Genomic DNA, 71,270 nt, shown 5'->3' with positions numbered 1-71,270 from the left:
GCCTGGTGAACGCCTTGGAGCGTGTCGCGCTTCGCGTGGTCCAGGAAATCATGAAGCATCAGTACTCTCCATCAGGACCTGCTCTAGGGACTCACCAAGGAGAGATACCACCTGCATCAGACCACACCTGCTGCTCATACCGGCAGCACCAGAGGTGCCGAACTCACCGGCATACGTCGTCTACAAGATCGGTGGCGATCCTAGCAATTACCAGTTCTTGTATGAGGCACCTAAGGAGATCCCTCACGGATACACGTGCACATATGTGCCAAACTGCAGTAACTGGGCACTCACGAACCAGACTGCAACAGCAGGGATTTCTGGAACAGCAGGAGGGGCTTCTGGCTCAGATCTTGAGAAGCAAGCGTGGCTAGCTAAGTATGCCACTCCAGCAAATCTTCAAAGCTCGACTCCTGCAGCTAGCACCGTGGATCAGATCAGTGCAATCTTGAGAGACCAGTTCGGCATGGTGCCGAAAAGGAGGGCAATCAGCTATTTCAAGCCGTACCCCAACGAGTACGATTTGATCCCACTACCACCCAAATATCGGCTCCCTGAATTCTCCCAGTTTAGCGGGTCAGAGGGCTCCAGCTCGATCGAGCATGTGAGCCGATATTTGGCACAGTTGGGCACGATCTCAGCATCAGACCCATTACGCGTGAGGTTCTTCGCACAGTCCCTCACAGGATCGGCTTTTGGGTGGTACACCTCGCTGCCACCAGATTCAATCCGGACTTGGAAGCAGATGGAAGAACAGTTCCACATGCAGTACCACTCAGAGGCTTCCGAGGCTGGCATTGCCGATCTAGCACAAGTACGACAGAAGCGCGGAGAAACAGTGTCAGAATACATCCAGCGCTTCAGGACCATCAGGAACCGATGCTATTCGGCTCATTTGACTGAAAAAGAAGCAGTCGAGCTGGCGGTGGTGGGTCTCGCATCGCCGATCAAGGATATGGCTTCCCAAGCAGAGTACGCTTCACTGGCGCATATGGTTCAGAAACTGTCATTATATGAACAGCGCCACCCGGAGTTGTACCAGGACAAGTTCAAGCGCGCAGTAGTCCTGGTTGAGACAGAGGAAGGTGAAGACTCTGCTGGAGATTAGGAGGTAGCGGTGGCTGAATGGGCTCGGGGGGCAAGCCCCGTGTCCTGCAAGTGGGTTAAGCCACAAGGTCCTCCAAGAGGGTTTGACTTCGACGTAAGCAAAGCTGAACAGATTTTCGACCTCTTATTCAAGGAGAAGCAGCTAAAGTTACCCGAAGGTCACAAAATCCCTACGGCGCAAGAGTTGAACGGAAAGCCATATTGCAAGTGGCATAACACGTTCACCCATACCACCAACGACTGCAGGGTGTGGCGTCAGCAGATCCAAATGGCGATAGAACAAGGGCGTCTAATTTTCAGCCAGTACGCCATGAAAGTCGACACACACCCCTTCCCCGCCGTTCACATGGTGGAGTTCACTTACCCCGGAAGGTGCCAGCCAGGTTTCTCGTTCAGCATTAACATGGTCGGGCCTGCGCACCACCCTGGTAAGGAAAGAGACGAGGGCAGCCGCTCTCGTGGCAAGGACAAGGAGGAGGCCGTTCCACGCGACCGGCCCCGACACGATGGCAAGCGCTACATCACAGAGGGAGAAGTGAAGAATGTGCGATATCAGCGACCTCTCTCTGATCATCTCCTCAACAAATATGAGCGTCAGTACGACCAACGCCGGCGATACAACGACGACGACGAAAGAGATCGTCGGTCCAGCAGGGACAACAGGAAATATCGTCGGCATGATCGGGACGATGAAAAATATGAGCGCCATGCCAAGGAAAAGTCAAGAGAGCAGGACGACGTGGACAGGCACTGGGATTGTCCTTTCTTCAAGCATTGCTGGGATTCAGGGATGAGCCGATTGCCCACAATCGGAAACTTCCCAGAGTGTAGACAGAAGAAGAGGGACGCAGGAGACGTGTCAGTGTTCACGCGTCTAGGGCCTCTCCCATCTCGGAACAAGCAAGCTGAGTCCTCTCGGGTCGAAGATCTCGAGGAGTTGGAAGACGAAGAAGAAGAAGAAGAAGATAAATACCACCGTCCGAGGTGGTGCCCTGGCGGACTCAGCCACTCCCAAAAACGTAGGGTTCAGCAGCTACGTTGCTTGGAGGAGGCCGAAAGGTTATACCTGCACACGTTGAGGAAAGCGCGGCCTGATCTAGCCGCGAAAATTCAGCGAACTCTGGACGAAGAGGGTCGACCACCGAAGAAAGAGTGGCGCCCCAAACAAAAGAAAGCCGATGATGAGACATCGGCTGGCACAAACATGGTGTTCATTCTTCCGGCGGAGTTTTGTGCTCCTGGAACCGAAGAGGCACCTGTGGCACAACTTGACTGCGGCCCACGGCCAGTTATCTTTGAGAAGCCACGTGAAAGGAGCTACAGACACCTGAAGGCCCTGTACTTACGAGGTTATATCAATGGGCAGCCTGTCAACAAGATGCTGGTTGATACCGGAGCGGCAGTCAACATCATGCCATACTCCATGCTACGTCGTCTGGGGCGCTCTAGCTCGGATCTGATCAAGACCAACGTCACATTGAGCGATTTCAACGGCCAAGCATCAGAAGCACAAGGTGTTCTGAACGTGGATCTGACCGTAGGAAGGAAGACCGACCCTACGACATTCTTCATTGTCGATAGCAAGAGCACCTACGCTGTCCTGCTAGGGAGAGATTGGATCCATGCCAACTGCTGCATTCCATCCACGATGCATCAGTGCTTGATACAGTGGGATGGAGATGAAGTAGAGATCGTCCACGCAGATGACTCAGCCGAGATCTCAACGGCTGGCATGAACGTTTGGGAGGCGGCAGGCCAAGAGCCACTCTCCGGAGTCACTTTGGACGACTGTGAGCGCATCGACGTGACAAAAAACGGGGTGAGGCTGGTATTATCCACCGGCCTGACTGTATGACAAGAGCAAAGGCTATGGACGTACGTGGCAAGGTCGATCCCTGCGATCGGCCCCAAAAAATAAAAAGTGATGATCTTGTCTCAAGCATGTCACGTAGTCGTAGTAAAGCACGAACAAGATGTAAACCTTCATTGAGCAATGCAATCAAAATGGGGGCCGATTCCAGCAATCGGCCCATATTATCCTCGCCATACGTTTTGCCTGTGTTGAGCGTCGATCTAACAGGAGACGGAAAGCTAGGGTATGGGTTTACATCGGCTGATGAGCTAGAAGAGGTTGACATTGGTCCTGGGGATAAGCCACGACCAACTTTTATCAGCAAAAAGTTAGATCCACATCTCAGGAGCCAGATGATAGCTCTGTTAAAAGAATACCCAGATTGCTTTGCATGGGATTACACAGAGATGCCTGGGTTAGACAGGAGCATCATTGAGCATCAGCTCCCTCTCAAGAAAGGATTTCGGCCATTCCAACAACGAGCACGTCAGATGAAGGCCGAAATTCTCGAAGAAGTCAAGAAAGAGATCGAGAAAATGTTGGCCGCCGGGTTCATCAGGCCATGCAGGTATGCTGAATGGATTTCCAGTATCGTACCTGTAGAGAAAAAGGACGGCTGATGGCGTGTCGCCATAGGTTTCCGAGATCTCAACAGAGCCACTCCAAAGGATGAATATCCAATGCCTGTGGCGGAAACATTGATCAATGCAGCTGCCGGCCACAAGGTGTTAAGTTTCATGGATGGCAATGCCGGCTACAACCAAATTTTCATGGCTCCAGAAGATATACACAAGACTGCATTCAGAGTACCAGGATCAGTAGGCTTGTTTGAATATGTGGTCGTGACTTTTGGGCTGAAGAATGCCGGTGCAACATACCAAAGAGCCATGAATTACATATTTCATGATCTGATCGGCAAGTTGGTGGAAATTTACATCGATGACGTAGTGGTCAAGTCTGTCTCCATAGAAGGACACTTGGATGATTTACGACGCATCCTAGACCGAACTAGAAAGTTCGGGCTGAGAATGAATCCAAAGAAGTGTGCCTTTGGTGTGACGGCCGGTCAGTTCCTAGGTTTTTTGGTTCATGAACGAGGAATTGAGATCGGCCTGAAAAGTCAAGAGGCAGTACGTACCATGCAGCCACCTACCACGAAGAAGGAACTCCAACATCTTATCGGCAAGATCAACTTCGTCCGACGGTTCATCTCTAATTTGTCAGGACGAATTGAGCCGTTCATGGCGTTGGTGAAGATTAAATCTGATGACGAGTTCCACTGGGGGGCAGAACAGCAGCGAGCGTTTGACGAGATTAAGCGGTATCTAACAACGCCGCCTGTACTAGTTCCACCTCAGCAAGACAGGCCGTTCTATATCTACTTATCAGTAGCTGACACGTCCATCGCTTCAGTGGTGGTGCAAATCTATGAGGGTGTTGAAAAGGTCGTTTTCTACCTCAGCAGAAGGATGTTGGATGCAGAGACAAGGTATCCTGAGGTTGAGAAGTTATGCCTCTGCCTATTCTTCACCTGCACCAAGCTTCATCACATCTTGTTGACGGCAGAAATTATCATCATTTGCAAGTCAGATGTTGTCAAGCACATGCTGTCGGCTCCTGTTTTGAAAGGCCGACTCGGTAAGTGGATGTTTGCGTTATCAGAATTTGATCTCCGGTATCAGCCTGTGAAAGCAGTCAAGGGACAAGCGTTGGCCGATCTTATAGCTGAACGGATCAATACTAATATAGCAGCACTATCTGTACGTGCATGGGCTATGTTCTTCGATGGATCGGCTTGTGACGATGGTTGTGGCATCGGCATCCTGCTCGTGTCGCCTCGGGGGGCAACATTTTCCTTCTCCATCAGGCTATCTACTCCTTGCACCAACAATGTCACTGAATATGAGGCAATACGCAAGGTAATGGAGTTGCTTTTGGAAGCCGGGGCAGAAGCAGTGGAACTTTTTGGAGACTCGAAGTTAGTGATCTCCCAGCTCACGGACGAATACAAATGCGAGAGTGAGTCGCTCTTCCCATATTGGATGGAATGCCACGAGCTGATGGCACAATTTCGGTACATCAACTTCAATTGGGTCCCAAGATCTCAAAATACCGAGGCCAACGAGCTCGCACAAATGGCGTCAGGCTACAAGGACATACTAGACGGGTCAGAAGTTCAGGTGCAGTTCCTGGAACAGGATGATTGGAGAGCCGATATCTTCAATTACTTGAAGGATCCGGCTCGGGGGGCACCTAAACGGATAAGGTACAAGGCCATGAAATATGTCCTTATAGGAGATGACATGTTCTACAGGACGTTGGAAGGGTTACTGCTCAAGTGCCTGGGACCAACCGAGTCTAATCGGCTCTTACACGAGGTGCATGAAGGCGCCTGTGGAACTCACCAATCGGCTCATAAGATGAAGTGGCTGATCAGGCGATCAGGGTTTTACTGGCCCACCATGCTTGAGGACTGTTTCAACTACTACAAAGGGTGCCAAGCGTGTCAGATGTTCGGGAAGATTCAGATGGTACCCGCATCAGCAATGAATCCCATCATCAAGCCTTGGCCATTTCGAGGTTGGGGCATGGATATGATCGGTAAAATCCATCCTGCATCGAGCAAAGGCCACGAGTGGATTTTGGCCATTACCGATTACTTCAATAAATGGGTGGAGGCCGTCCCTATGAAGAAGGTGAAATCGGAAGATGTTATCAAATTTGTGAAAGAACACGTGATTCATAGATTCGGGATTCCCCAAACCATCACGACCGATGGAGGTTCGGTCTTCACTCCTAAAGAATTCAGAAAGTTCTGCGACGACATGGGAATTAAGCTGATCCGATCATCTCCATATTATGCTCAAGCCAACGGGCAAGCTGAAGCGTCCAACCAGAGCCTTATCAAGCTGATTAAGAGGAAAATTGACGAGAACCCTAGGGGTTGGCATGAGGTTTTGTCGGAAGCTTTGTGGGCCTATCGCATGTCATGCCATGGAGCTATAAAGACTTCGCCATATCAGCTGGTCTATGGGCAGGAAGCCGTATTGCCTTGGGAAATTACGGCTGGATCGAGACGTGTCACGTTTCAGAATGATCTAACAGCTGAAGAATATGCAGCCCTGATGAGTGATACTATTGAAGATGCAACGGAACTCAGACTTTGGTCGTTGGAAAAGATTAAAGAGAACAAAGCCAAGGTAGCTCGCGCCTACAATAAGAAGGTGAGACCAAAGGAGTTTCAGGTTGGTGATCTGGTATGGGAAGCTGTGTTGCCATTAGGAACTAAGGATAAAGCATATGGCAAATGGTCTCCTAATTAGCACGGTCCGTACAAAGTCGATCAGGTATTGAAGGGCAATGCATACATGCTCGAGCAGCTGGACGGTGTTAAATTCCCAGTAGCCGTCAATGGTCAACACCTCAAGAAATATTTCCCAAGCATGTGGGACGATGGACAGTGAAACATGGGGGCCGATGTATAAAATCGGCCAGTAAAAAAAAATTATATACAAATCACAGCCGATGCACGGACATCGACTTTAGAAATATGGATGCCAGTACAGCCGATGCACGGACATCGACTTCAGAATAATGAAAAAGCCGATGCATAGCCATCGACTCTAGAGGAATAAGCTCAATTGAGCAGGTTAGCAGATCAGTTTCAAGCCAGAGACTGTGGCGTTTGGGATGCTGAGGAGTTGAATCTGTGCGTTTGGGATTGGAGGATGGCGTGGACACGGATTGGACCTATCTAACCGTGTGAATAGGCAACTGATTTGGGCCTTAAATTGCGTTTTATGGTAAAAGCCGATGCCCTGCCATCGGCTCTTTGTGCGTTGACTTCGTTGGCAATCGGCAAATTTGACTAGAAAGCAAAATCAATAGAGGAATATTTTCTTCATTAATAAATGGGATTTCTTACAAAGAAGAGCCGATTGCTCAAGGGAGGAAGAACAAAAGAAAGGTCTATTGACCAATCTACTACTACTAGTCCTACTCTACGGGCCGTCGCTGCCCTCGTCGTCGCCATCAGAGCTCTCGTCGGCGCTACTGCCGGCGGGCTCCTCGTCGCTGCTCCCGTAGCCCTCATTGGGAGCCTCCTCCTCCTCGTCATCGTCGTCGTCGTCGTCATCTGAGCTGGCGCGGAAGCTCTTCGCCGGCGGGTAGTCTTCGAGGGAGTCGTCGTCCTCCTCTTCTTCCTCCTCCTCGGAGGAAGTGTAGTCGTCCCAGGAGAACGAGTCGTCCTTGCTCCCCGCATCCAGTTCCCCATCGGCAAGGAACTTGAGGTCTTCGTCCCCGCTCGTCAAGGACTTATCGTCCTCAGACCAGACGGAGGAGTTGTGCTCCTCCTGGTCCCATTCTTCTGGGGCGCGCTGGTTGTGCGCCTCCGTCAGATCCCACTCCGGCGTGGGCTCGCGGGAGGAGGAGGATGAGGAGGAGAAGGATTGGGAGGAAAGATCTCACGAGGCGGAGGAGGAGAAAGAGGACGACATTGCTACAGGAGAAGGGGGATTTCTGGTGCCGATGGCTAGAACAGAGCAAGGGGATGAAGAGGCGAACTGTTCGGCGCGGTTAAATAAAAGGGAATATAGTGGATTTAATGCCACAGCAGTTTCCGAGGAAGTGGTGCCAAAAGAAAGAAAAAACAACTGTCAAATCACGCGGAGAAGTTGAGAAGGCAAGGCATCATGATGAAGGATACTGCGACGGTTTTGCCCTGCCACGACGTGACCCGACGAAGAAGAGGCAGAGTGGTTTTGGAATTATCATTACCAAAACCAGGGGGCATGTGTTATCACCAGAATTTAACCGGATCAGAGGTGGGCCGTGATTAAGATGGGCTTGAAGAATATACACGGAAAATATGCATAAATCGGCCTTGTATAAGAGTTTGGGCTAAATTGCCCGTGTATCTGTAAATATAGTAGGATACGTGTCGGTTAGGATTAAAGGAGTTTAGCTCGTGCACGGTTGGGATTATTCCCACGTCAGAGAGTCTACGGACTATAAATATGTATCTAGGGTTATTGAGAAGGAGGACGATCACGTTCACAACAAACCAATCTAGGCGCATCGCCACCCCTTGTTTCGAGGGTTTCTTCCGGGTAAGCATCATGCTGCCTAGATCGCATCTCGCGATCTAGGCAGTATCAAGTTTATTCGTTGTTCATGCGTTGCTCGTGCTGAAGCCTTGTTGATGGCGAGCAACGTAGTTATCGTAGATGTGTTAGGGTTAGCATTGTTTTACCTTTATACATGCTTTTACCTATGCTACCCCTAGACATCTAGCCACCCTTGTACCGATCTGAGGTGCAAGGGTGGCACCTTGCTTAGTCGTTATTTAGTAGATCCGATCCGTTACGATTGCTCCTTGTTCTTCAAGGATTAGTTTAATATCTACATAGTTAGGCCTTGCAAACGGGTTGAAGGATCCAGTAGCACGTAGGGTGTAGTTTGCTAGCCCTAGAGAAGATGTTCCGGGAATCAACTCCATGTTGGTTTTTAGGCCTTGTCTAGGGATGGTTTATTATCATCTTGCGTGGCTGCCAGGCTCAATCACGTGTAGGACGTTCCGATTATGTGGTGAAAACCCTACATCGTCGTAGATCGTGTTAACTTAGTATTGATCAAGCAGGACCACCATGTTATCGTAGATCTCATATGAATCATGGGTGGATCGGCTCCTTGAGCCGATTCACAGGACAACCTGAGAGCCGATCGAGGCTCGTATTTAATTTTTACGTGTATGCCATGCAGGAAACTAAGCGAAGCAATCCATCACCTTCCTGACCAGGTATAGGTCAGGTGGCATGCCCTTGCACCAGCATCGGATGTGCGTGCCGGAGCTTTGCGGGCCGTCGCACGAGGGACCAGGGCCAACCGCAGTTCTGGGAGCCTCCCGGCTCTACGTGTTGCCCGTCGTTACTCGCCGGTGGGTTTTGGACGCCAACAACTTCTCAGAACACGCGGAAGCTGCATGAAGATCTGCGCGTTCACGTGCTTGAGCAAATAACGGAGATAGAGGGGCTGCGCCAGAACGCGGAAAATAGCCAGAAGGCTATCCAGCAGTTGGAGACCCGCCTCCAGGGTAAGAACTCCGAATTGGATTTGTATCCTGCCATAATCTTTTCATGATGCATAACTTGTGTGACCGCCCGCAGAGGAGACTGCCAAGCACCCCGCCTTTGATGACCTGTCCGCCAAAGTCAAGGTGCTCGAGGCGGAGAACGAATCCCTCAAAGCTATCAAAGAATCCTCCAACAAGGAGAACTTGGCGAGGAGGGAGCTCTCCGAGAAGCACGCACGCGACTTGGCGGAATTGACTGACAAGCTGAAGAAGAGCCAACAGAATGTGAAGACCTTAGTGACCAAAAGCAAGGTCCAAGAAGCGGATGCGGAAGCCATTGACAAGCTGATCTTCCGTAAGCATTTTTTCTTTTGTTGTGATTCCGACGGCACCACACGTTGCTTTGTTCGCGGAGGAACTGATCCACAATTTTTCGCAGCAAGCCTTGGCTTTGAGTGGAACAAAGAATCAGCCCTCAAGAGGACAAAAGCATACGATGAAGTGCGGAGTTCCATCGACGCGCTATTCGCAGCATGTCGCGGAATCGCCAAGACCCTGTCCTTGAAGAGGGCCAAAACTTCAGTGATTGATACGATGACCAACCTGATGCAGCAAGTGCCGGAGTTCATCAAGGACTAGCAGGAGTCTTCCGCTCGCGGAGTCGCCTCCCTGGTCTTAGCCACCTGCAAGGCACACTTCCCTTCACTGAACTTCGCGGATATTCCGCGCGACACTCCCAAGGGTGCCAATATGCGCGCCATCCTTGCGGAAACCAAAGGTTTTGATCAACTGTTTGTCAGGCGAGTTAACCACTCGTTCTGGTATCACAAGTATGATCTGCCCAAGGGCTTCTCCGATGCGGAAGAGGAGGAAGGTGAGCCGGAGTACTATGCAGAAGGTTCTGGGTCAAGCGTGGAGCTTTCCGAAGAAGGCACCGACGAAGACTCCGACATCGGCTCCGGCGACGGCGATGGTGACGGCTCCGCCTACGTGGAATCTGAAGAGGAGGACTCCGAGTAGAGTTCCTGTGAAACAATGAAACAGTGTTGCATCATTTTGGCCCCGGAGTGGGTTTGTAATATAACTTAAATTCTTAAGTAGTTAGGAACGAAAGAATTATGCATGGGCGGAAATACTTATCCTGCTATCCTTTAATATTATTTGCATGTTTCATTTTTTGTCGGAAAGCAAGTGCTGACTTCATTGCTTTCCGGCTTGCTTGCTTGATCTTCCGCGAGCCGGAAGACCTTAGCCGGAAACACTCGCCAGCGGCGACGAAGCCCAATGGCAGTCCGTCAATAACCGCGGAAACAAGCCCCCAGCTTAGGTGCCGGAAATCGCTACTGGGAATCCACAAGTTCGCAACAGAAAAACACTTCCATCAGAAAACTTAAGCTTACATCCTAACGGACGATTTTTGAAAATCACAACTTTTATACACGCCTAGGCGGAAATATCCAGCTCTGCGGTTTTAGTCGGAAAACATACACGATCTAAAAATGAACAAGTAAAGGAGGTAAAAGACTCAGAGAGTGAACCAAAAGCTTTATTTCATTGATCATGTATAACTATTACAGAGTATGTAACTTGGAAAATTATGCTAAGTGTAGAAAGGACGTAGCTGCGCAATGTTCCAAGGGCGGTCTGTCTCGTCGTAGATGTCATCCGGATCCTCACGCTTGCGTTTCCTGTACCAGTTAGCAGGTCTGTCCTTCAGCTCCCGGAAATCAACAAGGTAGTATGACCCGTTATGAAGAACTTTGCTAACGACAAAGGGTCCTTCCCACGGAGATTGCAGCTTATGGTCTTTCACCTGCCGAAGGCGGAGGACCAGGTCTCCGGCCATAAAAGAGCGGTTCCGAACTCGACGACTGTGATAGCATCGGAGCTTCTGCTGATAGATGGCGGAACGCTGGTCAGCTAAGTTCCGAGCTTCTTCGATCAGGTCCACAGATAGCTGTCTGGCCTCGTCAGCTGTTTCTTCGTCATAGGAGGAAACTCGCGGTGAATAGTGGATGATGTCGGAGGGGAGCACGGCTTCGGATCCGTATACCAGGAAGAAAGGGGTAAATCCCGTTGACCTGTTAGGGGTAGTTCGCAAACTCCACAAGACAGCTTCCAACTTGTCAGCCCAAGCTCCAGCTGCTCATCGCAGCGGTTCTTCAAGGCGTGGCTTAGTTCCTGATAATATGAGGCCGTTAGCCCTTTCGACCTGACCATTGGATTGTGGATGAGCCACAGATGCAAGGTCCAGTCGAATCCCTACTGTCTCGCAATAATCCTTCAATTCTCCCTGTGCGAAGTTTGTGCCATTATCTGTGATTATGCTGTGTGGGATGCCGAATCTCATCACGAGGCTGCAGACAAATTTTAGTGCCGTAGCACCGTCGGCTTTTCTCACTGGCTTTGCCTCGATCCACTTACTGAACTTGTCAACAGCGACCAGGAGGTATTCAAAACCGCCAGGAGATGATCTTTTTAACTTACCAACCATATCGAGCCCCCAGACCGTAAACGGCCAGGTGATAGGTATGGTCTTCAGCTCTTGGGCTGGAGCGTTTGGTTGAGTAGCGTAGTACTGATAACCTCGGCAGGTCTTGACTATTTTATCAGCATCTTCTTTAGCTGTAAGCCAGTAAAAACCTAACCGAAAAGCTTTTGCAACGAGTGACCTGGAGGCGGCATGATGCCCACAATCACCTGCATGGATCTCTCTGAGGATTTCGATGCCATCTTGATTAGAGACGCATTTGAGAAACACCCCTGTTGCACTTCGTTTGTAGAGCTGTCCATCAACAATTGTGTAGGATCTTGCTCCTCAGATGATCTGTCGTGCGAGGACCTCGTCCTCGGGCAACTTTTGATCGATGAGATAGTCCAGGTAAGGTTGTGTCCAAGCCGGAATGATAGCCATCACTTCTCTAGCTGGAGATACTGCCACCTCTGGGTTTTCCGGGTTAGCGCCCTTTACCGAGGGTATCCGGAGATGCTCTAGGAAAATGCCAGGCGGAATTGGTTTCCTGCCGGATCCGAGCTTGGATAGCATGTTTGCCGCTGTGTTATCGTCTCTTCTGACGTACTTGACTTCGTATCCGAGGAAGCATTTGGCGATCTCGTCAACTTTGTCTCTGTATGCCACCATGACGGAGTTTCTGGCGTTCTAGGTTCCGGCTACTTGCTGTGCCACCAGGTCGGAATCTCCGCAACATATGATGTGCTTGATCCCTATCTCCTTAGCGATGCGCAGTCCGTGTAGTAGAGCCTCGTATTCCGCCATATTGTTTGTAGCTTCGAAGTGTATCTGCAGAACGTACTGCAGTTCTTCTCCGGTAGGGGACTTCAGGGTGACTCCGGCTCCTGAGCCTTGATGCTGCTTGGATCCATCGAAGTGCATAACCCATGTCTCTGGTTCCGGCTCTAAATTCATATCTGGAGCTTCTGTCCAATCTGCGACAAAATCTGCCAAGACCCGGGACTTGACCGCAGTCCTGGCTTTGTAGTTGATGTCGAAGGCTGATAATTCAATGCCCCATTTTGCTGTGTGTCCTGTTGCGTCAACGTTATTGAGAATCGTTGACAGCGAAGCCTTGCTCACGACCGTTACTGGATGCTCCTGGAAGTAGTGTCTCAGCTTCCTGCTACCTAGGAATACTCCATAGGCTAGCTTCTGAAAGTGAGGATAGCGCTGTTTGGACTCCGTAAGCACTTCACTAATGTAGTAGACTGGCCTTTGGACTCCATACTCGTGACCTTCTTCCTGTCGCTCCACCACGATGACGAGGCTGATGACTCTGTTGGTGGCTGCCAGGTAAAGGAGCATAGGCTCTGACTCTCCTGGAGCTGCTAAGATAGGTGGGGACGTGAGTATTTCCTTCAACCCTTGAAGTGCTGCATATGCTGCCTCATCCCAGACAAATTTGTCTGTTTTCTTCAATAGCTTGTACAGGGGTAGCGCCTTCTCGCCAAGACGGGTAACAAACCTGCTGATTGCTGCGACACAACCAGTTAGTTGTTGCACATCTTTGAGACAAGTTGGCCTTTTTATGCACAGGATTGCCTTGATTTTTTTCGGGTTAACTTCAATGCCCCTGTTAGAGACAATGAAGCCAAGGAGTTTTCCAGCTGGTACGCCAAAGACGCACTTCAGCGGATTCAACATCATCTTGTACCGTCGGAGATTCTCAAAGGTTTCTGTGAGGTCGCTGATCAAGTCGGATCCCTTCCGGGTCATGACCATGATGTCGTCGACGTAGGCGTGCAGGTTCCGGCCAATTTGGTCCTTCAAGCACCGCTGCATCGTACGTTGGTAGGTGGCACCTGCGTTTTTCAAGCCAAAAGGCATAGTAACATAGCAGTAAGTGCCAAATGGGGTGATGAATGAGGTCGCCTTTTGGTCGGACTCCTTCATCCGGATCTGGTGATACCCGGAATACGCATCAAGAAAACACAGAAGTTCCGCCCCTGCCGTCGAATCAATGACTTGGTCAATGCGCGACAGGGGAAACGGATCTTTCGGGCAATGTTTGTTCAAGCCAGAGTAATCGATGCACATTCTTAGTATTTCAGAATTCTTTTTGGGTACAAGGACGGGATTTGCGACCCAATCAGTGTTGATAACTTCTATTACAAAACCTGCCTCTAGTAATTTTGCTAATTTCATTCCTATGGCGCGGCGCTTCTTATCTCCAAAGCGTCGCATAGCTTGCTTCACCGGTTTAGCCCCCGGGTTTATGTTGAGGTAGTGCTCGGCGAGTTCCCTTGGTACTCCGGACATGTCAGAAGGCTGCCACGCGAAGATATCCATGTTAGCGCGGAGGAACTCGACGAGCGCGTCTTCCTATTTGGGGTACATGTTGGCTCCGACTGAGACCTGCTTGGTGGTGTCACCTTCCTTGAAGTTGACTTTCTTGGTCTCTATCGCGGCCTTGAAGGAATTTTTTTGTTCGGAGATCTGCTTCTTGGTGGTCTGCATCTCTGTCGGATCCACCGCAGCTCTGTAGCCTTTCAGCTCCTCTCCAGATATCACGGACTCTGCGATGGCGGCTTCGCCCAACTCGCACTCATGAGCCTTTTTGTAGTCTCCGGATACGGTAATCATACCATTGGGACCCGGAATCTTGAGCTTGTTGTAGATGTAGCACGCTCTTGCGTGGAACTTGTGGTAGGTGGGCCTGCCGAAGATGACGTGGTAGGAGCTCTTGAAGTGCACAACTTCAAACGTGATCTTCTCTTCACGGAAATTGTGAACATCGCCAAAGGCCACGGGAAGTGTGATGCTGCCGAGGGAGTTCGCCTTTTTACCCGGAACCACGCCGTGAAACTCAGTGTTGCTGTGTTTAAGCTGTTCCTTGGTAAGGTTCATCCGCTCTAGAGTCTACAGGTACATGATGTTCAAGCTGGCTCCGCCATCCATGAGGCACTTGGAGAAATCATACCCGTCTATGCGGGGACTTACAACCAAGGCGTAGCACTCTTTTGGCACAATGGTAGGATGATCCTGCCTATCAAATGTGCACGGGACTTCTGACCACCTGACATACTGCGGCACATCTGGAACTGTGGCGTTCAGGATCCGGAAAGCGGACTTGGTGGCGCGGACTGTTGGGGTTCCGAGGAAGGTGTGGTACGCGCCCACACTCTTTTTCTCGAAGGGGTTGGATTTACCTGCGGACCCTGCTTTGGGATCCGGCGAGTTATCATCCTCGTCCATCGCCTCGGAACTGTCCTCCTCCTTGTCCTTGTTCTTGCCCTTGCCTCCTTTGTCGCGTGGGCGGTGCTTCCGGGCTCGCTTGTATCCTGCTTCCGGGTCGTTTTTCAGATCATTGACCCACTTGCAGTTGCGGTTGGTGTGAGTGGACTTCCCCGTAGCCGGATCCAGGTGGGCCAGGCAGGGCATATCTCTGTACTCCTCGTAGGTTTACGGGGCGCGGGATCCGGCAGCTGTGATTTCAGTGCCATGCTGCTGGCCCCTGCCGGCTCCGCCTCCACGGCTGCGTCCTCTTCCGCCTCCTGGACCTCCGCGTTGGAATGCTATGGCGACCATCTCGGATCTACCACTCTTTTGGTCATCAGGGGGGTTCTTCCGCTTGTGGCCGCTGCTGTTACCGTTATCATGGTTCTTCTTTTGTTGGTGTAGGGGGATTGCTGTAGCTGCGAGATCTCCGCCTGCGTCGTCATCAGCGACAGTATGATCACTGGCAATGGAGATCATGTCATCCAAAGTCAGTTTATTTGCGTTAGCCAAACAAGTGAGCTTATGCCTCATCAACCCTCCTCTCTGCAGTCCACCAGTACATAGCGGTGGTGTGGTCGACATTTTCGCACTCGTTCCTGCATGCCAACCATCGTGAGAGGAAGTGTCTTGAGGATTCTCCCTTCTTCTGAATGCATGCTTGTAAGTCGCTTGCTGTGGCAGGTCTTTTGTAGGTGCCCCTGAAGTGTTTCTCGAAGGCAGTCTTCAGGTCAAACCAGCAAAAGATGGAGTTCTTCTCGAGGTTGCTGAGCCAGATCCGGGCTGGACCTACAAGGTACAGCTGAAGCATGCGGCAGGCGATATTAGGGGTTCCTCCGGCGAAGGTTACTGCATTGTAGTAATCCTCTATCCAGGTATCCGGCCTTTTGGTGCCATCATAATACTTCGGGTTTCCGGGTAGCTTGAGGTTCATCCTTGGCTTTGGTTCCTCTCGAATCATCCTGCCAAAGCACTTCGGGCCGATGTAGTCAGTTCTGTATTCGTTGAGGCGTTCCCGCGCATCACGCGAGCCGTGGCGGGGAGATTGTGAGCGCGAGCGAGATCTTCGGCCACCACCTCCACCTCCACCTCCACCTCCACCTCCACCGCTTGGTGGTGGTGAGGGAGACCTGCGAGGGGGCCGATCCGACTTTTTGCTTCCGCCATTAGACTCTCCTCGCCCCTCGCGATGCTGGCCCCGGCTTCAGTGACTGCCTTCGCCTTGGCGCTGGCTGCCCTGGTCGTTCCGGCTTCTGCGAGGTTCCGGGTCGCGGTCTTCGTCCCGACTCCTTCTGTGCTCCGGCTCGCGGTCATTGTTCTGGCTCCGGCGAGGTTCCGGCGTTCGCTCCCTGGCCCTGTTCCTTGAGGGTAGCACGTTGTCGCGGATATTAATTCCGACAGGTCCATGGGGCCTGGTGTTTCCCACTGGACTACGGCGACGAGGGGGTGGAGGACGCGGATATCCATTGGGCGGAGGAGAGGGGTTGCGGTACTTGTCCCTACCAGAGTATATTGCGTCCTTTCCCTTTCTTGGATCTGACGGAGGCGTCTTTGATGGTATCGGGATTGGATTTGGGTGTTCTCTGGTTTTCCTTCTGCGTTCCGAGGATCCGGCTCGCGATTCGTCATCTCGATGGCGATTGTCGTAGGCGTCCTTCTGCGCGGTGGAGACGCAATGCTCCGGGTTGGATTCCAACTTGCGCGAAGTGTCTGCCTTGCTCTGCTGCTTCATTGCTGAAGCGACAAGCGTACGGACGTAGTTGATGTCGATCTCCTCGTCCTTTTTCTTCAAGATCTCGGCAGCCTTCTTCATATTGTCCTTTGGAGTGGCGTACGGCTGCTGCTCGGTCGGAGTTGCGAAGGTGATCTTACGGGGAGCTATATTTTCTCGCCGGATTTTTTCGACCTCCTGTTGAGCCTCAGCGATCTTGTCTTCCCAATGCTTCCGGAGTTCCTTGACCTTTACCAGTCCTTCGTCCACCTCCTGCTCGCGCTGGATAAAGCCTTCCACAAAAACTGCGGCGTGCTTCCTTTCATCAAGCATTGCGGCTGCGGTGTCGGCGAACTTCTTGGCTGTGGCCAGCATTTCCAGTCTCTTGGCTTCTAGCGCTTCTGAGTCTTCGGGAGTAATGGGTTTGTTGAGGATATCCGAGTGATAAATTGCATCCATGCCTGCTTGTTCAACCATCTCCTCAGGGGACAGGAATTCCTCATGCGGTCGTTCCCGCGACATTGGAGATCCTTGACGGGATGGCTGGGGTCGGATTGGGTGTTTTCATCTTCTGATTCACGTTGATCCAGCGCCGCCAAGGTCGCGAGTACCTGCTTAGGCTGGGCGGATTCAACTTCAGGCTGATCACCGTATCCGTATTCCCCTAGCTTGCGGTTGAACTCTTCAGTATCCATGGAGGGGGTATCCCCGGAAATTGGGCTTAAGTTCCCCAAAATCGACTCTTCACCCGGAGTTCCACTTTCTCCGACAGGCTCGCCCTGATCCGGAGCAGCGTTGTTTTCCGGTGCCTCAACCTGCTCGGGACCGGCTCCGGCTTCTTGAGGGGCGGTTCCGGCGATATGAGCCAAGAAGTGTACGAAGTGACACCTCTGCTTTTCTAACACCTGAGAGACCCAGGCGGATCTGCATTGGTCTTCCACCGTTATTTCCTGCTCAGGGGCGGATTGGGTGGGCTTTGAAGTTTCCAGATCCAAGGCGGAATCTTCCTTAGGAAGCTCCTGCATCTCAGATCGGATCTTCGCGACTGCGTCCTGCTCAGCGGCGGTCGCGTCAACGTTACTTACCAGTGGGTTTCCGTCGGAATCGACGGTTTCCCCGATGAAGATGTGTATGCCGCCAACTAGGACGATGGAGAGCTTGACGGGGTTTGTCTTAGCCGGAATCCAACACTCATCCGGAAGGACGAACGGCAGGTTTCCGGCGTAAAGGACGCGCCCCACAGCGATGGTGTTGTCGTAGCTTCCCATGGCGGAACCCTCCCGGTTCCGGCCTCCAGACGCCGCAGGCCCCACGGTGGGCGCCAACTGTCGTTGCCTAATCGACGGTACCTCGGAGGAGGGATCCTCACGAGGGGGAAAAGAAGAAGGGGCCATAGGGCGGAGTGCACACGGGACGGTGGTACGCGATTTACCCAGCTTCGGAACACCTGCACGATGACAGGGCCTACTGCTGCTTGTCTGGAATTATCTGGGCGCTTTCGCGATGTTACAATGAGTTGTGTTCGTGCCTCTAGGGCTCCCGGGATCCGGCTTATAAAGGCGCACGGATCTAGGGTTTACATGGAGAGTCCTAGCCGGATACAGGTTTGCCTAACTACGGTACAATGTCTTGCCGTGCACGTCAAGGATCCGCCTTCCTCTGTACGTCGTACCGGATCCGGGTTCCTTAATGGGCCTTCATGGATCCGGGTTCCTCCTGAGATCGGTCGGATCCGGCTCCCTTCTCCTGGGCCGGACTTCATCCTTCAGGATCAACAACAACTGGGCCGCCCGATGGGCCACATGCCACATCACCATCTGTGGGCCACCTGGGCTTGCCGGATCTAGGCACTGTCGATGGTACACCCATGAAGTATACCCACACCAGCCGGCGCACCAGAAAGGCCTACCGCCAAATGCATTTGCTAATGCCTTACCGCAGGCACCTTCGTTTTCGCCAGTGGTAACGTGTCGTTATCCCGGCGCCTTCGCATATTCGCTGGGGTTATTTGTTACCGCCAGCACATAAGCCGTATTTGTATGCGCCGGTGGTACATATTTAAAGAAACAAAAAAAATTTAAAATCAGTTAGCCCTGGCGTCCAAGGCTGTGCGCCAGCAGTAATGAATTTAAGAAACAAAAAAGGTTTTACAAATTACAAATAAACCCATATATATTCTATCCGTTACAAATTTAGCTAGTTTCAAGATTTAAAATTCCGGCCACCGGCAGGCAGCTGACCTCATTGTGCTCCTCGGCAGGCAGCTGACCGTGCTCCTCCTCTGCTCGCCGGATCCACCACAATTGCTTGAGTTGGGTCAGATGATAGCACTGCATTTTGCAGGCAGCTGAGTTCACTGTACCTGACAAAAAGAGCAATCAAGAATGTCTAGAATAACAGCAGAGAATAGCATATCTATGAACAAAATATCCTACTACAATGAGCAATCAAGGAGTAAATAGCTAATTGCATTAAGGCCAGCTAGTGGAATTTTTCGTGCTACGGGCAGGGCAGCAATGAGCAGATCACTGTGATTATGACTGTGGAAGAACAACTAACTGACGTCTTGAGCAGTGCATCGCTAGTAGACACATAGGCGGAGGAGGATTGGACTGACTTAGGTCGTGGGAAGCAGCAAGCAGCCTTGCCGGGATCGACGGTGTCGCCTTCAGCATCTTGGTGCAGATGCGGTAGGTGCCGGCCAGACTGAACCGCGACGGCCGCCGAAGCCGAACCGACCCAGCTCCCAGCTACGATATGCATGAGCAGGTGACTGCTAGCAGCCGCAATCGCCGGATCGAGAGTCCAAGCCAGCGGACGGTGAAGCACCGTGGTCGCCGGGGGCGGCCTCAACTGGTGCTGGTGCTGCAACCGTCCAGGAAGCCCATGGTTGCTGCTACCTTTTCCACAACCTCGCCGGCGCTGCGAGCCAACCACCACTCCCGCCCACTCGACGCCGCAAATCGATCCAGGGAGCCGACGCCACGGCCGCTCCTACCTTTGCTCCACCTCACTGCCTGGATGACATGCCCGGGCGGCGCGTCGCCTCCTCCAGCGTGCATCTGAAACGGCAGGGACGGTCGGGGAAATCAGCGGGGCGGGAGAGGGGGAGGTGGCGGCGGCATCAGATCTGAGGGTCTGTGTTGTGGGTATACTTCTTGAGTGTACCATCGACAGTGCCTAGATCCGGCAAGCCCGGGTGGCCCACGGATGGTGATGTGGCATGTGGCCCATTCGGCGGCCCAGATGCTGTTGATCGTGAAGGATGAAGTCCAGCCCAGGATCAGGGAGCCGGATCCCAACCGACCTACAAAGGAGGCCGGATCCGTGGAGGCCCATGAGGAACCCGGATCTAGTACGACATAGATGGAAGGCAGATCCTTGACGTACACGGAAAGACTTTGTACCGTAGTTAGGCAACCTATAATCCGGCTAGGACTCTCCATGTAACCCTATATTTGTGCGTCTTTATAAACCAGATCCTGGGAGCCCTAGAGGCACAACCACAACTCATGGTAACAACGCGAAAGCGCCCAGATAATTCCAGACAAGCAGCAGTAGGCCCTGTCTTCGAGCAGGTGTTCCGAAGCTGGGTAAATCGTGTACCCCGCGGGCATAAGACGCTTGCCAATCTTTGATGAGATCCGGCACCATCCGCATGAGCTTGGTCATCCGATCGATCACGGTGCTTCCGGCTCTTTTCAAGTTCAAGGACTTGGTGATTCCGCGGCAGGCTACGAAGAGATCGTTGATGGAGTTCCGCGCATCTTCATAGGCCTCTGTCCTGCTGAGAGGAGCCTCTTTGGTCCATTCGAATCCGAGAGACGCTGTGAAACAGTACGATCAGTTTCCTCCGCGACAGAGGCACAATCAATATGAAAAAGGCGGAGTACAGCAAGAAGTCCTTACGGAAGATCAACTTGTCAATTTCCTCCGCCTCCGTCTCGTAAGCTTTTGTCTTGGAGACCAACATCTTTATCCACGTGTTGTTCTTCTTTAGCTTGTCGTTAAGATCCGCGATGGCCTGAGCATGTTTCTCCTCTAGCTCCTTCCTCTTCTTAGTTTCTTGTTCGGAGAATTCTTTGAGGAACTCTTGGAGAGAGTCATGCTCGGCTTTCAACACTTCAAGATCTGCAGCAGGCTCGTCGATGGAAGGCCGTTTGTCCAGTTGTTCTGAAAGGCGGAAATAAGAGAACACAGTTAGCTCGAAAACATAGTTGCATTGCAGAACCTGGGGGCTAAGTCGGAATCATTACCTTCATAGTTCTTGAGGTGGGTCTCCAGGGTCGCAATGGACTTTTGGTTCTCCGCGTCCCTCTTTTGCAGCATTTTGATCTCTGTCTTTTGCTCCAGCACATGGATGCGCTGATCTTCGTGCAGCTTCCGCGTGTTCTGAGAAGCAGGTCAGAGTTAGCCGGAAATTCAAAATTCTGGGGGCTGGACGCGAAGATAAAATCCTCAGTATGGGAAAAATTTTAGTTTCCGCTAAGGTGCACAGTTAAAGACATTGGCTCACACATATTACCCGGAAAATGTATAAACCAATGCTTGGGGGCTGGTGTTACCTGGCGCACATTCTTGTTCTTGGCGAAAAAGACTTTGAGATCGCTCTCGAGGTCATTCAGCTCTTGTTGTTCGGTTTCCGCGGGTCCCCACACTTTGTCCATCATGCTGGAGATTTCCGTGTGGCATTGTGAGAGGGGGACTTTCTGCAGGATCGGAAAAAGATGAGGCTGCGTCTGGGGCGTGGCAGTTGCACGACTTAGGAGTAACTTCTTTTCGGCATCATCAGCTGGAGCTTCAGCCGAGGTAACGTCGGGTTGTTCAGGCGGAGGTGGAGGCGAGGATGCGCCCTTGCCGGAGTCAGCAGTTGGTTCCTCAGGGAGGTCTTCAAGGTTGATAACGTCATTGGGATCCGGCTTAGCAGATGAAGAGGCCTTGGGCGGAACCTCTACTTCCGGTGTAACAGGCACTGAAGCCGGAGATGGCTTGGCCTTCTTCTTGGGGTTCTTGGAGAGCTTGCTTCCAGAACTTTTGCTGCATGCAAGGTAAGGCGTAACACTTAGCATATGCTTGTTAAATGGTAGCAAAGGAATCTAAGACGGAAAACATGCACTTACGAGGACGTCATGAAAAACTGGTCAATGTTTGGTTGCGATTGTTTGATGGTGTCGATCTGTGAGGCGCTGCTTTTCTTTCTCTGCCCTTCGGGTAGCCGTGGCACCTGGTGTTTCGCGAACACGCTTCGGGGCAGGGCCGGAGGGATCAGCTCTTTTACACTTGGCGGGGCCTGAGGTTTCAGGAACCTCCATGTCGGAAGTAGCTTCAAGGTCGTTGGTTCCGGAGGCTGGGACTCGGACTAAGGTTCCGAGATCCTTCTCCTCTAGATCCTCCAGCTGAACATGCAAACACTTAGATGAATATTGCAAGAACAAAAAAGAAACCGGTGTTAAGTCAAGAAACATACCGCGATCCCAGAGCCGTTGGTGTGGATGTCCATATTGCACACATGGATCCGAAGATCACGCGGAATTTTGATTAGCACTCGGATCCGTTTGTCCATGGCGTCGGAGGAAAGGTTGTCCTTGGAGGTGCGCATGAGATCGTCGCGCCCCGTGTACTGGAACATTAGGCGGTCCCGGTGCTGCAGAGGTTGGATCCGCTTCGTGAACCAGGACATCGTGAGGTCCTTCCCTGACAGGCCATCCTCCGTCAGCTTGCAGATCCGCCTTACTGCTCGAGCCAGTTGAGTAGACTCGGACAGGTGTGGGCACTGGGTCCAGGCCGGAGTCTTGCTGGCGGGGCCATCCTTGAAAGCTGGCAGCGTCCTCGTGCTGGCCGGGTCGGAAACGTCCTTCAAATAGAAGAAGCCTCCGGACCAGTACCGCGCGGATTCGTGGCGGTCGGTTGGCGGGTAGATGCGGCCAGGGCGGAGCTTGAATGTGATTGTTCCGTAGGTGGCTAGAGAGCAAGTTTGAGGAACCTTCTCCTTTTTGACGGAGAAGTAGTACTGGAAGAGGGAGAGTTCCGAGGTTACCCGGAGGTGGCCTTCGCACAGCGTCACGTGGTTAATGATGGCCAGTATGCTGTTTGGCGAGATGTTGTGGGGCTGCAGCCCGTACGCCTTCAAGATTTCCGTGAAGAAATCGCTGGCGGAAAGGAGAAGCCCCGCTCGACGAGCGCCTTGATCACCACCATCTCTCCGGCTTCGGGAGCAGGAGTTAGAGAACCTGGAATCGTACGCTGGATCCGAGCCTCAAGAATCTCTCCGCCTCGAGGTTGCGGAGTTCGGTTTCTGTGGTGGTGCAGGGCCACCACTTTCCCTTGGCTTCTCTATCTCGTGTGCGAGCCTTGGATTTCTTGGCGGCTGTTCCTCCACCTTCTTTTCAATTTGCTCAGCCCCCGCGGTTTCTTTCGGGTTGGTTGATCGCTCGATGTTCTTGCCGGAATCCTTTGAGGGCTCCAGCTGAACTGGGACGAAGGGAGGAGGGGTGGAAGAGATTGGCGTCGCCATGATCGGCTCAGATGAGGGAGGCGGAGTTGAAGAAGACATCTACAGAGAAAATGCGAGTAGACTAAACTTAGCCGGATCCAACGTTAACACCCTAGTCGTCCCTACCAAGTACGGCTAGAAGATGGAACTCGATGGACTTACCGGAATGGAGTCTGCGGTGGTCGGAGTCGCCGGCGGTGAAGTTTCTGCTGCGGTGGCTCGCCGGACTTAAGAACTCAATGAACTGGATGAACAGCACACGGTGGCGCTCGAGCTTCGGTGAACTTCCGGCGGGTTCCGGCGCGACGGAGGAGAAACTCGGAGGCGGCGCTGGTGAGAGAGGTGAAAAGGGGTGCGAATGAAGGATTATGGTGGACGGTGTGATATTTATAGGCGCTGGGGTGAGATTCATGCTCCGCATCCTGTGGTCGGAACGCAAGCGTCGCACCGTTGGATGGTTGACACGTGTTAAAAACCCTAAGCGGTGAAAATGGCTGAGGATAAGTTACCGCTCAATCTCCCGAAAATGGCGCCAAGATTGGCGAAACCGTTTGAACTTTTCGAAGTTCCGGGTAACAGTTTGAAAACTGACAAACTATTATCTCAGCAGGGGAGTAACCCGGAGATGCATTGTGAAAATGATGTCGATGGATGAAGTCCCGCAGGATAAAGTTATTTTCCGACTAAAAGTTGGGAAAGAAGATAAGATGAAGTTGGAGTTCTTCAAGTTTCCCCATGTTACCAAGAGAATTGTCGGAAGCCACGAAGCTTTAGCATGGCGGAAACAAGAGGTGAATCTCGGAGAACTGTGGGGGCTACTGTTGTGGGTATACTTCATGGGTGTACCATCGACAGTGCCTAGATCCGGCAAGCCCGGGTGACCCACATATGGTGATGTGGCATGTGGCCCATCGGGCGGACCAGTTGCTGTTGATCGTGAAGGATGAAGTCCAGCCCAAGATCAGGGAGCCGGATCCCAACCGACCTATGAAGGAGGCCGGATCCATGGAGGCCCATGAGGAACCCAGATCCAGTACGACATAGATGGAAGGAGGATCCTTGACGTACATGGCAAGACTTTATACCGTAGTTAGGAAACCTGTAATCCGGCTAGGACTCTCCATGTAACCCTAGATTCGTGCGCCTTTATAAGCCGGATCCTGGGAGCCCTAGAGGCACAACCACAACTCATGGTAACAATGCGAAAGTGATACGCGTACAGCACGCGTCCGTTGGGAACCCCAAGAGGAAGGTGTGATGCGTACAGCGGCAAGTTTTCCCTCAGTAAGAAACCAAGGTTTATCGAACCAGTAGGAGCCAAGAAGCACGTTGAAGGTTGATGGCGGCGAGATGTAGTGCGGCGCAACACCAGGGATTCCGGCGCCAATGTGGAACCTGCACAACACAACCAAAGTACTTTGCCCCAACGAAACAGTGAGGTTGTCAATCTCACCGGCTTGCTGTAACAAAGGATTAGATGTATAGTGTGGATGATGATTGTTTGCAGAAAACAGTAGAACAAGTATTGCAGTAGATTGTATTCGATTAAAAGAATGGACCGGGGTCCACAGTTCACTAGAGGCGTCTCTCCGATAAGAATAAGCATGTTGGGTGAACAAATTACAGTTGGGCAATTGACAAATAAAGAGGGCATGACCATGCACATACATGATATGGTGAGTATAGTGAGATTTAATTGGGCATTACAACAAAGTACATAGACCGCTATCCAGCATGCATCTATGCCTAAAAAGTCCACCTTCAGGTTATCATCCGGACCCCTTCCAGTATTAAGTTGCAAACAACAGACAATTGCATCAAGTATGGTGCGTAATGTAATCAACAACTACATCCTCGGACATAGCATCGATGTTTTATCCCTAGTGGCAACAGCACATCCACAACCTTAGAACTTTCTGTCACTGTCCCAGATTTAATGGAGGCATGAACCCACTATCGAGCATAAATACTCCCTCTTGGAGTTACTAGCAAAAACTTGGCCAGAGCCTCTACTAATAACGGAGAGCATGCAAGATCATAAACAACACATAGGTAATAGATTGATAATCAACATAACATAGTATTCTCTATCCATCGGATCCCAACAAACACAACATATAGCATTACAGATAGATGATCTTGATCATGTTAGGCAGCTCACAAGACCCGACAATGAAGCACAATTAGGAGAAGATGACCATCTAGCTACTGCTATGGACCCATAGTCCAGGGGTGAAGTACTCACTCATCACTCCGGAGGCGACCATGGCGGTGAAGAGTCCTCCGGGAGATGATTCCCCTCTCCGGCAGGGTGCCGGAGGCGATCTCCTGAATCCCCCGAGATGGGATTGGCGGCGGCGGCGTCTCTGGATGGTTTTCCATATGGTGGCTCTCGGTACTGGGGGTTTCGCGACGAAGGCTATAAGTAGGCGGAGGAGATAAGTCAGGGGGCCACACGAGGGCCCCACACAACAGGCCGGCGCGGCCAAGGGCCAGGCCGCGCCGCCCTAGTGTTTGGCCACCTCGTGGCCCCACTTCGTGACTCCTTCGGTCTTCTGGAAGCTTCGTGTGAAAATAGGCCCCTGGGCGTTGATTTCGTCCAATTCCGAGAATTTTTCCTTACTAGGATTTCTGAAACCAAAAACAGCAGAAAACAGCAACTGGCTCTTCGGCATTTCGTTAATAGGTTAGTGCCGGAAAATGCATAAATATGACATAAAGTATGCATAAAACATGTAGATATCATCAATAATGTGGCATGGAACATAAGAAATTATCGATACGTCGGAGACGTATCAGCATCCCCAAGCTTAGTTCCTGCTCGTCCCGAGTAGGTAAACGATAACAAAGATAATTTCTGGAGCATGCCATCATAACCTTGATCATACTATTGTAAACATATGTAATGAATGTAGCGATCAAAACAATGGTAAATGACATGAGTAAACAAATGAATCATAAAGCAAAGACTTTTCATGAATAGTACATTCAAGACAAACATCAATAAGTCTTGCATAAGAGTTGACTCATAAAGCAATAATTCAAAGTAAAGGTATTGAAGCAACACAGAGGAAGATTAAGTTTCAGCGGTTGCTTTCAACTCGTAACATGTATATCTCATGGATATTGTCAATGCAAAGTAATATAACAAGTGCAATATGCAAGTATGTAAGAATCAATGCACAGTTCACACAAGTGTTTGCTTCTTGAGGTGGAGAGAGATAGGTGAACTGACTCAACATAAAAGAAAAAGAAAGGCCCTTCGCAGAGGGAAGCATTGATTGCTATATTTGTGCTAGAGCTTTGGTTTTGAAAACAAGAAACAATTTTGTCAACGGAAGTAATAAAGCATATGCATCATGTAAATTATATCCTACAAGTTGCAAGCCTCATGCATAGTATACTAATAGTGCCCGCACCTTGTCCTAATTAGCTCGGATTACCTGGATTATCATCGCAATACATATGTTTTAACCAAGTGTCACAAAGGGGTACCTCTATGCCGCATGTACAAAGGTCTAAGGAGAAAGCTCGCATTGGATTTCTCGCTTTTGATTATTCTCAACTTAGACATCCATACCGGGACAACATAGACAACAGATAATAGACTCCTCTTTAATGCTTAAGCATTTAACAACAATTAATGTTCTCATATGAGATTGAGGATATTTGTCCAAAACTGAAACTTCCACCATGGATCATGGCTTTAGTTAGCGGCCCAATGTTCTTCTCTAACATTATGCATGCTCTAACCATTCTAGTGGTAAATCTCCCTTACTTCAGACAAGACGGACATGCATAGCAACTCACATGATATTCAACAAAGAGTAGTTGATGGCGTCCCCAGGAACATGGTTATCGCACAACAAGCAACTTAATAAGAGATAAAGTGCATAAGTACATATTCAATACCACAATAGTTTTTAGGCTATTTGTCCCATGAGCTATATATTGCAAAGGTAAAGGATAGAAATTTAAAGGTAGCACTCAAGCAATTTACTTTGGAATGGCGGAGAAATACCATGTAGTAGGTAGGTATGGTGGACACAAATGGCATAGTGGTTGGCTCAAGGATTTTGGATGCATGAGAAGTATTCCCTCTCGATACAAGGTTTAGGCTAGCAAGGTTATTTGAAACAAACACAAGGATGAACCGGTGCAGCAAAACTCACATAAAAGACATATTGTAAACATTATAAGACTCTACACCGTCTTCCTTGTTGTTCAAACTCTTTACTAGAAATTATCTAGACCTTAGAGAGACCAATTATGCAAACCAAATTTTAGCAAGCTCTATGTATTTCTTCATTAATAGGTGCAAAGTATATGATGCAAGAGCTTAAGCATGAGCACAACAATTGCCAAGTATCAAATTATCCAAGACATTTTAGAATTACTACATGTAGCATTTCCCGTTTCCAACCATATAACAATTTAACAAAGAAGATTCAACCTTCGCCATGAACACTGTGAGTAAAGCCTAAGGACATATTTGTCCATATGCAACAGCGGAGCGTGTCTCTCTCCCACACAATGAATGCTAGGATCCATTTTATTCAAACAAAACAAAAACAAAAACAAACCGACGCTCCAAGCAAAGTGCATAAGATGTGATGGAATAAAAATATAGTTTCACTAGAGGAACCTGATAATGTTGTCAATGAAGAAGGGGATGCCTTGGGCATCCCCAAGCTTAGACGGTTGAGTCTTCTTGAAATATGCAGGGGTGAACCACCGGGGCATCCCCAAGCTTAGAGCTTTCACTCTCCTTGATCATATTGTATCATCCTCCTCTCTTGATCCTTGAAAACTTCCTCCACACCAAACTCAAAACAACTCATTAGAGGGTTAGTGCACAATTAAAATTTACATGTTCAGAGGTGACATAATCATTCTTAACACTTCTGGACAGTGCACAAAGCTACTGAAAGTTAATGGAATAGAAAAATCCATCAAGCATAGCAAAACAGGCAATGCGAAATAAAAGGCAGAATCTGTCAAAACAGAACAGTTCGTAAAGACAAATTTTATTGAGGCACCAGACTTGCTCAAATGAAAATCCTCAAATTGAATGAAAGTTGCGTACATATCTGAGGATCACTCACGTAAATTGGCATAATTTTCTGAGTTACCTACAGAGAATTAGGCCCAGATTCGTGACAGCAAAGAAATCTGTTTCTGCGCAGTAATCCAAATCTAGTATGAACCTTACTATCAACGACTTTACTTGGCACAATAATGCAACAAAATAAAATAAGGAGAGGTTGCTACAGTAGTAACAACTTCCAAGACTCAAATATAAAATAAAAATACTGTAGTAAAATCATGGGTTGTCTCCCATAAGCGCTTTTCTTTAACGCCTTTCAGCTAGGCGCAGAAAGTGTATATCAAGTATTGTCAAGAGATGATGCATCTCCAGCGGGGTTTGGAGTTTTCTCAACCATGCATTGTATTTTGGATACATAAGTTTCAGCGGCTCCCTTTTCATTAGTCTTGGGCTTGCTACTCTCATAAAACAAATTTTGAGGGACAAGCCAAGCATAATTATCATCTAGAGCTTCATGCATAGCTAGGAGCTTGCAAGGTATTGGTGCTTTAATCTCCCCACCATCATTAACATTATTAGTGTACTTAATTCTATCCATATCCATCTTTTCAAGTGTTCTTTTAAAATCGGTGATCATACCAAGCCTCTCATGCTTACTAAAAACTTTTCTAGCTTCTTTGGCTATATCCTCAAATTCTCGCACTAGGACTTTTAGAACAAAATCTCTCTTCTCTCCCCTCTCCATATCAGAAAGTGTAAGGAACATGTGTTGTATCATGGGGTTGAGACTAATAAATCTAGCTTCCATCATGCGTACCAAACAAACAGAGGCATCTTCATAGGTAGGGACAGCTTTTGCAAGGGGTATATCTTTAAGATGTTCATGCATACTAACATGGGTGAAAAATTCTTCTATATTATCTCTTCCAATTATAGACCCTTGTCCTACCGGTATATCTTTTACAGTAAAATTAAAAGGAAACATGATGAAATAAGTAAAGCAAATGCAAGTAACTAATTTTTTTGTGTTTTTTAATATGGAGAATGCAAACAAGATAGCAAATAAAGTAAAGCTAGCAACTAATTTTTTTGTATTTTGATTTAGTGCAGCAAACAAAGTAGTAAATAAAATGAAGCAAGACAAAAACAAAGTAAAGAGATTGGATGTGGAGACTCCCCTTGCAGCGTGTCTTGATCTCCCCGGCAACGGCGCCAAAAAAGAGCTTGATACGCGTACAACATGCGTCCGTTGGGAACCCCAAGAGGAAGGTGTGATGCGTACAGCGGCAAGTTTTCGCTCAGTAAGAAACCAAGGTTTATCGAACCAGTAGGAGCCAAGAAGCACGTTGAAGGTTGATGGCGGCGAGTTGTAGTGCGGCGCAACACCAGGGATTCCGGCGCCAACGTGGAACCTGCACAACACAACCAAAGTACTTTGCCCCAACGAAACAGTGAGGTTGTCAATCTCACCGGCTTGCTGTAACAAAGGATTAGATGTATAGTGTGGATGATGATTGTTTGCAGAAAATAGTAGAACAAGTATTGCAGTAGATTGTATTCGATTAAAAGAATGGACCGGGGTCCACAGTTCACTAGAGGCGTCTCTCCGATAAGAATAAGCATGTTGGGTGAACAAATTACAGTTGGGCAATTGACAAATAAAGAGGGCATGACCATGCACATACATGATATGGTGAGTATAGTGAGATTTAATTGGGCATTACGACAAAGTACATAGACCGCTATCCATCATGCATCTATGCCTAAAAAGTCCACCTTCAGGTTATCATCCGAACCGCTTCCAGTATTAAGTTGCAAACAACAGAAAATTGCATTAAGTATGGTGCGCAATGTAATCAAGAACTACATCCTTGGACATAGCATCGATGTTTTATCCCTAGTGGCAACAGCACGTCCACAACCTTAGAACTTTCTGTCACTGTCCCAGATTTAATGGAGGCATGAATCCACTATCGAGCATAAATACTCCCTCTTGGAGTTACTAGCAAAAACTTGGCCAGAGCCTCTACTAATAACGGAGAGCATGCAAGATCATAAACAACACATAGGTAATAGATTGATAATCAACATAACATAGTATTCTCTATCCATCGGATCCCAACAAACACAACATATAGCATTACAGATAGATGATCTTGATCATGTTAGGCAGCTCACAAGACCCGACAATGAAGCACAATTAGGAGAAGACGACCATCTAGCTACTGCTATGGACCCATAGTCCAGGGGTGAACTACTCACTCATCACTCCGGAGGTGACCATGGCGGTGAAGAGTCCTCCGGGAGATGATTCCCCTCTCCGGCAGGGTGCCGGAGGCGATCTCCTGAATCCCCCGAGATGGGATTGGCGGCGGCGGCGTCTCTGGAAGGTTTTCCTTATCGTGGCTCTCGGTACTGGGGGTTTCGCGACGAAGGCTATAAGTAGGCAGAGGAGATAGGTCAGGGGGCCACACGAGGGCCCCACACAACAGGCCGGCGCGGCCAAGGGCCAGGCCACGCCGCCCTAGTGTTTGGCCACCTCGTGGCCCCACTTCGTGACTCCTTCGGTCTTCTGGAAGCTTCGTGTGAAAATAGGCCCCTGGGCGTTGATTTCGTCCAATTCCGAGAATATTTCCTTACTAGGATTTCTGAAACCAAAAACAGCAGAAAACAGCAACTGGCTCTTCGGCATCTCGTTAATAGGTTAGTGTCGTGGTATCGTCACGGCATATGCCATAGGGTGGCTAACGAAGGTGGTTCCTAGGTGATCTCACGGCGGTATCCGGATGCGGGTATGGGGACGAGCGACACGGCGACGTACCCAGGTTCGAGGCCCTCCGATGGAGGTAACACCTCTAATCCTGCTATGAGTGTATAAGGTGATCACACAATACAATGATGCTCCTAGAGCTGTGTCCGACTGCTCCTGGGAGGCTAAGGGAGATGATGATCTCTCTCACAGGGCGGTGCTAAGGGTGGAAATGGAGTCAGAGTGATCGATCCCCTGCACGAGAGGGGGTAGTGCGGCTTATATAGGCACCGGCACTTTACATAAAAGACCCTATAGTCTACTGGCCGGCTTGGCCGGCTCCGGCTTCCGCTCCTTCCCGAGGCACTGACGTCAGGAGCCGTTGAGGCCTCATGGCCTGTCCCATCCGGCTGCCGAAGTCAGCGGTATGGAGAGGAAGTGTCCCTGTCGCCATCAAGCACTGTAGCCCGTACGGATCGACGTACGCCATGATGGCCTGTCCGGCGCGTGGCACTATTGCTCCACAGTGCCCCGCGCTTTACGGGAGATGAAGTCAGCGTGGACTTTGCGAACCCGGATCACCTACCCGGTTCCTTCTAGTGCAAGACTCGCCAGCCTCGAGTCGGTCTGAGGTACAAACCCCCAGTCGGATATGGCTTGTAGAAGCCGGCCCAGCTACAGCATTGGCGGCCGTAGCCAGGCCGACTAGGACCTAGAGCCAGCTGACTTCCGGACCAGCCGGCCACGGCTCCAGCCGGCTGCTCCTCAGCCGGCCTTTGCCGCGAGCCGGCCGGTGGTCAGCCGGCTGCTCCGCGTCCATTGCCCTACCCGGGGTCTTCCCCCCGACATTAGCCCCCGAAGCTGGCAAGGTCCTACGTTTAGAGGGACCTAGGCAGGTTTCCCTGGCTCCTGAATCTCCTGAATATACTTGACGGCACTCGGAGGGGCCGACTGAGGATTTCCATTCAGCCGGCTGCGCCCTCATCCGGCTCGTTTCGGCCGGCTGCTCCTAGCCGGCCGCTATTTTCACTTCTGCAGCTTTTGCTTTTTCACAAGTTTCGATGATGTCTCCGCCTTGCTAGGAAAGTTTGGGGCCGACTCGAAGTTAATGTCCGGCTCCGGCTTGAGTGCGTCGGAGTCTCCGCCGCCTCGGGTCCTGCGCCCGACTTGACCGGTCTGACGTCAGGCTGCTGCTGCCGGTTCGTCTGGTCACATCAATGTCTCCTCCAGATCCGGTGCGGTCGTGGGGGACGTGGTGTGGCGGTTTCCAGTAATTGCGGCGGTCGTGGGAGGCGTTATGGCGCAGTTAATCCGGGCGACGTGGCCACGATCGCCACTTGGAGGCCAACCGTACACCGCGGGCGGCTATAAATGCCGCGCGGGAGGGTACCGAGGCGGCACTCCCCGCACTTCGTCTTCCCCGCACTTCTTCTCCTCGCTCTCTCTTCCTCGCGCTCGAGCCTCTTGCTACTCCGGCGAGCGTTTCTCACTGGCGAACTCCGGCGAACGCATCTCCGCCGATCCACCGCCGCTACTCCGACGAGCCGGCGCCACGGGGCCCCGCGTTTCAACGGTGCGTCCTCCGCTGCCGCCGTCGCCGCCGTCGCGAGGTTCTTCTTCGCCTTTCCGCCTTTCTTGGTCTTCTTCCTCCTCCTCTTCATCAATGGCCGGCGCAAGCGGGTCTTGGAGGGGATCTTACATGAGGGAGGACGACATCGAGCGTCTGGTGCGCCTCCACCGGATCCCATCGACGGTGATCACGAGGGCGCTCGGCGAGGAGGTGGAGCCCAAGCCGGAGCCCGGCGAGCGCGTCGTCTTCGGCGCGCATTTCGACCGTGGGTTGGGCCTGCCGGCGTCCAACTTCTTCCGCCAATTCCTCGACTACTTCGGCCTGCAGCCGCACCACCTGCCGGCCAACGCCTGCATCCTCCTCAGCTGCTACGTGGCTTTTATGGAGGCGTACGCCGGCTGGTGGCCGGAGATTGACTTCTGGAGCCGCCTCTTCTATATCAAGGCGCAGACGACGGACGGCTACCTGCGGACCTGCGGCACCGCCTCGATCTACTCCCGGCCGGGTACGCCCTTCCCGAAGATTCCGACTGTCGACTCGGTGAAGAACTGGCAGATGTCGTTCTTCTACGTGCGCAACGAGAATCCGGGCTTCGACCGGATCAACCTGCCGGAGTACAATCCGGCTCCTCCAGTCGGCCGGATCAACTGGGGCTACAACGCCCGAACAACGGACCCGGACACGGAGGTGAGCCAGCTCTGGGACTTCTTGGGGGCCGCCGTCGTGGGCGGGCTGACTGCCGAGGACCTCCTCTGCACCGTCGCCGAGCGCCGGGTGCTGCCGCTTCAGCTGCGCACCCACAAGATTGGGCACATGTCCGGCCGGTTCGATCCGACCCGGACGTCCAAGGTGGAGCTCTCCAAGCCCCAGGTGGCCCGCCAGGTGAACAACATCACCAAGGCCAACATGCCGGAAGACTGGAACTACGGGCTGGCGCCCCGCAACCGGGACTTGCCGCCTGAGCTGGTAAGTTTGTTGTTTTGGCCGACTTTCGGCTTGCGGCTGCGTGGCCGATTTAGCTCTTTACCGACTTCCGGCTTGCGGCTTACTTATATTTCTTCTGTCTTCTTAGCTCTTCGACCGCCAGAACGTTGAGGACGGCGACCTGGCGACAAGGAGGTGGACGCCGGATCATACCGATCCGGCTGACCAAGCCGGCGACCAGGCTGGCGACGACGACTTGCCGCAGGCGCCTGACCAAGGCGTCCAAGGGGAGCACAATCCGCCTCCCTCGCCAGAGCAGCAGGAGGACGATGAGCCGGCGACGTCCACCACGGGGCCGATCCCCGCAGTGCCTCTGCGCGCGAGGCCGCCTAGCACCACGGCGACTTCGGCGCCCAAGGGGAAGAAGCGGGTCGGCGACCGCTCCTCCACCACCGCCCTGGAGGCGAAGGTGAAGAAGCAGCGCCGGCAGCAGTCGAAGAAGGTTCCGGAGCAGGCCGGGTGAGTTTTTATTCTCTTCTTGTTTGATTCCTTTTCTTTCCTTTCTCTTTATACTCATCTTTCTCTTATTTGTTCGGCTAGGGCTCCCATCAAGTTCACCCAGGGCGGCGGCTCCCGGCAGGCTCCCCGTGTCATGTCGCCGCCTCCGCGACAAAGGAGGGAGCCGACGCCGCAGCCTTCGGCGCGCGCGCCCACGCCGCCACCGGTCGTTGTGCCTCCTGCGGGTACTCCGCCTCCCGCAGGGGCGCCTTCTTTCGCTGTGCCCCTGGCTTCAGCGCCTGGCCGCGGCGCACGGGGTGAGCCGACGCGCCAGCCGACTCTGGACGACATGGTCCCGCGCCGCGCTCGTCTTCTGGACCCAGCGGCTGGAGCCGGCAGGGGCATGCCGCCCGCGACCGGAGCCGGAGCCAGCGGGGTTGCGCCGCCTGCGACCGGAGCCGGAGCCGGGCCCAGCGTGGTGGTGCTGGAGGAGAGCCCGGAGGGGGCACCTCAGGCGCCGGAGACGGCTGCCCCGACCGGGCCGACTGCTTCGCCCGGAGCGCCTCCATCTTCGGAGCCGACAAGGGAGGAGCCGGCCAGGCAGGAGCCGGCAAGGGACGAGCCGGCGCGCACGGGGGACACCGGCTCGCGTGCGTTTGTGAGGATGGAGGGCCCGTCGGCGCCGTTGGAGGGCCTTCACGTGGCCAAGGGTGCCCGGCTTCTGCATGTGGCATCCGCCTCCGACTCCAGCCTTGGCTCGGCTGGCACTATGGAGCAGGCGTGGCTCAGCGCGGACTCCTACGAGGTGACCAGCCGGGAGGGGAACCCAGGCGTGGCGTCGGTGAAGATGTTCTTCTCCGGCTTCCAGGCCAACCTCAAGGCCAGGGCTGCTGAGACCGCGGCCAACCTCGCCAAGGTGGAGGAAGCCAGCAAGGTAAGCACTTCATCTTTTTTTGCAATTTGGTTATTATCCTGGTAGCCCTCCGAGGCATGGGCCGGCTGCTTGGAGCCGGTCCGGGTTTCGTCTGGTCAACTGATTCTCTTTTTCCTTAGGCGGTTACGGAGCGGCGTACCATCCTGTACAACCGCGTCGTGACCCGCTACCACAAGGCCAAGCTTGAGCGGGCCGACTTGGCTCGTGAGCTGGAGGCTGTCAAGGGTAAGGTCTTTTTCCTTCCGACTTGATTACTTGTTTGATCTTGTTTGGCTGACGCCTTTTCTGGCTGTCTTACAGCTGAAGCCGCCAGGATCCCGCAGCTGGAGGCGGATCTTCGGGCCGCCCGCGCTCAGTGCGCCGAGAGCGAGGAGGCGGGCCGGGCTGCTGCCGCCAAGCTCAAGGTGGCTGATGGGGAGCTGGGGCGGCTGCGCCGGCTTGAGGAGAACCACCTCAAGGAGCTTGCCCTCCTCAGGACGGCTGAGAAGGAGAAGGTGGACGACCTGAGCAAGCGACTGCATGAGGTTGAGAAGCAGCGGCTTGCGCTTCAGGAGGAGGTGACCACCAAGACTGCGGAGCTGTCGGCCACCGCCAAACGCTGGGTGGAGGAGATTGGCGCGCTTGATCGTGGCTTGTCAGGTAGGCCTTTTTATTTTTCTCTCTTTCCCCTTTGTCGGCTTTCGGCTGTCGGCTGCAGGCTTGGGCAGGCGGCCGGCAGCGGAAACTTTGGTTTTTTCGCTATCTCCCTCTTCGGGCTGGGGGCAGTCGGCTCATGTCGGCTGCCGCCAGGCTTTTTCTTCTTCGAAATCTCCATCTTCGGGCTGGGGGCAGTCGGCTCGTGCCGGCTGCCGCCAGTCTTACTTTAGAGCTTCGGAATCTCCCTCTTCGGGCTGGGGGCAGTCGGCTCTTGCCGGCTGCCGCCAGGCCTACTTTAGGACTTCGAAAGTTCGCATTTTTCAGCTTTTTCGGCTTTGACAGACTTCTGACGTGTTTTTCCTTTGCAGCGGCCTTCCCGGAGGCGCAGGATGCGGCGTTAGCGGCTGTTGGTGCTGCGCGCGAGGCTAGGAGGCGGGCGACTGGCGAGGGCAGCACGGAGTACTTCACTATGGAAGATTACATGGCGTCCATGGCCGCCCGCGTCGAGCCCATCACCAAGCTCGGCTGGGAGCTCCGGAAGGCGGCTGAGGAGCTGATCCAGCTGCTGTGGCCAGCGGAGACGTTGCCGCAGGATCTCTCCAACCTCATCGCCTGGCTGGAGCGGGCGCCGGATCGCTTCCTCGACTGGATGGAGTCTGCCACGCGCGCTGGAGCCGACATGGCACTGTCCTTCGTGCTCTCCTGGTACAGCGAGGTGGACCTTGGGCAGCTCGAGTACCGACGGGCCGGCGTGGAGGATGCTCTCCCGGCTGAGATCAAGATAGCCCGGCTCGCCCGCGCCTGCGCCATCGCCGACTTCGTCGACAAGGGCCTCTTCATCCCGGATCCGAACCCGCCGTCTGAGGACGAGGACGAGGAGATGGAAGACGAGGAGGCGGAGGACGTGCCTGAGGATGACCCGGCAGCCGGCTCCGCTGATGCTCCTCCGGCTGGTCCTCCTCCAGCCGGTGCTTAGTTTACCTGTCTGTATTTCGCTTTTGCCAAGACAATTCGTTAAATCCCCGGAATGCCGGGTGCATATGTATGAATATTATTGTCCTTTTATTATGTCACACTTTTAATGTGTTTGTTAATCATTTGCGTGCCGACTTGCTTTCTTTCGACTTGTTCGCTTTTTCCCATCCGCCCCACTATTTGGCTTTGCTCTTGCCGATCGTACGTCCGACTTGCGATCCATCGCCGGATCAAGAGCGGCCCGCTGGGTGAAGCCGACGGTATTTCAATCGAACAAGCCGAGTTCGGCAATCCGACACTTTTATGAAAAGTTATAAGTCAATTCGCTTTCACTCTTTCCCTTAGTCGTCTTTCGCGTGCCGGCTCCCTAGGCCTTACTCCCGCCAGCCGGACAGCCGGGTTGAGGTCTGTAGCTGGATTGGAAGCCGGCTGTCGGAAACCGGATCACGTTACTTAGCCGGCCACGTGAGAGGGTGTAAGCCAACTGGCGAAACAAAGTAGAGTACGCGAAAAACTTGTCGGAAACGGCGCTCTTGGCGCATGCTTTTTCATAGCTTACAAAAGGAGTACAAGGGATATATACGTTCCTGCTCTCAAGTGTAAAATGGGCGGAGCAAGTTGACATTCCAGGGACGTTTAGTCTCCTCGTCAGCCTTGTCCGGCTTGTTTTCTCTAGCCTCTTGGGCATCTATGAGATAGTAGGAATCATTGCCTGCTGCCTTGCTCACGATGAAGGGACCCTCCCATGGGGATGACAGTTTATGCTGTCCGGCTGTCCGCTGGATCAGCCGGAGCACTAGGTCTCCTTCTCGGAATGCTAAGGGCTGGACCTTCCGGCTGTGATAGCGTCGGAGGCTCTGCTGGTAAATAGTAGATCTGGACGCGGCCAGCAGCCGGGCCTCTTCGACCAAGTCGACTCCATCTTCGCGAGCTTCTTTGGCTTCAGCTTCTGTGTAGAGCTTGATCCTCGGCGCGTCGTGCTCGATATCAATCGGCAGGACGGCTTCGACCCCGTATACGAGGAAAAATGGTGTGAAGCCGACTGAGCGGTTCGTAGTTGTTCGCAGGCTCCACAGCACATTGGGCAGCTCTTCAATCCAGCAGCCGGCTGCTCGCTCGAGCGGCTCCACCAGCCGAGGCCGGATGCCGGCCAGGATCAGGCCGTTTGGCTTCTCCACTTGTCCGTTAGACTCCGGGTGCGCCACAGAGGATAGGGCCATCCGGATCCCCATTTCCCCGCAATAGCGAGAGAAGATGCCTTGGGAGAAGTTGCTGCCGTTGTTGGTGATGATGCTGTGGGGGTAGCCGTATCTCACGATGATTTCCTTGAGGAATGTGACGGCTGTGGAGCCGTCCAGCTTCTTGATAGGCTTGGCTTCGATCCACTTGGTGAACTTATCAATCATCACCAAGAGATGTGTCATGCCGCCTCGTGCCGTTCTGAACGGGCCCACCATGTCCAAGCCCCATACGGCAAACGGCCATGTGATGGGGATGGTTTTTAAGGCGGAAGCCGGCAGGTGCCTCTTTTTTGCGAAGCGCTGGCAGCCGTTGCACTTCTTCACCAATTCTTTTGCGTCTCTGAGCGCAGTCGGCCAGTAAAAACCGTGCCGGAAAGCTTTGGCCACTATGGCTCTGGATGAGGCTTGATGTCCGCACTCTCCTTGATGGATTTCCTGTAGGAGTTCAATCCCTTCAGCCGGCTCGACGCACCGCTGGAACACCCCACTTACGCTGCGTTTGTACAGCTAGTGGTTGATGATTGTATAGGCCTTGGCCCTTCTCTCAATCTGCCTGGCCTGGACTCTATCATCAGGCAGCACACCGTCGGTGAGGTAGGAGAGGAATTCTTGTGCCCATGAAGGTACGCATCTTATCTCGAATACGCTAACCAACAAGGCCTCCTGCGTGGGAGCTTCCGGATTCGACTGCATGGTCGCCGGGTTCGGCTTGCTAGCCGGCGGGTTCGGCTTGCTAGCCCCCGAGTTTGGCGATGAAGCCCCCGGGTTGGACTGAGAAGTCCCCGGGTTCGGCATGGTAGCCGGCGGGTTTGGCTTGTTAGCCCCCGACTTGGGTGGTGAAGCCCCCGGGTTCGGCTGAGCAGCCCCCGGGTCAGCCGGCACGAATATTGAATCCGAGTCCGGTGACGGTGTGATGGACGGCTTCTTGAGAACCGCCAAGGCGACACCCGGTGGAATGGCTTGCCGGGTTGAGCCAATCTTGGACAAGGCGTCAGCCGCCTCGTTGTTTGCTCGTGGCACATGGTGGAATTCGCAGCCGTCGAAGAAGCCGGATAGCTACTGGACGTGGAAGCGGTACGAGGCCATGTTGGCGTCCTTCGCGTCCCAGTCGCCAGACGCTTGCTGTATAACCAAGTCGGAGTCGCCGAAGCAAAGTATGCGACGCACGCCGATCTCCTTGGCCAGCTTCAGCCCATGAATGAGAGCTTCATACTCCGCCACATTGTTGGATGCGGCAAAGTGGATCTGCAGGACATAGTCCAGCCGGTCTCCCTTGGGAGAGGTGATGACGATGCCGGCTCCCAAGCCGTTGCGCATCTTCAAGCCGTCAAAGTGCAGCTTCCAATGTGTGGAATCCGGCACGAGCGGCAGGTACTGCATCTCGGCCCAGTCGACGAAGAAGTCCGCGAGGATCTGTGACTTGATGGCCGTGCGAGCCTCGTAGAGGATGGTGTGAGCGGCTAGCTCCAGAGCCCACTTGGCAACCCGGCCGTTGGCATCCTTGCTGCCGATGATTTCCGCCAAGGGCGCTGTGGCAACCACCTTGATGGGGTGCTCTTGGAAGTAGTGCTTGAGCTTCTTGGCCACCATGTACACGCCGTAGGTGACCTTTTGGTAGTGGGGGTAGTTTTGCTTCGACTGGGAGAGCACTTCGCTGAGGTAATAGACTGGGCGCTGAACCAGCTGCTCCCTGCCGGCTTCTTTGCGCTCCACCACCAGGACGACGCTAACCACCCGATTGGTGGCTGTGATGTACAACAGCATCGGCTCCATTGAAGCCGGCGTTGCGAGGATTGGCGCGGTTGAGAGCACGCGCTTCAAGTCACGGAAGGCTTCATCCGCCTGCGGTGACCAGGTGAACTTGTCCGACTTCTTCAGCAATTGGTACAAGGGCAGTGCCTTCTCCCCCAGCCGGCTGACGAAGCGGCTCAAGGAGGCCAGGCAGCCAGTGAACTTCTGGACGTCCTTGAGGCACTGCGGCAGTTCCATCTTCTCCAGGGCACTGATCTTCTCCGGGTTGGCTTCGATCCCTCGCTGAGAGACGAGGTAGCCAAGGAGCTCGCCAGACGGCACGCCGAATGTGCACTTGGCCGGGTTGAGCTTCATCCGGAATCTTCTTAGATTGGTGAAGGTTTCTCTTAGGTCATCAAGGAGGGTAGTCGTCTCCTTGGTCTTTACAACGACATCATCCACATATGCGTGAACGTTTCTGCCGATTTGATCCTGCAAGCATTTTTGCATGCACCTTTGGTAGGTGGCGCCTGCATTTTTCAAGCCGAAAGGCATAGTCGTGTAGCAATAAGCCCCATACGGGGTAATGAACGAAGTCTTTATTTGATAATCCGGATTCAAAGGAATCTGGTGGTAGCCTGAATAGGCATCTAGAAAAGACAACAGTTCACAGCCGGCTGTCGAGTCTATGACTTGATCTATGCGCGGCAGAGGGAAGGGGTCCTTCGGGCACGCCTTGTTCAGGCTGGTGTAGTCGATACACATGCGCCAGGAGCCGTTCTTCTTCAAAACTAGGACCGGGTTCGCCAACCAGTCCGGGTGCAGCACTTCCATGATGAAGCCGGCTGCTAGCAGCCGGGCGATTTCTTCACCAATGGCCTTCCTTCTTTCTTCGGCGAAGCGCCTGAGAGGCTGCTTCACCGGCTTGGCTTCAGGCCGGACGTGGAGGTGGTGCTCAGCCAACTCCCTCGGCACACCCGGCATGTCTCTTGGAGTCCATGCGAAGATGTCCCGATTCTCACGGAGGAAGCTGGTGAGCTCGCTTTCCTATTTCTTGCTCAAGCCGGCACCGATGGTGACGTACTTGTCCGGCTGCGCCGGGTCCAGCAGGATCTTCTTGGTGTTGTCGGCCGGCTGGAAGTGAGTCGTCCCAGCCGGGTTGCCTGCAGCCGGCATTTCCGTCTGCGCGGCCTTGGCGAGGGCGACGGCGTCGTGGATGAGCTGCTTCTCGGCGGCGATGACCAGCGTCTGGGCCATCTTGGAGCTCTGCGTGGCGCAGTCCATGGAGCGGCGGTAGTCGCCGGCTTTGGTGATGACCCCTTTAGGGCCAGGCAGCTTCATCTTCAGGTACCCGTAGTGGGGCACCGCCATGAACTTGGTCAGGGCCGGCCTGCCCAGGAGCGCGTGGTAGGGACTGACGAGGTCCACCACCTCGAACTCGATCTTCTCGGTGCGGAAGTGATCCGGCTTCCCGAACATCACCTCCAGCGTGATCCGGCCGATCGGCTGGCAGCAGTGGCCCGGCACGATGCCATGGAAGACGGTGGGGATGGGACGCAGCTCGGCTTCTTGGATGCCTAGCTTGCGGGCGGTGTCGCGGTAGAGGATGTTGATGCTGCTGCCGCCGTCGATGAGGACGCGCGAAAAATGCACGCTGCGCCGAGTCGTGCCAATGGTGGGGTCGAGGACCATGGCGTAGCTGCCCGGCTTCGGCAGGACAGCCGGTGTGTCGCGGCGATCAAAGGTGATGGCCTGCTCTGACCAGTTTAGGTACTGGGGGACCGGCGGTATGACCGCGTTGACCTCGAGGGAACGGCTCTGCTGGCTTGTCCTGTCCTCGGGCTCGGAGGTGAAGATGATGTAGGTAGCATCTTCGGCCAGATATCGGCCATGGTGCACTTGGTTAGCCTCGTGGTGCTCGAGGTTGGCGTTTTCTGCGCCGGCTTGGCCACCCGGCCCGCCGGCTGGAGGGGGCGGGGGTGGAGGTGGGAGAGGTTCGCCGCTTGTCAGCCGCTTCATGAAGTGGCAGTCGCGGGTGGTGTGGTTTGAGGGGTTCTTGCCGCTGTGGTACTTGCACGGCGAGTCGATCATCTGCTCGAAGTTTTACTTCGGCTTCCATTGCCGGTCTTGCTTCTGGCGGCGGCTGCCGCCTGCCGCGTTGTCTGCCACGGCTGCCACATGGGCAGAGCCGTACCGGCGGTCCGGCTGGTCGCTGTGACGCTTGCCGCGGTAGTTATCCCGCCGGCTGCCATGAGAGGCGCCGTCAGCCGGCTTGTGCTCGGCCGACTTGTGGTGGTCCCGCCTGGAGGGAGCCGGCGCTGGTTCAGCCGTCGCCTTGCCGGCTTCTTCAGCCAGCGCGTACTTGTCGGCAATGGCCATGAGGGCGGCCATGGACTTGGGCTCGCTGCGGCGCAGCTTGTGCCACAGCATGGTGTTGGGCCGGCAGCCGCCCATGAAGAAGCTGATGGCCTGGATCTCGTGCACGCCCTCGCAGGAGCTGCGCATCTCGCACCAGCGCGTCAGGTACGCACGATCCGTCTCGTCCGGGCCCTGCTTGCACATCTCTAGCTGCTGGGGACGACCCGGCCGGCGGTAGGTGCCGGTGAAGTTGCTGATGAAGGCCTCCTCGAAATCAAGCCAGCCGTTGATGCTGCCGGCTGGCAGGTTGTTGAGCCAGGTGCGGGCGGAGCCGACCAGCATCAGGGGGGAGTATCGCACCGCCCAGCGCTTGTTGCCTCTGGAGATGCCGACTGCGGTGGAGTAGTCCTGCAGCCAGTCCTCCGGCTTGGCGGTGCCATCGTACTTGGGCGTGTCGCGGGGGAGCTGGAAGCCGTCGAGCATGGGCTCGTTGGCGATGCGGGGCCCGAAGCATTTGGGGCAAGCCGGCGCCTCTTCTTCCGCGATGCGGGATTCGACCAGCCGATCGAGGCGGTCTCTGGCGTCGGTGGGCTCGATGCGGGGGCCCAGCCGGGAACGTGCCGGCTGGCGAGTGGCGGCTCGCTCTGGAGCCGGCCTGTGCTGGCGCCTTGGCGCCGCCTGCTCGGAGTCATGCTCCTGGTTCCGGCTTGGTGGTGGCCGGCTGCGGCCGCTGTGGCCGCTGTCCAGCCGGCTTGTCCGGCTTGAACCTGCGTGCGTGGCGCGGGAGTCTCTGCGCCGGCTTGGTGCGGGCGAGGCGGACTCGGCCGTGTCCCTGTGGGGGTCTTTGCTGTTGCCTGCAGCAGCGCGGACGGGAGGAGCTTTCGGAGCACCATACCTGGGGTCCTTGGTCTGCTCAGCTGCAGCCCGGCACAGGTCAGCTACGCGCTGCGTCTGGCGGCGCAGCTCTTCTCCTTCGAGGAGGGCCAGCTCCTTCGCAGCGGCTTCGGCTGCGAGGATGTTCTTGTCGGGGGTGTTGTAGATGGGTAGCTCCATGGACGGAGCCGGCGCTTCCGCGCCGTCGCGCTCGATCTCGGCGCCTAGGCCGCCTCCTCGCCAGCGGATCATGCTGGCTCGGCTGGGGTTGTTGCCGCCTGGCGTGAAGCCATGGGCGTGCTCGTACTCGCGCTGGGTGATGGCCAGCTGGCGCTTGGCGGTAGCCAGCTCGTCAGCCTGCTGGAGGAGGAGCTGGCGATGCGCCTCCAGGTCCGCCTCAACGGTGGTGGCGTCGCCGCCTGTGGTGAGCGGAGAGCTCAGCTTCGCCCGGACTTCGTCCAGCCGGGATGGAGGAGGGGGCGCCTTCGGGCCCGAGCCGGAGGCGTTGGGGTCGACGTTGCGCTCCAAGTCGGGGCCGCGGATGCGCGTGGACTTGATGGGGGGCTCCTCGCCAGCCATCATGACTTGCACGACGGCGGGGCTGGCGGGAGCGCTGCTGGCGCCGGCTCGCGGAGGAGGGCTTGCGCAGCGCAGCACCTGCCGCGGGTAGCGCGGCGGTGCGACGGTTGCGACGTAGACGTCGTGGCCGCCGAAGGAGATGATGCGGCCGCCGGCAGGGAAGGGCCGGTCGGCGAAGCAGCCAGCATTGTCGCTGACGCAGTCGAGGGAGCCGAATCTCCAGATCAAGCCTGAAGCGACTCGCTCGCCGGTGGTGATGGTGAGGCCCGTCCGGATGAAGACACCGGCCGAGGACGCCGAAGGCCCCACGGTGGGCGCCAAATGTCGTGGTATCGTCACGGCATATGCCATAGGGTGGCTAACGAAGGTGGTTCCTAGGTGATCTCACGGCGGTATCCGGATGCGGGTATGGGGACGAGCGACACGGCGACGTACCCAGGTTCGAGGCCCTCCGATGGAGGTAACACCTCTACTCCTGCTATGAGTGTATAAGGTGATCACACAATACAATGATGCTCCTAGAGCTGTGTCCGGCTGCTCCTGGGAGGCTAAGGGAGATGATGATCTCTCTCACAGGGCAGCGCTAAGGGTGGAAATGGAGTCAGAGTGATCGATCCCCTGCACGAGAGGGGGTAGTGCGGCTTATATAGGCACCGGCACTTTACATAAAAGACCCTATAGTCTACTGGCCGGCTTGGCCGGCTCTGGCTTCCGCTCCTTCCCGAGGCACTGACGTCAGGAGCCGTTGAGGCCTCATGGCCTGTCCCATCCGGCTGCCGAAATCAGCGGTATGGAGAGGAAGTGTCCCTGTCGCCATCAAGCACTGTAGCCCGTACGGATCGACGTACGCCATGATGGCCTGTCCGGCGCGTGGCACTATTGCTCCATAGTGCCCCGCGCTTTACTGGAGATGAAGTCAGCGTGGACTTTGCGAACCAGGATCACCTACCCGGTTCCTTCTAGTGCAAGACTCGCCAGCCTCGAGTCGGTCTGAGGTACAAACCCCCAGTCGGATATGGCTTGTAGAAGCCGGCCCAGCTACAGCATTGGCGGCCGTAGCCAGGCCGACTAGGACCTAGAGCCAGCCGACTTCCGGACCAGCCGGCCACGGCTCCAGCCGGCTGCTCCTCAGCCGGCCTTTGCCGCGAGCCGGCCGGTGGTCAGCCGGCTGCTCCGCGTCCATTGCCCTACCCGGGGTCTTCCCCCCGACAGTTAGTGCCGGAAAATGCATAAATATGACATAAAGTATGCATAAAACATGTAGATATCATCAATAATGTGGCATGGAACATAAGAAATTATCGATACGTCGGAGACGTATCAGAAAGCGCCTAGATAATTCCAGACAAGCAGCAGTAGACCCTGTCTTCGAGCAGGTGTTCCGAAGCTGGGTAAATGACGTACCACCGTCCCGAGTTCTCTCCGTCCTATGGCCCCTACTTCTTTTCCCCCTCGTGAGGATCCCTCCTCCGAGGTACCGTCGAGTAGGCAACGACAGTCTGTGTGGGAGAAACCTACCTAATAAGGCCGCCCGTCGAGGCGAGAGCCGGGCGTGGTCGCGGAGGGGCGGGGGCGGCGGCGGGTGGTAGGGCGAGTCCTTCCATCGCTGCGGCGCGGGCACGGGCGGCGGGAGAGGGTCCCCTCCATCGTTCCAGCGGTCATCGTCCTCCTGGCGGCGTCACGGTTCCTCAGCTCCGGCGAATCGCATCCGCGCGACGGAGCCCAACTCTGCCCAGGCCTCGAGCTATCCTGCACGGGAACGCACGCGCGAGCCGGTTCAGTGTGGGTGGGTGGGGGAGAGAAAGGCAAAACAGCGAAATACCCCCGGCGAAAATGAAACGGGGATGCTAGCGGTAATTTTGGCCGGGGTGGCTCACCCTGCCTTCCATTACCCCTGGCGTGTACTTCTCTAATCGCCAGCCGTAAGGCCTTTTACCACCGGCGTCCACGAGCTGCATTCGCCAGCGGTAATGCGAGGCCCGACGGTGGCCTCGCGGCCCAACAGATCGTCGGCACCTACATGCTCGATTCGCCAGCGATAATGTAGGTATCTCCGGCACCTTCAGCGCAAACTCGCCGGCAGTAAGGTGAGGCGACCCTGGAAGGCTTTACTGCCGGCATCTTTAAATCATACTCGCCGGCGCTAAGAAGTGCGGCTATAAGCTAATTCCTAGTAGTGGTGCCCCTAAGAACCAGCGCCCTAGAGCCGGCGTTGTTGACATTGGACCTTTCAATTCATCTGAATCTTATAACACTAAATATGTAACACGCGGACTGGATGATTTCCACCACTCCATGGGAGCAGCGACTAGACGATTCCCAACCCTCCTCAATGCCACCGGAGAGGTGGACCAGGAGGTGGGTATACCTTATTTTTATCCCACACAGCACGGCCATAGCCACCATAGCGTCGTTGCCAGCTGACCAAACTCTAACTTTTAGGACCTTACTACAACGTTGAGCCAGGTCCGAGGTCCCCACCCCCTCCCGCCACCGGAGCGGTAAGTAGGGATATTTGCGTTGTTGCTTTTGTCTTGGTCTTACACAAAAGGTGTAGCATGTCCTAAAGGAAACTTATTTTGTTTTTGGGTTATGCATTTCAATTGATAATTAATTCGGCATCAAATTTTATGTTCATCGAATTGATCTAATAATGCATTATTTGTGGTGAAATTGAGCTAATGATATGTACTTAGTACATAAAATAGTGCTATCAAATTGTAGATTGCTCGCCACATATACCATGTGGTAGAGTGCTATCAAATTGATCAACTAAAGTAGAGCCCGTGATCGAGGCTCTAACAAAGATAGATCAAGGAATCCGGAGCCACCATAGATGGCCATACGAGTTTAGTAATTTTTCTTTGCTTGATGTTGCATAAGTCCCTCCAACTTAGGTGCGAACACACCGGCAAGATGCTACCTAGATTCTAGGCTTTCCCACAATTTTTTGCTTAAATGTTTTGAAGGTTCTCGCAAGGTGCTGCAAGCATTGGCCTCCCATTGCTACAATTTTTTTGTTGACTTTTTTTTTTTTGCAAGATTTGGTATGTCTGATGATTTTTGCAAGGAGCGAAAATTATTGCATAACAACTTTTCGTTGCATTACTATTTTTCACATGAAAATATTTTGCAGGTTTGTAACATCTTCCCGAAAATCACTTCTTTGTTGCGTCAATTTTCAAAATGTTGCAAACTTTTAGGTGACGACTAGTGAGGTGACTGAGTTATTCCAAAGCGGCCGTGCGATGCCTAGCAACACACAACGTGGCTATTATATTGGCTATGGGTTGTACATACCCTCCTAGTTAGGGTTTCTGGCTCCGGAGGCGATCACGATCGCGCCGTGAGATCTCTTGTACCTCGACGCTGATCCGTCGCGGTTTGATCCTGCTCTCGCCCTGCCCGTGTCTCTCTCCACTGTTACCCACGCAAACCTCGGCGTCCCTCCTTCGTGTGAGCGGCGGCGGCTTTGCTAGGGTTTTGGCGGTAACAACTCTTGGAGGCCATGGCGGATGCTGGCGGCTCTGGATCGGTTAAGGATTCAGATGCTGACATTGATGATCTGCTCATGCACTTGGATCTACGTAATGATGAACTCGATGATGTTGAAATTGGGGCGGATGCGGTTAAGGAATTCGAAAAGGATGCCCGTTGGCTTGCGATCGGGAAGGTTCACACCAAGAGAAGCTTCAGCGCTGATGCTCTGTTTGGGAAGATGAAAGCTATTTGGAATCTCTCTCAAGATCCAGTTTGTAGGGAGGTTGGAGAAAATCTGTTTGTGTTCCAGATGCATTGCCTGGGTGACTGGAAGAAGGTAGTCCATCAGGGACCTTGGACTTTTCGCGGATGGGCAGTACTAATTGAGGACTATGATGGCCGGGTAGACCCTGGGAAATTTTCCTTTGGGGGCTTGTATGTCTGGGCCCAAATCCATGGCATACCGGAGTTATACCGTAAGGTTCATGTCGTGGATGATCTTGCTCGCCGGATTGGGAAGACCAAGGAGGTTCAGATGTCTCCGAAATTGTTCTATGAAGGGAACTATGTCAGGATACGTGTGCTTGTTGAAGTTTCACGGCCTCTGACCCGAGTTGTTTCTCTTAATATCGAGGGGGAGGGGAAGAAGAGACTGCTGGTCAAATATGAGAAAATTCCGTTTTTCTGTAAGCACTGTGGTCTGTTGGGGCATAATCATGAGGAGTGTGGGGATGGAGTCTGGACTAAAAAAGAGCTGCAATATGGTGATTTTATGCTTGCTTCACGCCGTGCAAACCTACAGAATGTTGAGCCGCGACCTTTTAATCAACGTGGTCGTGGAGGTCGCTTTGGCAGGGGTGCATATTCTGATTCTCGGAAGCGGTCATCTCAAGAGGCCTCGCTTGACGAAGGGGACGAATTATTGGATTCTGCCTCTAGTCCTTTGAAAACTACGGCTATGGAAATTTCTGATGAAAATGTTATGGGTGCCAGGAAACAGCTGGAGTTTGATACTGATCAGGATAAAGAACTGGCCCTGGCCGGACCATCAGAAGTTGGGAACCCTGAAGAAGTTCCTCCGCCACCCCCTTCTTATACTAATCCTCGTGACCGTACCAAGATACGGAAAACTGCAGTAAATGATGACTTGGCAACATCGGCGGCCTCCTCCGAGGAGGACCGCCGTGCCCAATGACGACATTAGGCTGGAACAGTCGGGGTCTGGGGCTGCCGGCGACTGTTCAAGAGCTCGTCTGTCTGGTACAGACATACAAGCCCTGCTTAGTTTTCATATGCGAGACTAGGCAAAGTAAAGAAAGAGTGGAAAATCTTAGATTTCGACTTGGCATGAAATACTGCTTCCAAGTTCAAGGTGATGGGAAAGGCGGCGGCATTGCTCTCTACTGGTCGGAGGATGTTACTGTTGAGCTCCTCTCCTTCAGCTAACGGCATATCGACGTGCATATTAGCGGTGGCCCCTATGATCATATGTGGAGAGGTACCTTCATCTACGGAGAGCCAAAAGCTGCCGATCGGCATCACATGTGGACCAAACTGCGACAGATAAAAAGTCGCTCTGATAAACCTTGGTTGATCTTGGGGGGACTTTAATGAGGCTATGTGGCAAGAGGAGCACTTCTCTAAAACTGCTCGGTCGGAGCGCCTTATGATGGATTTCCGTGAGGTTCTGTTGCACTATGACCTGTATGATATTGGCTTCGTTGGAGCACCGTGGACTTTTGATAACAAGCGGAAGGGGGACCAGAATGTTAAGGTTCGGCTGGATAGAGCTGTGGCGTCACCCTCGTGGTCTAATCTGTTCCCGGATCTCAGATTGCGGCATATCACATCTTCACGTTCGGACCACTGCCCAATTCTGCTTTCGTCGGATGAAGTGAGCGGGTGTAGATCAAACAAGCCAATAAGAAGATACGAGGTCGTCTAGGAGCGTGAGCCGTCCTTGGCGGCGGCTGTAGAGGAAGCTTGGTCTCGGCGTATCCCTGGCAGTGATTTGGGTGCTGTTGAGCACTCTTTCACTGAGATTATGAATAATTTGCAGCGGTGGCGTAGGACTCATTTTAAATCAATACCAAAAGAAATTGAGAGGAAACGAATTATGCTTGAGGAATTACGGACATTATCTGATGATGCTAGTACTGCAGCCCGTGTTGGTTTGGAAAAGGAAATGGATGAACTGCTATATAGGGAGGAAATCATGTGGATGCAACGCTCCAGAATTGCTTGGTTGCGCGAAGGTGATCGGAATACAAAATATTTTCACCGGCGTGCGTCGTGGAGGAGGCGCAAGAATAGGATTCGGAGATTAAGAAGAGAAGATGGGACTTGGACGTCCGATCCAAGTGAAATGGAAAACTTAGCCAGGGACTTTTTTCAGAAGCTATATACTAGGGAGGATGTTATCCAGACGGCCCCTGTCATTGATATTATGAGGACTTGCATCGATGCGGATATGAATGATAGACTTTGTGCACCGTTTTCAGAAAAGGAGATCAGTGACGCCCTTTTTCAGATTGGCCCTCTCAAGGCCCCTGGACCAGACGGTTTTCCTGCTCGTTTCCTGCAAAGAAATTGGGACCTACTGAAGGAAGAGGTGGTTCATGCTGTTCAAATGTTTTTCGCTACTGGTATTATGCCCGAAGAAGTAAATGACACTGCTATTGTGTTAATTCCAAAGAAAAATGACCCAGAAATTCTTAAGGACTTCAGGCCTATAAGTCTCTGCAATGTAATATTTAAGGTGGTTTCGAAGTGTTTGGTGAATAGATTGAGACCCGTGCTCCAGGATATTATTTCACCTTCACAGAGTGCATTCATACCAGGACGCCTTATTACTGATAACGCCCTGATGGCCTTTGAGTGCATACACTCAATTCAGACGGGTTCAGCTGCTCGGAAGAAATTTTGTGCTTATAAGTTGGATATGGCTAAGGCTTATGATCGTGTTGATTGGCGGTTTTTGGAAGGGGTTTTAGCGAAGTTGGGCTTTCACAGTCAATGGATTCGGTGGGTGATGGCGTGCGTTACCACCGTTCGATATTCAGTTCGCTTTAACGGAAATATGTTGGACCCCTTTACTCCATCTCGCGGCATACGCCAAGGTGATCCTCTTTCGCCTTATTTGTTCCTGTTTGTTGCTGACGGCTTGTCTTGTCTTATTCGGAAGGAAGTTGAGGCCGGGTCCCTACATGAGCTACATATCTGCCGCCGTGCCCCGGGCATTTCTCACCTCCTGTTCGCAGATGATTGCCTCTTATTCTTTGAGGGCTCGGTGGATCAGGCAAGGGTCATCAAATCCATCCTAGACATATATGAACAAGGCACAGGGCAATTGGTCAGTCTAGGCAAATGTTCTATTATGTATGGCGTTAACTGTACGGAAGTAGTGCAAGATCAGATTAAGGGAATTCTGAAGTATGAGACCACCTGCTTTGAAGAGAAATACCTAGGGCTGCCGGTTCCTGATGGACGTATGACTAAAGGGAAATTTAAGTCGACTAAAGGGAAGTTCTCTAAACATGCTAGTGACTGGTCTGGTAAGTACATGTCATCAGGGGCAAAAGACATCTTGATTAAATCGGTTTTGCAGTCTGTGTCTACGTATGCCATGGGAGTATTCAAATTTCCTACCGGCTTGATTGATGATTTGGAGCGCATTATTCGTGATTTCTGGTGGGGTGATGAGACCAATAAAAGGAAAATGCATTGGTTAGCCTGGGACAAAGTTACTAGGCCAAAAGGATATGGTGGCATTGGCTTTCGCGACCTCCACGTTTTTAACCAAGCTCTGTTGGCTCGGCAGGCTTGGCGGCTGATCCAGTTTCCTGATAGTCTATGTGCGAGGGTGCTCAAAGCTAGATATTACCCCTCTGGCCATCTGTTGGATACGGCTTTCATCCAAAACCAATCTCAAACTTGGCAGGGTATTGTGCATGGTCTTGATCTGTTGAAGGAAGGTATTATATGGCGAATTGGTACAGGTTCGAGTGTAAAAAAATTTCGGGACAATTGGATCCCCAGGCCGGGAGCTCTTAAACTGGAGGGAGACGACATCTCTCGCGTCGCAAGTGGGTTTCGGAACTCATAAACCAAGAAACCAGAACGTGGGATGAGGCTGCTGTCCGCGAGTGTTGTCTGCCACATGATGCTGAAATAATTCTCGGTATCAAGTTACCTGCTCGTGCGACTGATGATTTCGTAGCATGGAGTGGGGAGCACAATGGCCTTTTCAGTGTCCGATCTGCATATCGGATTGGGCTGCAGGCTAGGCTTTCCTCTCTCTCTGGCGGACAATCAAGTGCCGGGCCTACGGGTGAACGGAAAGTTTGGGACCTCGTTTGGAAAGCTGCTGTTCCGCCGAAGCTCAGGGTCTTTGCCTGGAAGGTTGCATCGGACTCTCTGGGAACTAAACAGAATCTAAACCGGCGTATTGCTTCGGTGAATCCGACATGCTCGCTATGCGGCTGTAAGGCTGAAGACTCTCACCATGCGCTGACTGCATGTACCCTGGCTCGGGCTCTCCGAGATGAGCTGCGAGCACACTGGTCACTCCCGGACGAGTCAGCCTTTGAAGTGAATCATGATGAATGGATCTTTACGCTCCTGAGTAATGCCACTAAGGATCAACGACCCAAAATCATTTTCCTTTTGTGGCGGGTCTGGCACCATCGAAATAATATTGTGCATGGGGATGGAAAGGCATCGGTATCAGCCTCTGTACCGTACTTAGTGAATTACCACCGCTCTTTTACAGGGGTTGGGGATGAGGCGATTAAGGCGTTGTCCTGGTCACCACCGCCATTTGGCTCTATCAAAGTTAATGTTGATGCAGGGTGGGATTCTATGTCAAAATTAGCAGGCGTTGGTATCATTATCCGTGACCATCTGGGACATCCTATCCTTGCTGATTGGAAGCCAATTACTGGCTGTGCAAGTGCACAAGAGGCGGAAGTCATTGCATGTCTAGAAGGTCTCCGACACCTGACGGCCATCCGTCGTTGGCCTGCCTCTTTGGAGTCTGATTGTTCTTGGGCGGTGCATGCGATAATGGATGATGCGGTGGTGCATGCTCCGGATTGGACCACGATTTTAGAGGCTCGTGAACTGTTGAAGATTTTCAGCGACATCTCCTTAGCTAAAGTAGATCGGAGTCAGAATGGGGTTGCTCATGTTCTAGCACATTTAGGAAAGTCTGGCTTTTCGGGTTGTATGAGTGATTCAGTCCCTGACTGCGTTCGGGATCTGATCACTGCGGATTGTATGAACACTGTGTAATCTCTGGGCAGCAGGTTTCTTACGCACTCTTTTCCTTACCAGGGTACCTACGGGGACTGGAAGGTTTTTAATGAGGCGGCCTGTTTGCTTTATAATATAAGTGTTCTTACGTCAAAAAAAAAAATATTGGCTATGGGTTGTGTACTTTAGTCAACAATTAATTTGGCATCAAATCTTATATTCATCAAGTTGATCTAATAAGGCATGATGTGTGGCAAAAGTTGAGTTAAAGATCTATATACTTACATGAAGAGTGCTATCAGATTGATCGACTGAATTCCCCGCTAGGCCTTGTTTGGTACTAGAGTTTTAGTGGGGATTAGCGGGGATAATCCGCTCCAAATTTTAAATCCCCACTTATCCCCAATGCATGTTTGGTGCTAGAGTATGAGAGAGTTTAATCCCCACTTATCCCCACTTTTCCCCACTTTTCCCCAAATTTTTAGTGTAATTTTTTCAATCCCCAATACTCTACCCCTACCTATTGGATTGGGGATGGGGTTTTGTGGGGATTGGGTGACAGCAGTGATTCACCCAATACTCTAGAGTATTATCCCCAATAATCCCCACTGAAACACTAGTACCAAACAAGGCCTAGAAAACTTTCAGAATTGGGATAAAGAATGTAGGAGCGGAGACAAAACTTACAGGTACTTACTACCAAAACGCGAGTAAGTAGAACTAAATGATTACTAGTGGCACGTAAATTAGCTAACTAAGCAAGCATTACCCTAATACTCGGGCTTGTCTACTGCGGCGGTGGACCGTGGAGTTGGCTACTTCTTATCGGCGCGGCGGCCGACGTTATCCCTGAGTCGTCGGAGCGCCCTGACGAACACCAGCAGCTCCTCCTCCCCGAGCGCGGCCGTATCGACCTCGAACCAGAAGCGCTTGCCCGTCTGCCTCTGCAGCTCGAGCACCTTGTTCCCCACGGCGCTCATCCGCTCGGCCTCCTTCTCGACCTCCACGGCTCTCTCCCTGGTCTCCCGGCACAACGCCTCCATCTCCTCCCAGTCCTCGGGGGCGTCGTCGGTGTCGCCGCCCAGGACGGCGTCGGCGGAGGGGCTGCCGAAGGCGAAGGCCCTGCCGGCCTCGGAGACGACGACGACGGCGACGCGGGCGTGGCAGAGCAGCGCGAGCTCGGAGGCCTTCTTCCAGAGGCCGGCCTTGCGCTTGGAGAAGGTCACCTGCCGGGCCTCCTTGTCCTCCACCCGGCGCAGCTCCCTGCGCTGCCGCCCCTTGGTCTTCTTGCCGTTTTCGAGGAGCGGTGGGCGCGCCATGGGAGGAAGCTAAACCTAAAGCGCGGCGGCGGCGGGTGCTCTTTGCTCTGCTTCTTGTCTCTCGCTCTCTTTGCTCTATGGCTCTATGCGAAGCGATGGAGGTGCAAGGCAAGGAGCTGGGGTATATAAGGAGGAAGAGGCGCTGCCATAAATGGCGGCAGAGCTCCGGTTTTTTGCTGCTCCGTGTTAAATTTGGGATCTGATCAACGAGGCAATTTTGGAAAGAAATCACCGTGTGCAATAGTTACCATAACCATGTATGTGGCTAGGCGCAGCGCCGCGTTTCTTTTTCACCTAGACAGCTCCGATTTCGTAACCCGGTCGGTCAGAAATTTGGAAGGTGAGTTATTTATGGAAATTTGACTTGTTCTTTAACTTGGGAAATTTTGACTTGATCGGAACTAGTAATACTAACGCATTGCCGATCTGTCTGGATCTTTACCACGCGGCGTACAAATAGGAGTTTGCTTTGAACTTGACAGCATTAAGAGCAACTCTACCAGATAGCTATATGCAATCGGTTTTAAGTGTACCAGTTTACCGGATTTGTTCCAGAGTTTTTGACTCTTCCATTTCACAAAATGGATATAACTATAAAAAAAATGCGAGAAATTCTAGATCTATTATAGAAGTTCACAAGAAGTATAAATCCGTGAATCACCTAATGGTCACTACCGCGAAAGCGAGACGCTGACTCGCCGCTATCGTTGCTCTCCTACGGAGCCAGTTTGCCATTGCCGATGACAAACAGAAAATCTTCGTGCACGTTCCCCTAACAACCTAGAGTCATCGTCATTGAACCCTTAAATTCATCCGAATCTTCTAACATGAAACTTGTAACAAACAAAGAGTGGATGAGATCCACCACTCTATGGGAGCAACAACTAGATGATTCTCCGATCTCCTCAACGCCGTCGGCGAGGTGGATGACGAGACGGGTATATCTTATTCTTGTCCCACACACAACAGCCATAGCCACCATAGCATCGCTACCGGTTGACTAAACTCTAACTTTTAGGACCTTACTACAATGTCGCAGGTCCGAGGTCCCCACCCCCTCCTTCCACCGGAGCGGCAAGCAAAGGAGGCAGGGCCCGTCAGCTCCCGGTTGGAGACGGCGGAGACGGGGAAGATGGCAGCGGTGGCTAGGGTTGAGCCCTAGAACGCCGCTTTTCTTCTCGCGAGGGGAAATCTTAGTTTCCAATGGATATAGCTAATTACTGTTGAATACTTCAACATGCAAATACCGAAACGGAATGTCTTTATTAAGAGGTAATTGCACCACTCATACAACAACTTGTCTATTAGGTGCATTTTCATACAAGAACTAGTAAAATGTGTTCCCGCAGTGCATAAACTTGTATTTTAGGTGCAATTTCATACACAAACGCTGCCAGCAAGACACTTGGCGTTGCCAGGCTGGAAAAAGGCATGGGACCAACATCGAACATTTAGCTGGAAAACCCATGTGTTTATTTCTAAGCTCAAATAGCCCTTCCATGAATTAGAATAGGAAATCCCCATATCTTCTCTATTACGACGAGGTGGGTGACGAGCGGCGGCGGAGTGACCGGTAATGAGCAAGCCTGTTGAGGTTGCTGGGAGGTAGCCGTTGCGCCGATGGTGTTCCCGAATTTAGGCTGAGGCCGGAGCAGCAATGCTCCCAACTGAGGCATGGTGGGCTCGCGCGATCTGGGTGGTACACGTCTTGGCTGCGGCTGGCAGGTTCTTGGTAATTTTGATTGTGCACAAGCACTGCAACTTTCATCTGCATGGGTTCTGTTTAGCGCAGGAGCTCACTCGGTAGCGTCTTAGAGGAGCACTCGATGGATTTCGGACTTTTTTTGTTGTAGTCTCGTTTTGAGTGTTGGGTGTGTATGTGGGTGTCCTGTTCTTGTCTTAGGCTTGTAATGTAAATTTCTTTTTCTATCTACAAATCGAAACGCTAAGCTTTTGCGTTTTGGCGGAAAAAAAACTTTAATGTAGGCCCCAAGTCTTTCCATCAAACAACAATCGGTTCGTTCGTTCGACGCCGCCATGTGCCCACTACCGATAGCCGGCTGCCGCCATTCCTCTCATGTATCCCTCCTCATTTTTGAGGGGCACTGCGACTGCTCCTCTCCCGCTCCCGCTCCCGCTGCTTGCCAGCCACCGTTGTGCGCCCCTGCTGTAGGTAGCCGGTTGCCGCCATTCCTCTCCTCCATCCCTCCTCTTTTTGAGGGGCACTACGACTGCTCCTCTCCCACAGACGGACGCCATCCCTAGTCTTCTTCCATGTGTAGGAGGCGACGTGTGCTTATCCTGAGCCAGCCATTGCCAAGCTCGCCCGTGCCACCATGGACGATGGTCTAAACTCTAGGAAGATGGGTCTTTCTAAGATAAATCTTCGGCGTGGCAGATTTGTTGTCAACGAGCTCGAATTCAGCCATGGTGGTGCCTCCATTGTCGTTGGGATGGTCAGGGTTCGAGGAACTTTTTCAATGTTACATACAATATCAGGATCTGATAAATGCATTACCCGTTTTCGATCGCTCAAGAACGTGTGAACTGATGCAATGATTTCTATGTATATGATACAAAGAGATTGCACCAATGTTACATGTGTGTTCCTTTAATGTTCGATAAGGTAGGAGAAACGTTGCAAAACGATGTAACATTTTCAAAAATGTTACACACACAGAAAAATGTTACATTCAGCAAAAAAATACCATTGACAGGAATTTTGTACAATAATCACTAGAGCTCGCCATAAATTAATCTTCCATGGGCGTAAATGCTCCCCAAAAAAAACTGGTTGTATAGGCACATTCGTTTATTTTCTACATATACATCGCTCTTGTGATTCAAATTCTTTCACACATTAGACCGATCTCAGTCATATATTTTCAGTACAGAACACGGACTCTGCCTTGCCAATCTGCCTTGCCGATAAAACTATACTCAGTTATAAGATTACATTGGTTTAGTGAAAGTGAAAAATAACTTTGGTACCAGTCATCACAACATTACAGGTGCATCTCTTCAGGTGGTATCTGTAGCAGTAGTACACACCTATGGCAGGCAGATGAATGAAGAAAGATGTGTGCCTGCAACTCAAACAAGTTACTACTAGATCTGATATCCTTCAGATCTTCAGGCCGTCAGCTGATAGTTAACTGAGAGAAGCTCCCCGACTCTTGGTATTTCACATGAACTAGACTGCAGAATGATTGCATTATCAGCTATAGTTCAGAAAAAAAAAACTGCAAAAGCAACTCAGCAAAGACTGAATTGTCTACAGCGACTGCCTCCTAGTTCATTCAAAATTAAGTAAAAATGGTAATACAAAATAGTGAGTAATACTCCCTCCATCCCATAATACAAGATGTTACTACCTCCGTTCCAAAATATAAGTTAATATTACAACAAATATATTCCTACATTGGTTGTAATAACATCTTATATTATGGGACGGAGGGAGTAGTATACATGACTATGGGTTTTTACCCAACTAAATGGCAGGCAATATTAAAACCTAATTTTGACTAGACCTTTTTTTCTCAAAATTCTCATCTTGTGTCTTAGCATCAAGAATGATCACTGAACGGTCAGTGCTGGAAGACCAGCAGGTTTAAATGGAGAGCCAAACCAAATACTCCCTTCGTTCCAAATTAGTTGGTGCAGCGTTTTTCCAAAATAAGCAAACCTACACACTAAAACAAATCTAGATACATGTGTATCTAGACCAAAACTGCGTCAACTAATTTGGAATGGATGCAGTATCATTTTAGACCTCTCAAACAAGAGACCCTACCTTAGGTTGGCACCAACTCCAAAGTGTCTCTGATCTGCCAACCAGAAAGCATGCTGCATTTGTAGCCTGATGGTGAAACGGAAGTGCCCCTTCCAGAGACATCCATATAATCAACAATCCTGTTGGTACTGCGTTTGGGTTCGAGTTTTTCCAATAGTACATTAGGAAACATATAATGCACTGTTTATACAATTATATGCACAAGTATATCTTTCATAATTGACGACAAAGAGAAGTGTCTTACATGATATATATTACTGTCTCCGATTTGGCTAAAACATTGAGCCACTCTGATCACGATTCAGTGCATCTGCCTACTATCTCCAAGACGACTCAACAAAATCCAAGTCAACAATAAGACAGAACTCGTCATTTAATCACAACTGAAATGTACCCAACTCCTGACCATGCCTTGTAAGTTTAATGGTCTTTCCACCAACCCAGTGAAGGCGGTAAGAAAGGTCAAGATTATGTAGCAACAGTTTTAGATTATCAGCGTCGTCTAGTTCCCTCGTCTTAGTCTGCAAAGCCCAGAATCACACATTTCATATATCAATAACAGTAGGGATATGATTCTCCAAAGACAAGTGAGAATTACATGACAGCACTTCAGACTATCAATATGAAGAAAACTGAATAGAATAATATAATTAGCAAGTTCTGGCCAAATATAATCAGTATTATGTGTTCTCAACATACTACAGATGATAGAAGAGATGAGGACGATATTTTTCACATAAAAAAGAAAAAATAACAGATAGAAAGAGAACATAATATGTGATACAGAAACAAAGTATCCTTAAGACAGTCTTAACAACATCCTTAAGCAACTTAGAAAGATATAATAACATGGTGCTAGACTATTTCTCTGATAAATACATTTGTTCCAACTTCACTCATGCTCAAATCATTATTTACACAAGTGCAGTTTATGTCCAATTTATTCAATTCAACTTCTTACCAATATTTTAGATGTAAGATTTCAATAAGACTATCAACACCGGTTGAGAAACCAGCAATAACATGTTCAAAAACAGACCGTTCATACGCCTAAACCCCGCCTTTTATCACAAATTCTGGAGAAACATGCCTTAGTGCCAATATTTCAACTTACATCCAATAGATCTTGAGAAACAAATCCAATTTAAACTGGAAAAGGCTGCCTTTTTTGCTAGAAAATGGGGAAGTTGTGGAGCCATCACGTCTAGTTCAGTTTTAGGGCCAGTTTATGTTTTCAAAACTCATCTGAGGCTGGACCACAGAATGGCAGAACCTACTAATGACCAGAATCGGATCATTCAAACCAGGTGGCAAGATATATTGCAAGGAGATGCGATTTTATAAGTAAAAATTATTCAGAATCGCAATTCGGAATTGGATCGGGCCTTTATGGTAAGATCGCCAATCGTAATCGTTTAGATTGTATAATCGTGGAATCCTACGCCAGAATTGTGATTCTGACCACCTTGTCCATAATTATATCATCTGAATTATAACGACATGGGATTAGAGATCAGGGTTCCAAAACTAACCAATCAGCACAGACAAGCAATAGGTTTTACGAATTGTAATGATGGACTAAGTGAGATTCAGGCAGTTCTAAGGACTATATACCTATGGACTTAATCGTTGATGACCTTAATCATTCACATGCATTTATTTGCAGCTCCACTGAGCTTAGTCAATACATCACACAAATCCTTACCCCCTACTAATATAAGCAACGCATAAATGACATTAGTAAATGATGGCAAATTGGCAATGGCATGTTTGGTCACTTGTATGGTTGTACCAGTGTACCTTCACTTGCAAGATTGACAAGTACAATGAAACGAAACAAGTAGAAAATATACCTCTGGATTTACATGTTTATCATGTCCCAAGATGTAAGAGATTATACTCAGACGAGCTGAGTTGGGTGAAAATCCTTCCCATGGAGGAACATAGATAAGCTTTGTGCATTGGATAGGAGTAAGGCTTCTGCTTAGCCTCTCCCACCAGGCTGAACCTAGAGACCACCATCTAATCATCAATCCATTCTCGGAGAAAGCAACAAGGCCCTAGGTAAAAAAGGAGCAAAAGATACTGTCAAAACATAACCCAAATTCCCTATCAGATTTACAGCTCAAAACAAACTATAGCTAAAAAGCAGATTATGTTTGTCATATAACTCAATCTTCTGGTATAGCAAATATTAAATGAGAAAACTCTACCATAGACTAGACATTCTACAGATCCACAAGGAATATGAGCATTTTACTTTTTATTTATGCTGTTCTTATTTTGTATGGTCTTCTAAAACACAAATTTAATCTCGGATTCTTATCTAATATGTTACTGCCCCCGATCCATAATAAATTAATATGGAGCGGTGGGAGTAATAGAAATGAGAGGGATATGATAATTTTATGGGAAATAAAAATCCAATAACAAATATGCACATGACATTCTTATGAAGCTAATGTAAGAAGAAATGCATGCAGATGTAGCGCATCCATTTGACTATTTTGGCCCAGAGGGAGTATCAAAGAAGATTCATAAAAACTCGTGTGAAAAATTACTTAACTGTGGCATATGTGATATAATTTTTATGTACCAATGTCCTGGATAAATATTTAGATACACATGGGATGATGGGAGGTATCTTAAGCTAACACAAGCCATATGTACAATGTACACATATATCTTTCATTAAAGGTATTCTGATTCTGGTATGGAGATAGCAATATCAAACCTCTCCATCCGGTGAGAAACTCAAAGCTGTAATCAGTATGGATGTTGTTGTATCCGATGGTCCTTCAAGAAAGCTTGGAAGACCTGGTGGTCCGCATGCATCGAGAATCCTTATTTTCGTGACACTGCAAAGAAAAGGATGGAAAAATTGAGATGAACAAAGTATAGCAGCTCCTAGTTGAAGCTTTATTTTTTGTGAGAACTACAGTTCAACTGTATCATCATAAATCAAGAGTGCTACAGAAAATTAAGATCATATTTTTTATTCAAAACCAGTTCCACAGAATATTTATCATATCATTTGGGCCAACACAACCAAAACACATTCCAAAAGAACTTCCATATTGTATTCTCTACCAAAGTGCAAGTGTCCACGCTAGTTACCATGACAACTCCGAAGCCATATATGCCATTGGTGGTGCATAATTTAATAGCTCAATGGATACAACTTTCTACAACTTGAAAGCATATGTACCTTTCTATGTCATAGACACGAATTGTGGCACTATGAATCTCTCCAATAGCATCACCAACAGCCAATCTAGTCATTGATTCATTGAGAGCAACCATCGGAAAAACACGCGCAATTTCTCTTAGAGCCATCATTGAGCTAATAATGCAAGCTTTACGCATTATTAAATTGCTTGGATCCATGGTGTGTAGGATATAGCTGATTGCCTGCACAACACAAAAAGGTTTTCCTTTTGTGATAACATATTCTTATACATAATACATATATATACTGCTTGGTTATGACATGTGGCTGTGGTACTAGACAACTTGATACAGAAAAGCTCAAACTAAACATATAGCTGGATAAAATAGAGAAAATCTAAAAGAATATCGGAGATCTTCCCTTTGTGTACAACTCACATACTATCCATTGTGCTGCAACTATGGAAAGCTTCTAACTTGGAGAAACCCTTAACAACTACCGAGATACTAGTAACTAGGAACTAGTAAGTACCAAAATGCCTTAGCTCCACCAACTGTATATTGGGAGTTAATATGAATCTATGATCCCAGGATAGAAACGTGTGGCAAGCCTGTGAACCTTAAAATGACTACACAAGACAAATTGTTCCAACTCTTAAAAACAAAAAGAAATTGGTTAGTCATGTACACATTTATCAAAGATATTTCAGCTTGACTGAAACAGGTCCTACTTGTTTATCCCAACACTTTTTTCATTAAGAGGGGAGATGGGACTCGAACAAGGGTGCTTGGCGACAAAACCATATGTCAAACCACTGAGGTACAATGAGGATATATAAATTTACTTTTTTATTTTTGTTACAACACCCCTTAAGAAATTTACAACGCGTACAATAAGGATATATAAATTTACAATTTGTACAATGAGTCAATGAGGATACAGTGCATACCTTGTCAAGATAAGCAGCCAGGGCCTTTGGAGAGCCTCGAACTACTCGGATGAGAGTTTTGAGTGAAACTACGTGGACTGGTGAATCAGATGAAGTAGCCCAAATTTGACTTTCTATTACACCAAAAAATCCCATTATGTCAGCCATAGCCAAGCTTGGTAGAAGGGTACCAACCAATGCTTCCCTCATTGTAACGGCAACTGCAGTTTTATAGATGGCATTGCTGGAAGGTGCACTGCTTAGGCACTCAATTTGGAAAAGGACGTCACTCAAGAAATGAGCAATGTCAGTGCCCAAACATGCTTTCCATGTGCTTTCCATTCCCTCTGCTAGAAGTTCAGCTGCAGTTGAACTGTAACGATCATTCATTGACATAACCAACTTGATTAGTTGATTAACAACCAACTTTGCAAGCTTAACTTTCACAATGCTTGGGTACCAAACAACGAAAGCAGCTGCAACAATGATATTTGATGCCACTGCATCCTGGCTTGTTCCTCCAATCCAAGATAGCCACTCCTGATTCTCTAATGACTCCAGCCATGAGCTTATCTGAGAAGTATCGTCATCATCATCTCTATCAACAATTTCACCATCTGTCTTCAACTGTCCATGACAAGATACTGAGGCATTCTGCATCGCTGGTATAAGCGTGTCCACAAGATCAGATGAAGACAAGTGGGCATCAGGAATTTTGTTTCTCTCTATACGGAGGGGTTGTGGAACAGAACGAGGAGCTGAGCAGTGAAATAAGGAGCGAGCAGCCATTCGTACATGTTCAGAAGGATGTTGCCAAAAGCTCACCAGAAGCTGCAAATATACACACCACTCGGTTAAGAAATCATATTTGCGAGCAGATGGTAGTCCTTTTCATGTACATTTACACATTTGCCACACTTTACTTTGAAATTTGCAAAATAAAGTGTGGCAAATGTGCAAATCTCCCCGTATTTAGCAAGAAAAGACAAGTATGCAGCAGTGCAAAAAGTACCAAGACACTATTTTATTTCTATGATAAATGAACTTCCAGAAGTCACAGTATTAGTAGGTAGAACAACCTTGCCTCGGGTTGGCTTCGCCTGAGATCACTATGTCTCAACAGCGCTCAAGGATCACATGGCAGTGTGAAGGGGACACAAACATGGTGTTTTTTCACCAGCATTCTTCATACAGGAGACAGAAGAACGTGATACATAACATTATGGTCGATGGCATGGGGGTCACGTAACACACGGCCATGGCTCCTTGGTACGGCTGAGCAGCAGACTTCTCGCTAGACTTTAGAGAGGAGGTGCGGGAGGTCGTAAGGCTTCTTCCACGCAGCATGGCAACCGGACCGGATGGGTTCACGGCGGAATTCTTGCAGATTTGTTGGGGTGTTGTTAAGACCGATGTGATGACGTTTTTTTCAAAGTTGCACTCCCTTAGCGGACGCATGTTCCAGGGCCTTAACCAAGCCCAGTTGATCCCGCTTCCTAAACAGCCTACTCCACAACTCTGCGGGATTATTGCACATGAGTCTCTTTCACATCTTCGCCAAGCTTGTGGCAAAGACTTCGGCAACATTAAGAAGTGTTGTCACCGAGAGTGGGAAGCCTCATGGAGAATCAATGCGTGTTCATTCAGAAGTGGTGCACCCACAACAACGAGATACCTACATCGGCTCAAGGAGCCTTGGACCATGCTTAAACTAGACATTGCGCAACGCTTTGGGCACTGCTATTTGAGGCGTTGCAGATAGTTCGAATGTTCGATTAGGGGTGCACTTCCACAAGTGGATTGCCATCCTCCTCTTCTCGGCAAGCACAAATGTGTTGCTCAATGGGGAGCCCGCTCCAGTGTGGCACCGCAAGAGGCTTCGCCACAACCCGCTTGCACCAATGTTGTTCGCTATAGTCATCAATACCATGAACCGGCTTCTGGGTCAGTCAACCTGTTCTACATGACTTACCAGCAAGCATCTCATTATGTGTAAATGATGTTTTTCGTCTTCTGCCACCACATAGGACAGAGCTACTCTTAGTTCACAGTTTACTGGCGTTCTCTGTTCAGGCATCCAGACTGCACGCCAACATTGCAAAATGCTCAACGTCTTCCATTGCTTGCTCGGATGAGGAAATCTCGAGGTGGCGACGGCCATTGGGTGCCAGCTGGCACTATTCCTGGTCATGTACCTTGGTATCCCTTTTCTCAATCCTCCTGTTCTCAATCCAGAAACCCTCCAGCGATGCCTTCCAACCCATTGTGGACCAGTTCGCGTAGCAGTTCCCTGCTTGGAGGACAACTATGATACGGAAGGAGGTGTGTGTTACCCTTACCTAGTCGGTGCTTCCAACGATGCCGCTGCACCACCTTATGGTGATGGGGCTTTACAAGAAGGTGCAGAAGTAGGTGACTAAGATCCTTCGGGGGTTCCTTTGGATAGGCAGAGTGGCCGCCCAGGGCAGCAACTGCATTGCCAACTGGAGCAAGGTTTGTAGTTAGGTGAAGTATGGTGGCCTCAGCATCCACGACCTATCGAAGACTGCGACTGAGGGTGCATCAGATTTGGAGGATGCAGACAGGCATTTCTACCGAGATGAGGGGTGTGTGTTTGTTCCATCCATCAAGATGGTGGTTGGTGACGGAACAACCAACTCTTCTGGGAGGATCGAAGATTGGACAATAGATCCATCATTGAAATAGCCACGGGCTCCAGTCTCATCTCTAGGCGCACCAGGAAGTCATACAGTGCAGGAGACATTGCAGTAGAGGTGACGAATCGCTGACATCTGGGGAGTGCTTAACACGCTCTTTGGCAGTATTTCCAAATCTAGCTTATGGTCCATGCGGTGCAGCTCACGGTGACCCTAGCCAACCTCATTTTCCCTTGGATGGTCACTCCCGGTATTCTTCCAAGTCTTGTGATAACCTCCATTTCCGGAAGCAGTTGAATCGACGTCATGGAACTTAACTCGAAACCTTGGGCCCCTCCGCTGGTGAAATTCTTTATTTGCTTGACTTCCCAAGACCGTTGTTGGGCGGCTGAGAGACTTGCTAGGTAGTGGCAGCAGCACCCAACGACCTGTATTCTTTGTGACCTGTCTGAGGAGAGCATGACGCACCTCCTAACAGGGGATGAGGTGGTCTCGTGGATTCATCCACCCCCGATGGTCGGAGAGCACTTCATGGAATTGAGGCATCAGGCCATACTCTCCACCCCACTGACAGTGCAAAAGGGCACCTTTTGGTGATCATGTTCATGGCATGGTGGATCTGGATGCACCCGGCCATCTTTGACAATGAGAGACCTGACATTGCACACTTGCTTCGCATGGCGGAGGCCCAATAATGGGCAAAAGTAGGGGTGGTTGGCTTGGCAGGCTTTCTCCCGGCGATGCGTGACACTTAGGGGTATAGCATTGTGAATTTAGGGTGTAGAAGTTATTAGGGCTTGAAAAGAACTTCTCAATCAATGCACGGAGACCAAAAATTCAACCCCTTTCCAGAATAGAAGCAAAGCAGACACAGTTTATTAACCAAGTGATCAATAGCTTCCAATCAAGGAGTTCCAAAATATGTTGACCCCATCCATCAGATCTTCCCAACAATGATGAATGCTAAGGTCAGCCAAGAAGAAGCTAATTTGCAGGTCAAACACTAAAAAAAATCTCCTAGACTTTCTTTTCCACCTCAAAGCTAACAAGTTTTAACCTACAGGGATGAAAATTATCGAATATGGACATGTAGTGCCCCAAATTAATCTGCAAGCTGATGCGTACAGATTGTAAAACTGGTATAGGCGGAATATGGATACAAATCTGAACATACAAATTATACAATTAGAAAAGATTACGTAGTCATATAGCAATAATATAAGTGATTCAAAGGCTAGCATTAATCAAAAAGTTATGATGTAACAAATTCCGCATTGCAGATTATATACTACAAAAAATATGATTTACCAGCAAAATTCAAAAATATATATGTGCTTTTCAAGGATAACAGATAATGCCATCTTAACCAGGTCCTCAGAACATGACAGTTGCAGATTCATTAACAAATACATGCCATTATATGACACAATCAACTTACCAGGCTATGCATCTGCTAGTAAGGTGTCGCTAGTAGCCATTAAGTAAAAGGAGAAAGCAGACTATCTGGAATGGAGCTGAGTAAAACTAATTGTTCCTGAGGTATCACTTATGTGAATACAGTTCATCACCATTTATGCATGAATACGATGCGGTAATGAATTGTGATGCGCCAAGGCCCAAAAAATGTGCACCAGCAAGTAAAACTGTCTTTGTTGCTTACGTCCAAAGGGTTGGTCCGTCCCTATTCTTGTTCCTAGAGGGTTATGTACTAGACCAATTCAACTCTATATAGACATACACCCTTAGGGGCTGATCGGGACCTAGTTGTAACTGCTCATAACCATATTTTGTACATCCAGAGTCAACATATTTTGTTCTGTCTTGTGTTTAGTTACCGCAGACCTAACCCACGTTAAACACAAGAAACTAGGGAAATATCTTAAATTCTTAATGTTGTAACACTAAAAGGCCCACCTAAACTAAGTCAACTAGGCTGGGAGTATCACAGATATGAACTAAGCCTTCACCTATTGTCACTTGCCTTACACTGCAAGAACAGTCACCAGTTTCTGTACTTTATCCACACGATAAAGATCGCCAAAGACATTGGTTTCAGTAAAGAAAGAAAAATCCCAAACTGCAAGAAATTATGTGCGCAGAAAATATAGTAGAACCTGGAGGGATGGGGGCTTTATATCTGGAACTTTCTCAGCAAAGTGTCTTGTATAAAAAGCTGCCAAGGCACTGCAACAAGACACAGTGTAGATGAGAAAAAAGAAGACATGAATTTGATACTACACTGAAAGCAGCAAAGGCTATATTTGTGACAATTGTAAAAAATACCTAAATAGTGCCACAATACCAGATTTGTTAAGGCAAAGCCAACCAGGATGCAGCACAAGGTTATTAATATATCAAATTACCCAAATAGTTGGTGCCCATGGGTAGAGCTTAAGAATCCATGGTTAAATTGCTAGTGCAGTACAGATATGCTCAAAACATACCCAAGCACGTTCAAGATTATGGCATTTTTTTTTGTTGCAAAGTTTTCTGTGCAAGTTCTTTTCTGCAACACTCCAAGAAACCAAATGAAAGATGCCACCAACCTAGGAACATTTTGAAATTCTGGGCAAACTACAAATTTAAAGGCTTAAGATACTATTTTTTGTTCAAATTACCATGAAGATACACTAACATAAGGCAGTGTGCATCCGGCAAGCCTGGGAAAGTGCCCAGGCTGGAGGGATGCTCAATCTGCCCATGGATGCCAGTTTCACGCTATGCAGAATATGAACCCGCATGAAATGGAAAGAAAAAGATGACCCAGTACCTGCTAGCATGTGTACAAGAACGAGATAACGTGATCATGCGTTGGGCAAGAGAAACTATTGACAGAGATCTCATAGCACAAAATTCAGCAGACGACTTCCAAAGCTGAAGCAGAAAAAAATATCATGTTTAGACTTCAGGTGTGCTTAAACACAAGAATCTGCATATGCAGTAAACAGCTTACCTCAAGAGTGGCTTCTTTCCCTGGGAACATCAATGTTATCGAACCTCTATCCCCTACCACCCCTGTAGCTATATGACAGTCTTCTGGCTTGCAAACTTGCATCTCATCTACAAGTAATTTGTCCAGCTCACAATCAACACCCCACAAGTGCAAAAAACAGAGACTAAATCGAAGTAATTGCCCTTCCAATGACTCTCTAGATGGGCTATCCATTTCTTGGATCCCAGAAGTATTTTGTGACACTCCAGGCTGTATAGTTTCTTTGGTATCATCACCATAAAGATGATCCCTAAACTGCCTATCACTAAAGCTGCCCTGTGTGGACATGATTTCTGTGAGGTCAAATCTCAGACTTGCAATGCCGGGATATGGACAGGAGCATTTTATGGGATATTTTCTTCTTTTGTTTATGATCTTGGCAGAGCCAACCTTTCCTGAACTATATGCAGAATTATGTCTATCATCTGGAGCTGGTGTCTTCCCCTTCACATCATGTGCAGTAAGGGCACCCAAAGCTAAAGAATCTGCAGCAGTGTGATGGTTCTTTGATACAGGTGAAACGTTAAGCCCATTTCTGTTTGCACGAGACTGAAGGAGGGCAGTGTCTTTCAGAACTGGAACAAGTAAGGAAGATGCTGAAGTTGTCCCTCCCAATATGCCGCCAGTAACTGCATTTTTGGAAATGCCCCTACAGAAGTGTTCAAACACTGACTGAGATGTTGTCCCCCTAATAATTCGGTCTCGGGCACCTGATTTCATATCCCAGATATACAATGTGCTACCCACATCATTAGTAGAGTGCAGACTACGACAAAAACAAGCAATGTACCCTTTTACTCCATCCCAAGCAACCATTGATGGGTAACAAGAATGCCCAGGAAACATCCTCTCAACACGCATGGTTTGAAGAGAAACAAGCGCTACAAGGCCATCATCTCCAACAGAAACAAAACAATCATTCCAGGGATGATGACTAGAAGCTGGTGGTAGTATTATTTGCTTAACCGACGCAACATGATGATGCATCACAGAAAGGAGGGTGCCGGCATCTAGATCCCAGACACGAATCGTACAATCCAAGCTCCCAGATATGAGTGCTCGTTGAAAGCTTCTGGAGTCAGAGTGGGCATGCATGTGGTGTGCAGCCAAGCAAAGAATTGCTCCCTTGTGCCCCACAAAAAATCTTTCAGAGATATGTGGGTAAACCCCTCCTCCACCACCAAATGTTGCAGCCGGCATCAGGTTGAGAAATCGGATAACTTCAATGTCACCATTATGGAAACCGTAAACTATAGCATATGGAGCGTAAGAATCCTCGGAAAGTACCATCGAAGAGGACACAGTCCTTCCATACCTCCCCAACCCATTGTCGGATGAGCACATCTGCGAACTCATTTCCACTCCATTGTCCGACTTGGGGAGTGAATGAGAACGCTCTAACCTAAATTCTTCTCCCTGAAGGCTGCCTTCTCCAAGAACTTTGCAGAAAGGTGGGCTCTCTGGGTTCGTTCCAATACTCGACTCTAGTTGATCAATAGACCATATGGAGATAAAAGGTTTCCAGGAAAAGGACCCGCCAATCTCATACGGTCGAGACTCCGCCCTGATAAGACAGTTGCCCATCTGGCAAAATTGAATAGATGATGACATCTCTCCATGGTCGGATGAAACACCAGGAACTTCACATACAGCCTCGCAGGCAAACAATGGAGTACCAACAGCAACCCTGTAAACAATGGCGCCACCATTGCTACCCCATAGCACCAAGCTCCTGACCAGATTGCCATCCTCCAAATGCCGGGCTCCCCATTCCCCGCCGCGGAGAAAAAACCCTCCAGCAAGGCAGCCCTTGACCCCTGTCGTGCATAGCGAAGTATTCGCCAGAGACAGCTCGCCCAGCACGGAACCCTCGGCGGCGCATTTCAACAAGCAGCTCGTCTTGAGCACCAGAGCAACGACCTTCCCGTCGTCGGATAGCGCCACGGCCTCCACCGTACCATCCGGTGCCTCGGCGGAGGCGACGCTGGACAGCGAGCTCGCGCTGAGCCGCCTCGGCGAGTCGCCCTCGACGGCCGCGCCGTCTACTATGGGCAGCGTTTGCGTGCGCCCCTGCGTGTCGGCCAGCACGACGCTGGCGGCGGCGGAGGCAACGCAGACGGTGAGGGCGATCGCCCGCGGGGAGCCGACGGAGAGGGCGCCGTGGAAGACGGTGTGGAGGACGGCGAGGGTGCGCGCGTCGACAACCACGACCGCGGACGCGTGGCGGTGGTCGTCGTGGGCGTGGCAGAGGATCGCGACCCGGGGGTGGGAGGAGGAGGCGGGGAGGGGGGAGACGAGGGAAGGGGAGCCGGCCCAGGGCGGGAGCGAGCGGCGGCGGAGGCAGCGGAGGGGCGCGGAGGCGTAGAAGAGGGAGAGGACGCCGGCGGCGCAGGAGACGAGGAGGGAGGCGGCGGCGGGGGATGGGAGGGGGCAGAGGGCGGCGATGGCTGCGGCGTGGGCGCAGAGGAGGGAGGAGGGGCGCGGGGTGAAGGGCGGGGAAGGAGGGAGAGGCCAGTGGAGGACGGTCCCGTCGGCGGCGCCGGTGAAGAGCGCGGTGGGGGTGGCGGCGACGGCGGTGATGTGGTGCGATGGCGGCGACGGCGACCAGAGCGCGGCCACCGAGTGGCACTTCATGGGCGGAGAGATCTGGGTTCTGACTTCTGAGAGGAGGTGGTCGGTGGATGATCCCAGACCCGGCGGGTAAACTGGGCTAGCACTACTACACACAGCAAAGTACTAGGACGAAAAACATGGCAACTTTTCTTCCGACGGAACGGCTGACTTTGCAAATATGATAGGGGCTTTTGGTTGCCTTGACTCGCCTCGTCTAGTTTGGTTGCCTAGGCTGAGTGAAGTTGTTGTATGAATCGGTTCTTAAAGACTCTCGAACAGTCGAACCAGATCTTGAAGAAATGCCTGGCTCGGGAGTTCCTACGGTGCAGACAAATCTCGAACGGAGTTGTCAGATCTTGGCTAGGGTTTGCTCTTGTACCAGGTGTTAGTTTGTTGTGCTTACCTATCATGATCTTGTTAGGGTTTCACATTTCCGGTTACTTGTTTGTCCTAAAATGTGTTGACCTACCATGATCTTGCTAGGGTTTATGTTGTTCACAGTTGCAATGAACTGCTTGTATGATTTAGGATGATGATGGTATGGTTTGTGGTATCCACTTTAGGCATGTCTTTGCTTTCGAGTAGATTCACGTTATATGTACTATCATGTGTGTAGGACTCCTTCTGTGATGACTTTAGCTAGACGTTTGTGTGCGTTGGGGACTCTCGGATGCCTTCGCAAGTTCCCAATTCACAACCCCTCTATGACTCCAAGGTGGCGGTCACCCCTGTGTCGGCCGTCAATGGGCATGTGGCTGACCTAGTGGCTCAGGTAGCGGCAGAGGTTGCGGCTAGGTTGGCCGCCACAAAGAAGAACAAGAACCGCGGGAGAGCGGGCAGGGCCTTCAAGGCCTCACGGAAAGGGACTGGCACCATGAAATGGCTTCCATTCATGTCCAGCTTCGTCTTGGAGAAGATGTGCAGCTTGATCAAGACCGGAGTGAGAACTGACAAATGATTCAAGGAAGTCCATCTGAATGTTGTGGCGAAAGGCCTGTTTGAACAATATGGTGTCTCTGCGTGCTCCACTCAGGTGTACAACCACCTGAGGAAGTGGAGGCAGAGGTGGATCACCATTACCCGCAGGCTCCGCGATCTAAGCGGACTCAGTGGTGCGAGGATACCAAATGCATCATCCTTGAGGGTGAGCACTACTGCGGGCACGTCGCGGTGAGCATGCTCAATCCACCTCACTAACTCTATTGATCAGCGATGAGCAGAACTAACATCATTGGCCCTTCGTATCGTAGGATCACCCAAAGGATGCGGAGTTCCTAAATGTGCTCATTGCCAACTACGACGAGATGCATACCATCTTCTCTTTAGGCCTCGCTACCGGCAAGTACGCCATGGGATGTAGTGAGCCTCTGGGCTTGGCTGCAGCAAATCATTCACCTGAGGATGCTGAAACCTAGGAGTCCGACATGATCAACCTCGATGGACCACCTGAGAAGGCTGCCGACACGCCTGAGAAGGCGACCACCGGTAAGAGGAAGAGAGGTGCCTTCACCGAAGACGAGTTGGTGGCCTTCACCAACATGATTGTTGACGTGAAGGACGTCGCACAGGCCATCAGGGACAACAAGCCCACGAACATGCACCCTGACATGTACAATGCGGTCATGGACATGCTTGGCTTCGCCGAGGATGATCTCATGGCGGCGTTGAGCCACCTCGTCGACAACAAGGCCCAGGGTTGCAGCTTTGTGGGCATGATCAAGCCACACCGCATCCTATGGCTAAGGACTACCTTGCCAAGTACCACTGCAAGGTGCAGTGGTGCCCTTGAGGGGGTGGTTTAGGGGATGCATGCATGGAGGTGATGAACTTGATTATGATGATGCTGATGATGTACATTTTGGTAGTAGCTAGGGTTGAAAGACATTTGATGGCCCCTTTTGTAACTATGATGAGGTGGTATATACTAACCCCTCAGGTGATGGTGAACTTGCGGTGTTAGGATGACACACACTTTTGTTGTGGTGGT

General features: G+C 50.9%; 2 protein-coding genes across 3 annotated transcripts; both read right to left on the bottom strand.

Annotated features, from left to right (window-relative positions):
* Nucleotides 1-52,475: 52,475 nt before the first annotated feature.
* LOC127313916 (agamous-like MADS-box protein AGL29) lies at nucleotides 52,476-53,369 on the bottom strand. The gene has a single exon (XM_051344398.2). It carries the CDS (start codon nucleotides 53,129-53,131, stop codon nucleotides 52,628-52,630), a length of 504 nt encoding a protein of 167 aa, XP_051200358.2. The 5' UTR covers nucleotides 53,132-53,369; the 3' UTR covers nucleotides 52,476-52,627.
* A 2,399-nt stretch (nucleotides 53,370-55,768) lies between these two features.
* Nucleotides 55,769-69,358, bottom strand: LOC127313915 (uncharacterized). 2 transcript variants are annotated; one of them, XM_051344395.2, is made up of 10 exons: nucleotides 66,632-69,358; nucleotides 66,449-66,552; nucleotides 65,793-65,862; nucleotides 61,043-61,852; nucleotides 60,133-60,335; nucleotides 59,659-59,782; nucleotides 58,778-58,984; nucleotides 57,169-57,445; nucleotides 56,925-57,052; nucleotides 55,769-56,329 (listed from the first exon to the last, which is right to left on the bottom strand). In XM_051344395.2, the coding sequence occupies exons 1-8, from the start codon at nucleotides 69,302-69,304 to the stop codon at nucleotides 57,302-57,304; spliced, it is 4,335 nt and encodes a 1,444-aa protein (XP_051200355.1). In that variant the 5' UTR covers nucleotides 69,305-69,358; the 3' UTR covers nucleotides 55,769-56,329; nucleotides 56,925-57,052; nucleotides 57,169-57,301. The 2 variants fall into 2 exon arrangements, with proteins under 2 accessions (XP_051200355.1, XP_051200356.1); XM_051344396.2 differs by lacking the exon at nucleotides 55,769-56,329 and adding an exon at nucleotides 56,369-56,850.
* Between the last annotated feature and the right edge of the window lie 1,912 nt (nucleotides 69,359-71,270).

The sequence above is a fragment of the Lolium perenne genome, chromosome 7 (assembly GCF_019359855.2).
Source record: "Lolium perenne isolate Kyuss_39 chromosome 7, Kyuss_2.0, whole genome shotgun sequence".
In the NCBI taxonomy this organism is placed as follows: Eukaryota; Viridiplantae; Streptophyta; class Magnoliopsida; order Poales; family Poaceae; genus Lolium; species Lolium perenne.
This window is presented reverse-complemented; position numbering and strand designations above follow the sequence as displayed.

Bases quoted from the DNA above. Each gene is read 5' to 3' on its own strand.
- LOC127313915 (XM_051344395.2), bottom strand. From the start codon at position 69,304: ATGAAGTGCCACTCGGTGGCCGCGCTCTGGTCGCCGTCGCCGCCATCG. The intron at 65,863-66,448 runs GTACTGGGTCAT...GTCTTGTTGCAG, and splicing joins TCTTGTACACATGCTAGCAG to TGCCTTGGCAGCTTTTTATA. The intron at 60,336-61,042 runs GTATGCACTGTA...TGTGTTGTGCAG, and splicing joins TGGCTGCTTATCTTGACAAG to GCAATCAGCTATATCCTACA.
- LOC127313916 (XM_051344398.2), bottom strand. From the start codon at position 53,131: ATGGCGCGCCCACCGCTCCTCGAAAACGGCAAGAAGACCAAGGGGCGG.